Source organism: Equus quagga, chromosome 16 (genome assembly GCF_021613505.1).
Source record: "Equus quagga isolate Etosha38 chromosome 16, UCLA_HA_Equagga_1.0, whole genome shotgun sequence".
In the NCBI taxonomy this organism is placed as follows: domain Eukaryota; kingdom Metazoa; phylum Chordata; class Mammalia; order Perissodactyla; family Equidae; genus Equus; species Equus quagga.
Window position 1 is genome coordinate 9,144,888 of NC_060282.1, and position 67,903 is coordinate 9,212,790.

Here is a 67,903-nt window from a genome sequence, read left to right on the forward strand (position 1 = left end):
ACCAAGGCCCGCCACGTTTACCTCAGTTCAAAACATGTCTGGCTGGCCCCCCAGCTGCAGCCCCTTTTGACGAGGCTGAGACCTCTCTTGCAACTGCATTCAGCACTGCTTATCTTCTCCCTCTGCCCAGGCCTGCGTCCCTTGTGTATTTGGAATATTGAGGATGTGTATTATATATCTATAGCAATATCTATAAATAGATATCAATAAATAGATATGGATGTTTATAATATATACCCTCAATATGATTCCCCTTTAACAATTAATCATGTAAATCCATTCAAGGCAATTTGTATAGATCTAACTCATATACTCAATGACTCTCTACATATATATATATATACATTTACATATATATTTGATTTAAAAATCAAATATTGATAACGAGTTTTTAAAACCTATTATAAAACCTCACGTTATACGTATGCAGATGTGTGGAGGAGAGAGAGAGATTGAGAGAGAGAATGTGTTATCTCACAAATAGTGGGAGAAGGAATTAAAAAATGAAATTTTCCTTGTTATAATAATATTATGGTACTATCCCCATTTGGTTAAAATTATAAGGTTCTTCCCATATGTTTGCATAAAGAGAGGCCTGAAATATGGATAATAAAATTTTAATGAGGGTGAGCTTAGAGTGCTTGGATTTTATTTGATTTTTATTTTCTTCTTTATAATTTTCTGTATTGTTCAAATTTTTCACACTGAATGTGTATTACTTATATGATGGGGGGAAATGCAATAAGGCTCTATTTTTTGTAGAAAAATGGACTAACAATGCTTACAAAAGTAAATTTTTATCAGTTAACTCTTCCCTCCCTCTCATTCTGAGGTAGTCAGGGTTGACTGAAGTGGGAAATTAATGTAATTTCATATGTAACAATATGTGATATAATATGTAATATAATATCTAACAAGGGGAGATGCCACAGGCTGTGGGAAAGCGAAGCTGTTTAAGGAAAGGATTACAGAAGAACCCCAAATCTGGGAAGGGCCAGAGATGGGTGAGATAATACAAAGAACCAGCAGGGATGGTTTGGGACTCCTGCAGCTTTGTTTAGGATGTGGTGCTTTATTTCTAAGTCCTAGGTTCCGAGGAAACCTGTTAAAATAATAAAAATAAGACCAAACCATCTGTTTTGGTGGAAGTAGAATTGAGGGGCCATGAGGACACTCCACAATCCCGCCCAACCCCTATAGAAACTCCTAAAAGCCCTTTGCAAAACTCACAGGTTCCTAAGAAGCCTCATTTTCAGACGTCTTCTCCAGAAGACTGCCTTTTGACCATAGATCCCTTCTGTGCGCCACTGGGGTCCTGACTCATACAGGGCTCCGTTTCACTTAAAGGACTAGGATTTTGTCAGACAGCAAAGGAAACCACTGCCGCCAGATCCATAGGGGACTGTTGTGATGAACCCCAATCGAAGGCAGACTCTCCTCTAGTTTGAGTACTACAAGGACATAAGAATAGCCCACGATCCAATGAATTACCCTTCTGGCATTGCCATCTACAATCATCTATAGAATATATATAATGTGTATATATACATATCATATATAAGTATGTAATTATGTATGCATATGCATATGCACTGCCATATTAAATACTTGTTATGCATTATGAAGTCAAAATACACTATAGAAAATTTAAAGAAATTACACTTCTTGATCCACTTTAATTCACTAATTTTCTCAATGATCAATCACTGCATAGTGACCCCATTCTTCTTCGGGGGCAGAAAAGCTTATTTTCTTTCATTTATACTGCATTTAGAAATTAACATGAGCCCAACAAAAGGCTTACGCAGTCACTGTTCATTACTGCAGAATTTATCATAATTAACAACTGGAAGCCGTCCAAACAGGAAACAATAGGGGACTGAATCAAGAAATTCTGGCGCATCTCTTTGATAGTATCATATGCAGATGTAAAACTGATGCTGAGTTAGAGTTTACAGTGAAATCCCCTACACCTCACCTGAGCACGTGACAGTGTTATGTTAAAGTTAGCTTTTGTCTCCACCTGTTTCAGAAGTCTCACCAGTTATTCTCGGATGTCCTAAGAGAATGTCTCGTGTATGTTCACCAGCAAGCTCTGAAGTGGCATTCTCTTTCTGCTTGCTCTCCCCGTCCCTGACCGCTTGCTGATGTCCACTGCTTTCACAAGTCCTGCTTCCAGGTTTACCGTGCCCATTCACAAGTCTGGCCCAAGACAGCCATCTTTGATACTTCTGAAATGGCAGTCCTCCTGGATACCAGAGAGAAACAAGGATGGCGGAGTTGTAATGCACTGAGGCCTCATTGTATTTCTAAGAGAACTTGGGGAACCATACCTTTTATGAAGTTCTATCATAAGACTTCCTCTTCAAATTTAACCTGAAGGTCCTCAGCCTCAGACGTAAGTCAATGTGGCCGCCTCAATGACTTGACAATGTCCCTGCTCTCTGCACTCTCATTTTTCCCCCTCCCATCAATGAAGTCTCCCTTTTATCTGCAAACCATGAAAGAAAATATCTACCTGAGGACCTTCTCCTCCTTCCCTCGGTAGACATGCCTGACCTCACCGGCGGTCACCAAGCTAGGCCAAGTTCAAGTTCTTCCCTCCTCTCCAAAAACATGTAAAAATAGACCTGTGAATCACTCTAAGTGAAAACAGCAGGTGGAGATATTTTAGAGAATCTTGTGCAGGAAATTACTTGAACAGAGATACAGAATATGGGAGACTTGTTCCACTAATTTCTCCACTTTCCCATTTTCTCAATAATGAAATTTACTTCAGTCATGAGGGAAATAATAAAAATGTATGAAAGATAAAAGTCATTTAATGTTTGAATAATAAACATATGTGTATGCAGTAGGTGCCAGATACCTAAATGTTATTGCATCTAGTCTTTACAATAAACCTGCAAGATAACTGCTATTATTCCAATTTTATGGATGAGAAACAGAGGCTCAGTAGAATTCCCGAGGGTATATAGCAAGTGATACGGACATTTATTTTTTTCTCTGACTCCACTCCTTTTGACTGGGAACTTCATAATCTTTTGAGGAAAATTGTTCTTCCTTCCACACCAACTATGCGCTGCTAGTGCCATTGATAATCCTGCCCACCCGGCCACTGTTAATTGGTCAAAGGGTGAGCATGTGACCTGTGTTGAACCAATCAGATTTTTTTCCTGAGGTGTTTGAATTGTTACTATGGGAAGCAAGCTAGTCCCCTCTCCAGTGGCCAACTTGTGAACTGTGAGGTTCTGGAGCTGGGGAATCCATGGTCCTTGGCAGGATTAGATCTACAGGAGGATCACACGAAACCCAGACCCAGGGACAGAAGACAGCACACACACCCCTGATTTTCTCTGGGCCTCAATTCTCCAGTGAGATGCTCAGCAATCTCTCTCTTTGCCTTGGCTCAGTCAGGCTGGCTTTCTTATGTTTGTAACACTTGCAAATAAAAGGCCATATGCCGTATAACAGATAAGTGGAGAGCCAGCATCCAAACAAGATTCCAAACCCCCACCCCATTCTTTACACAGCCCTATAACATGGAAGTCCTGTGCCATCCGTGACATAGGTGAATACAGAACTCAGGGACAGAGTGACAGGGTCATTAGTTATAGGTCACAGATCCTCAGGTCAGTACCACTCCCTTTGACCTGAACTTTCAAGATGTGATTTGCACCACTCATGTTTCATAAACACTGACCTCAACTGGGCTCCCACTCTCAGGATTACATTAGTTCCCAAATTGAATTTCCTGTTCTTTATGTCCTCATGCCTTCTCTGGCTCAGAGAGACGAAGGGCTGTTCGTGATGGAACAGAGAGTACAGCAAGGCAGCCTCAGATGGGGAGAGGGTGACTGACCTGAGCCCTAAGACATGCTCTATCATTTCTCAAGCCCCGAGAAGCTTGCCTTGGGTCTGGCATAGATCCCTGCCAGGCTTGGAGCACTGGCCTTTAAGTACAAGCAGTGCCTGCCCTGACCCCGCCTCCACCTCTCACTCACCTCCACGCCTGTCCTCGTTTCTCGAGCCCTGCAGGTTTCAGATCAAGTGCCAGGAATTGGAAACCTTGCCCGAGCAGAAGCTGAGTGGCGCAGTGGAAGCATTACTTGGGCAAAGTGAGCAAATTGAGCAAACACAGGTTCAGTCTCTTCCAAGACCAGTTCCCTGACCTTGAATAAGTTACTAATCTGCTTTGGGTCTCTATTTTCTTCTCCAGGAAAGGGTGTAACTGGGCCGATAAGAAAATGTCAAGGGCTTTTCACTGGAAGAGTTCCCTCCCCTCTGCTCCTTTGTTTCTGCCTGGAGCATATCATGTTTTCAGCAAATATTTATTGAATGAGTGAGTGAATGTCTCCATTTGACACTGTCTTGCCTGACCGTTGAGAGTGTAGCTCTGACTATCCCACTGAACTCTCTGATCCTTTGGGTGATATTTATTGAGCACATACTATGTGCTAAGGCCTACGCCACGTACATTCTTTCTCTTCATCTCTGAATTTCTCATATCACCTTCTATAACAATAACTAACATGCTACAGGAGGAAACCAGGGTGCTCAGGAGGAAGAAATTGCCCTAACATAACACAAGAGAGCTCAGTAAAGTGAGAGGGGAATTTCCTCCCTGCTCCCCACCACCTACACCTGGCAAGATGTGGAAGCAGCACACCTGGACAGACAGCCAGGCTCTGTAAGTCGCATCCTGCCCTGAGCCTCTGCCCACTCATTCCGTGGAGTTGCTATGAGGACTAATGAGAAAATGCTTATGTGACACTGACACACAGTAAGTGCTCAGTTACTGCTCCATTACAATCATAGTCTCACTGTTGTTGCATCTTTAGAACTAAGAAAATCATGAAATCACGAAAACCGAGTAGCAACTTAATTTGGTAAAACAAAAAAAAAATCTATTTCTGACTTTCCTTTGGTTCATCCATCTTCCTTTTTCTCTGTTCAGGACTGGTTGTTACAGGCTAAGTGGAGATGTGTTTAGATGATGCTAAATTAGCTTTTTTAATATACAAAACAACCCAACTATTTGAGCTGGCGGTGTATATATGGAAAAGATGGCAGCTCCACTGAATACTTCTGTTATGAAAAGAGAGCAGGAAAAGAGAGTTATGTTTTTGCTGAGCCTGTTTTGAATTTGATGATCTGTCCTCATGCTCAATCCAGAAACTCAACTTCTTGCAGTAGTCAATCAGAAGAACTGCAGATAGATCTGTGAAGGCCTCCCAGGAACTGGAACTCTTAGTTAGGAGGGGCCACTCTAGGATCCATCTTGCTGTTGATTTCGAGTTTGTGTCTCTAAGAAATGACTCTCTGACCTATGGCAGAATCCTGTGAACTGAAAGTTCTTCTAACCACAGAACACGGGATGCAAAACTGAAAGGCAGGTGGCCCCTGTTTTATCTTGCCTTTTCCTGGAGAGGAGGTACATATGTGTAGATGTGGACACTCTCTTTGCTGGAGGGCTATTGCAAGCTATTGCAAGTATAGAATCATGGGATGCTATGCTGGTCACTCCAGATCTCTGACACTACATTCAGGTCCAAGTATTAGTTTGTCTGAGAACGCACACACAAGGGTTCATCCAGGGCAGGGTCACCAGAATGTTGACGGGGATCAAAAGGATATTGTAGGAGGGACATTGAAAATGGAACTAATTAACGCAAAGAAAATGAGTCTGGGAATGTGTTAACGTTTAAAGTATCTTAAAGACTGTTATGGGAAGAGCAATGTGTTTATTCTAGGTACAAACCAAGGTAGGTTTAGGGTAAATGCATAGAACAATGGGGGAGGACATTTGTTTCAGTCTAAAGAGGGTATTTTCTCTCTCACAGTTGTCCAGGGGTGGGTTGGGCCGCTTCAAGAAGTGAGTTCCACCAATGGAGGTGTTTAAATATAGTTACATGCATGTAGTAATAGAGTAGAGGGGATTCAGATGCTGCTTGGGAGTGGGATCCTAAAATTTCCTTTCCATTTCTTAGCTTCTGTGAATCTATAAAACCCACCAACCACCCCTCTTACTCCAACCTAGGGGTGAAGTTATCTCATTCAATATGCTAGAGAAGTATTTGTTACGCAAAGTTTAAGGTCATGGATATAGACAGATGCTGTGTTAACCAACAGATAAATGGCAGAATATAGATAATGGAGAGGATCGCTGAGGACTTCAGCATCCGGGAGAAATGGGATTATTAGCTCAGAATCCAGCTGTGGCTCATGGAAATCATAAGCTCTCCTTAGCATGTGCCCAATTCCAGAGACTTGTCCACCCGTGGCCTCCTCCACCTCTGGTTCCTGGGTCCATGCCCTCTCTGCTTTTGATCTGTAAAAATCTGCATACCAAGCTTGGTAAAGCCTTGCTTTCCCCAAAGAAATGCACTGTGACCAAGAGAGTTAGTGATCTTTACAAAAGATGGGAAGAAGGAGAAGGGAGTTAAGGGGACTTTCCTTTTCTCTAAAAGTCCTTCTCTGGCCACCTCTCCATGAGTCATTACTGCCCTATGCAGTTATCAGCTGCCTCCTTTCTCTTTCCTCCTTGATTTTCAAGACAGAAATTCACATTTTTCTCCTTCTGTCAGGCAAAATGCCTTTCCCTTCCTAGCTAACTTTGGCAGCAGCGGCTCCTTCCCAGGTTACTGATGGTGGGAGTCTGAGCTGGGCTCTGGACCTACCTTTATTCTATGTATCAAACACTTATAAAAGTATTCCTTCCAATAAAGACAATTTTCTACTTGTCGGAAAGTCACAAGAGTAAATAAGTTAGCCTCCCGCTGCATATTAGTGTGTGGGCAAGCGTCTGCGAATGTGTGGATGTTGGGAAGGTTTACGAAGATTCTTAATGAAGTGCGAAACTGTTTGCGAAAGATCAAGGAGGACATTATTAACTGAACCTGAACTGGCAGCTACTGAGATCTGAGGAGATTTATTTAGTAGGTAAGCAATAATCTCTTAATAAAATCATGAATGATGCGTGGGAGAGTGAGGTAGGTGGAGGATAAATGAAAGGAGGGTAAAATTAAAATGTCAAAGGTACCTCGAATGAAATGAAACAAGAGCAGAGGTGGGAGGACTTGGAGGAGTCCGAAGAAGTACAAACTTAGGATTTTTAAGGAGGAAACAAATCTGAAAATCCAGAGTGAATCAGCTGCATTGGCCACCCAAGCAGCGAATTTTGCTTCTTACTTTTGGAGAAAACTTAATAAAATGAAGAGTGCAGAGGAGAAACTAAGATGGTGGAGAGTTTGGAAACCTGATCCTGCGGGGGAGCTGAAAGCACTGAGGATGTTGGCCTTGGGAAAGCTTCAGAGACTGATGATCACTGAATCCGGGGCTGGGTAGGTTATCAGATGGAGGACAATGGAGAATTGTTGACCTTCCCAGAAGCAGAGACAGGAAAGAGAGGTCCCAAATTCAACACCTAGAGAGGTTGGGCAGATGATGAAAACAAGAGAGACGGAGCAGGTGAACAGGACAGGGCGTGCTGGGGACGGTGGCATTATGACTCACTTATGCCTCAAGTACAATCAGGAAACAGCTGCTCAGCTCCTGTCCGTTTTGCCATTTAGAAAACCAGCCCTCTGTTTACAGATCTGATTTTTCAGGAGAAGCCAGATAAGTAAACCTATTTCTGTTGTTAATAATTAATTTTCAACATTGAAACTCAAGGCAATAAAATAAAACATCACTAAGGGCCACATGCATCTACTGCATAATTTTGATGGAAACTGCAGGAGTGTAAGCAGTTGGATTTCTGCTCAACATAAAGGGCTGGTTTCTAATAGTTTGAGCTGCTTCAAATGGAAAGGATTTTACCTGGGATGGAGGTAGGTCAGTGAGCTTGCCTATCATTAGAGATGTTCAAGAAAAGGACACCAGATAAAGAAGGTTGAAGTGTTAGATGGAGGCTGCCAGAGAGATGACTTAGTATCAGACTCATTCTTTAAAATTAAAATGCGTCGACCTGTCCCCAGGGAGTCCGACTCAATAGGTACGTGGTGAGACCAGACATCAGTGTATCATAGAAGCACCCCAGATGATTTGGCCGGAAGACAAGTGCGGAACATGTTCTGTTTGACAACTGTCAAGGTTCAACCCCACTTGAGGTTTGCTAGATTTGGGGCAGAGATGAGACTCAAGAAACTGGACCCGGACAATTGAGAAAATTGGTCCGACACAGTCAGACCGGTTTCTGTGCCCCTCTAATAACATGCATCACACTACATTATTATTTCTTATTTGGGTGATTGTTTGTGACAGGTATTACGGGATTATTTCTTTAGCGTCTATCTCCTCTACTTGAATGTAAACTCTGTAAGAGCAGGAAACTTCTTGATCCTGTTCACTAATAGTCCCACTGTTACCCCAGCCTGGAGTCCCCTCTCCTTCCCCAGGTATCTTATGTCTTGCTCCTTCCTTTAATTCAGGTCTCTGCTTGAACATCCTCTCTTCAGAGATACCTTCTTTATCCACACGCTTAAAATGGTGGCCTCTATTGCTCTCTCTCCTTTTATCTGGTGTTAACTCTCCGAGGAGTATTTATCACCAACATTGGTTATATATTTATCTATTTGTTAGTTTGATGTCTATTTCTTCTTTAAAATGTAAGAAATTTGACTGTCTTCTTGTCTCTCCCCGAGCCTAGAACTCAGCATGGTACGTCTGAGACACTCAACAAATTCGCGTGGAATTAAAGAATATGCAAAGACACAGAGTCCTGAAAGGTTCCAGCAAGTCCACCGAATAGAGATGATCCCAGTAAGCCTGGGGTCCAGGAAGTGTGGCTGCGTGCAGAATAGGGCAAAAAGTGTGGAGAGAAAAGGTCAGAGAAGAATCCTGGGTCAGATTAGGATCTGACTTTTATGCCCACGTGAGGAGATGGGACATAATGCTGGAGGGGATAGGCAGCCAGGACACTTTGTCAGATGTGACTCCTTTGGAAAGACCCACCCAGAAACTGAAAAGAGGATTCTTAGCATATCTCTTTGGAGGGGTTATCATCCTGTGAGTTGGTGGAGAGACCTCTGAATGTTGGAAAACGGGGCTCTCATCCTCTCTTGAGGACGCTGCGTTTCTTCTTTGGTGTTTTTGGCACAAAACGCCCAATTTGCTGCCTTAGTCAGGACAGAAGTCAAATCTTTTCCAGAGGAACTTGGGAGCAGTTCCTAAGTTACACTCCACATGAAACTGGACCCAAAATGTACAAGTGGTGAGACTGGCTTGAGAGTCACTCAGGGTCCACAGTTATCCAGACAGATGGGCCAAATCCAGTCATATGACCTTGGGCAGGAGGAAAAATCAAGGCCCACAATGGCCTTCGTTAGCTCTGCCTGTTTTCAAATGGTGGGCGGACAGGACAGGGGAGGCTTCTGGGCAAATCTAGGGGCTGAGGGAGTGGGCAGCCCTTGGTCGGCTGTGTCAGTGCACGCCTGCCCCAATTCTCCCCCTGACACTCTTCCTTCTGAACACTCAGCCTCCTCTGCTCAGAGCCCTTGGGGAGCAGGACAGGTGGAGGCTGAGAGTCTAGTAACTAGGATTCCTAAGGCAAGCCCCTGATGCCTGGGGACCCTCCAGCCCCTATCATGAGTCTTCCTCCCTGAGCGCTGCCAGTCCCCACCACGCTCACAGGAGCTCTGCCCAGAGAGTAGTCTGCTTTGTCAGTGCCCTGATCTAGAGATCAGCTGACCTGCTTCTTGCCTCCAGACCCCTGTGCACCCACCTCCACCCAAAACCCTGTCCCAGCCAGAAAGAGGCCCTTGACCACACATGCCAGGGAAGCCCAGGGACTTCTGCATCCTGTTCCCTCCCCTGTGCCCATCCTGCTCTATCAAACCCCTTAGAAGGTGACACCAGCCTGGGCAGAGGGGATGGGGGCAGAGAGGTGGGGGTCAAGACAGATCAATACCAAAGGAATAGCAGGAACAAGGGTGGGGGCAATGACAGTAACATCGGTGATGGCGTCACGTCAGGTGTCTGTGCACACAGAGCCCTTTCCTCATTGCTCCTGGGAGGCAGGAAGGCCAGGTGTCAGTGTTAATGTTTTAAATAAACAGAGACTGGCTGAGACGGAAGCTGGGAGGGCTGAGTGACCTGCTGAAGGCCGCCCAGTCAGCTCCCGAGTCAGGATGAGATCCCCCTCTTCTCTCTCCCAGACCAGTGGGTTTTCCTGTCCACGATGCTGACTCCATAGGTTTCGGATCCTCTCTGATGGTCTGGAGAGCTCCTCTTTCTTCCTTTTATGTATTTAGAGTTGAAAACCTAACCCAGCCCTGCGACTTAGGTTCTGAGTGAGTCTTAGGTTGTTTAGCCTCAGTCTCTCCATCCGTAAAATGGAAACCAATAATAACTAGCTCATAGAGTTGTGCAAATAAAAAAATAGTCTATGTTAAAAAACTTTGTTACTAGAACATGTTAAATAAGTGAGTGAGTATTATTGGAGCAAGGATCCCCAAACCCCTCCTTTTGTCATTACCAGTTGCCATATGTCAGGCAGCCACACAGACTGCGGGGTGGGGAGAGGCATCTTGGCCATATTTTATTTTGCATCATAAAGAGAATTGAGTGTCAACCTGTATGACACAGCTTGGTTCTGAGCCAGTAGAATTTCCTTCTCATGAAGCAAGTCCTGAAGAGAAAGTGACCAGGCAAGACACAAAGAGACAGAGAACACTGACCGAGAAGGAAGAAACGCAGAGAGAACAGGACTCACCTGACATCACAGCCGGCCCCCAAGAAAAACCTTCTGATGATGGGATCACAGAATGTAGGAGCTTTAAGGGATCTCAGAGTAAGGGGTTCAAGGTTGAACACCCAGCCCTCCCTCCAAGCTGAGAATGGGTACATGCACCAGTGTCCCTGGTCCACTGTGGATGAGGTGTCAGTTTGTCAATGGCCAGGAGGTGCCCAGTCTTCCTCCTTATGCAGGATTCACTATTAAGAACTAGAGTGGATAATGCAGCCCCCAAGGCTTATAAGCAGGTCAGATGGGCCTCCTGCCCTCATCCCATCCAACAAACTGATCAGAGCTGGAACACAGACGTGAGGGAGGGTCCGGGCAGGGTGCTGGTGCTGCCAGGCTGTGCTGAGTCTGAGAACAAGTTGAGAGAGTGACACAGGGCATCTGCACCTGCTGAGCTTCTGTGCATGTGGTTCCAAGTCACTGTCACACCTACTGGTGCCACTCTAACCCATGGAGTCCAATGTTCCTCTCATCTAGTAACCAGATGTACTTGGTACTAGAAAAGAGACCAGCGCAGAAGCATCTGTGTAGGACTTCCCTGAGAGGGTCGAAGCACTGGCAGGAATTCCATCCTTTTTGTTCCCAATCAGGACTAAGAAGTGAGAAGAAGGAATCTCAATTAATTCCTTTCTCAGGAATCACTTCGTTCTATGATTTCCATCCCCAAAATGGGGATAAGAATTGTGCCTAAGAGTTAGCCTTGTTGTGAGGTGTGAATGAGTTAAAATGTATAAAGCACACAGTAAGAACTTAAAGAGCCTGAACTGTTATTATCGCTACTGTAAACATGGCTTATTTCATGATCTCGCATTGACTGATCATAGTGGCTGCCTAGAGAAAGTTTTCGAAGCCCCTCTGGGCTCAGCAGGACACAGTGCCTGGGTCCATTCATGACGCGCCATGGGCAGGGGTGGAGGAGGGGATGGCACCTGTGCCTGGTTCTTGCCGCTTCTCCAGAGCCCCATTTTCTCTTACAGATGAAAGAACTGAAGTTGGAGGTACGTAGTGTTTTCCTAAAGTCAAGTACAAAATGACAGACATGGAAATAAAACTCACTCCTCCCTTCCAGTCCAGCTTTCCAAGTTTGCTTTTGCTCCTCCATGCTCCTCAGCCGACACTGGCAATTGGTGGAAAATGAGAAGAGGAAAAATGAGTCCAGTGGATTCTGGAGTTTCATCCAAGAAGAGGAGGAATTGCTCTGTTCAAATGCAGGCTCCTTCTGGTAGTCAATTTTAACAGACCCTTCCAGAACCACAAGAGATTGTAGCTCCACCTTGGAGGATACCCTGGGAATTATTCATGACTTCTTATCTCATGCACTTCCTGAGAAATTGCTTATTTGCTCTGTGATTTGAGAACATTTTATCTTGCTGCAGGGGTTCTTGTTTATCTCAGAAGCACTGAGCAGCTCCGATGAGCCAGAAATGAACAAGCCAATTCTACCGTGTTCATTGAGCACCTACTGGTGCTGGAAAGGGTGCCAGACTTTCAAAACTCTCATCCCATTTAAACCTCGTAAAACACCCTGGAGTGGCTATTGCTCTCCCTTTTAAAGAAATGAAAGCTTGGAGAAGTTACAAAACTTGCCCAAGGTCTGATGGCTATAAATGGCAGCGTCAGGAAACAAATCCATACCCATCCAGCTCCAAAGACTGAACTAGTCCATTTCTATTGCAAGAAAGTCAACTTCTTTTTGAGAAAAGAATAAGGTACAGGTGGTGGAGGGATGAGTCATTGAGAGTGTACAGCGAGCCAGGCTCCAGTAGACATTTGCATACACTGTCTCCTCAGTGTTCAGAACGGTCCTCCTCCTGCCAGGCTTCTTGAGCCCCACGTTAAAGATGAAGTGACAGAGTCTAAAAGAGGTCCAGTGTCTCGCATGAGGTTGTACCAGCTGAAAGTGATGGAGTCAGGGCTTCAAGCTAGGACTCCTGGCTCCAAACAACCACGTTCTTTTCACTGCATGACACCGCACAGCAGATATTTCAAGCATGCAATTTTTCTGTAGGAAAACATGTCATTTGGGGCTCAGTTAGTCCTTACATGCCTCCTTTGAAGGAGTAGATATTTGCTGTTTCGCCTGCCAGAAATTTTTTTTTTTTAATCTGGTAAGAGTGTTCTGATTTCCCTTTAGGATAGCGTGGGGTACTTCTCTGCTCTTGAGTTCAGTCTCAGTGGGACCATCAATCAAGTTTTCCCACCGTCCCCTGCCCAAGGTGTGGACATGTGACCCAGTCCTGCAACTTGTCTCTCTCTGCTTAGAGTTTGAAATTTAAATGGAGAGGCTAAAGGATGAGAAACAGCTGGAGCCGAGGCTTCCTAATTGGAGAGTGCGCAGAGACTATCCCCATGGGACCACATCTTGCAACGCATGCCATTGTCCCAACACAACACTCCCTTTCGCTCTCCAAAGTGTCCTGGTCGAGATGATAAATTATCCAGTCACCTAACTACCATCTCAATTCCTGTAGCCTGGATGCCTTTGCGTGTCTGGATCTTCAACATCCTCTTCTGTTATGTAAGCTGCCTCATACCTCTCCAATAACTTATTTTTTGTGTAAGTGAATCAAGTCTGTGTCTTGTTTGCAATAATAACAACAATTTGGATTGTGACCCTTGAAATTATTCACCAATATGACTTTGTTCAGAAGAGGTCCTTAATAATTAGGTGGCTGGCGTTTTTGACTGATGATATTCAGCCTCCTTTCCCAACAATACCCAGGTTTGCTCAAAGGGCTTGTAGACAAATGTCCACAGTAGTATGAACAGAAGTTATTCTCAAAATTGTGACTTCCCCTCACAGGAGTTGACCCAGCTCTTGCCATTGCTCAGTGCAAAAGCAACAACCAACCCCAAGGCTTCTTATGGTACCATTCCTTCAAAGGATCTGCCAGCCTTAGCTGGAGGCGGACTGATTAAAAAGAATTTCATTCATTTCGGTAAGGCAGAAGTTTGTCCCCCTGGAATTGATGCCTATTCTAGATTTGACTTTGCTTCCCCCATCCCTGATGCTTACCCAGCCTATGGACTTGCCGAATGCTTTATCCTTTGCTCTGGGATATCTCACCAAGGAGCACTTACTACAGTAATGAAGTAGGACAATGGAGAGATGCCTGTGGGATTCACTGCTTTATACTGAACCTAACTGCCCCAAAGCAAGCAAATGACTTATAAATGGTTGAGGAGGCCTACTGATGGCTCAGCCTTGGAGTCCGCATGGAGACAACATCTTGTAAGGATGGGCGCTGTCTTGCACATGAGGTATATGCTCTGAACTGACAACCAGTGCCTGGTGCTCCTTCTCTCATTGCCAGAATAGAGGATGGTAAGAACCAAGGAACCAAAGTGGAAATGATGCAGTTCTGAATTTCCTAAGGACCTGCTTACAAAGTTTTGGTTTCCCACCACTGCAATTATGGCCTTTGTTGTTTTAGATCTGTTTAGTCAGGATCCCCATAGAAAGTGCACACATACACTAGGATAATTCAAGTAGAGTTTATTTATAAGAGGAGCGTTAAAAAGTTGTAGGCAAAATGCAGTAGAACCACGAAGGATGGTGAAGAAACCCAAGGCCAGCAGCACTAGGGTTTCCATCACCTCTATGCCCAAGAGAAAGAGGGAATGGAAGGGTTTAGGAAACCAGGAGAGTGATGCCTGTGGAATCAGCTGTTTTGAGAGGAGCCTAGACCTTCTGTTGAGAGACACAGTTAGCCAGAGGTCATCTCATAGGGATGAAACCAGAGCCGTAAACACCCTGGCTGCACTCATCCCCTCCCTCACCTCCCATGGGACTCTTTGGGCAACCTCAGCCTGAAGCCGAAGGACCTTAGATCCTTTGATATGCAACCCACTGGAGCAGAGATCAGAGTGGAGCACAGTAGCATGTATCTAGAGAGACAAATAGGAGACATTCAGCCCAGTACCCAAAGAAAGAGGGAGGAAACTCTTATAATTAACCACTAGCTACAAATCAGTATTTATAAAAAGTCAATTGTATTTCTATAAACCAGCAATGAGCAATCAAAAATTAAATTTACACATATATGCATATATAATAACTAAGAACCCTCCAATACACAGAAATAAATTTAATTAAAAATAGACAAGACCTCTACACCCAAACTATAAAACGTTATTGAGATGAACTAAAGAAGTCCCAAATAAATGAAGGGACACATCATGCTCATGGTTTGAAAGAATTAATATTGTTAAGCCAATATTGCCCTATCCATAACTGATCTATAGATTTGAATGCCGTTCTAATCAGAATTCCAAATTTCTTCATGGAAATTGCAAGCTGATTCTCCACTTTATGTGGAAATGCAAAGAGCCAAAAAATGGCCAAGGCAGTCTTAAAGAAGAAGAATAAAGTTGGAGGATTTACTCTACCTGATATAAATGCTTCTTATAAAGCCTCATTAATTAAGACAGTGAGGCATTGGTTCAAGGGCCGACAAATATATCAATGAGCCAGAATAGAGTCCCAAAATAGACCCAGTCAAATAAGGACACTTCATTTATGACACAGGTGACACTGCAGAGGAGTGAGTAATGGACAATCTTTTCAATAAATAGTGCTGTGTCAACTGAAATTCATATGGAAAAAATAAATTGTGACCCCTATCTTGTCTCCTACATAAAAGTCATTTCCATGAGGTTTTTAGATCTAAACGTAAGAGCTTAGGAAAAGAAAGCTTCCAATTAACTTAAAATGGATCATGGACCTAAATGTAAAGTGTAAAATTATAAAACTTCTAGAAAAAGTATGGAGAAAATCTGCATGACCTTGGGTTTGGTAATGAGTTTTTATATACAGCACCAAATTTGTAGTGTAATATTGAAAAGGTAACTTTATTAGGAAAGAAAAATTGATAAATTGGATTTTATTAAAATTACAAACTTTTGCTCTGTAAAAAACAAGAGAATAAAAAGAGAAGCCATATTCTGGGAGAAAATATTGAAAATCACTTCCCTTAAAGAACTTCAATGCAGACTATGCGAAGAAGTCTTAAAACTCAACAAGGAAACAAAGGACCCAGTTTAAACATGGGCAAAAGATGTGAAGAGATATCTCACTAAAGAAGGTATAAAGATGGAAAATAATCATAGGAAAAGATGCTCAACATCATTTGTCATCATGGAAATGCAAATTAAAACAACAATGAGATACCACTACACGTCCATTAGCATGGCTAAAAATAAGAAAGAAAAACGAATAGCAATGAAGACAAGTTCTGATGAGGATGGGGAGCAAGAAGAACTCTCACTCATCGCTGGTGGAAATACAAAACGATACAAATACTTTAGGAGACAATTTGGTAGTTTCTTATACAACTAAATATACTCTTACCATGAAATCCAGCAATTGTGCCCCTGCGTAAACTTAGGCCCACACAAAAGCCTGTACATAAATATTTACACTAGTTTTATTTGTAATCAACAAAAATTGGAAGCAACCAACAAGTCCTTTAATAGGGGAATGAGTAAACAAGCTGTGGTACATTCACAACATTGAAAGTTATTCAGTGATCAGAAGGAATGAATTATCACTCCATGCAACTACATGGATGAAACTTAAGCGCATATTGATAAGTGAAAGAAGCCAGTCTGAGAAATGTTTCCATTTATATAACATTTTGAAAGGCAAAACCATAAAGATTGACAACATATCAGTGGTTATCAGAGGTTTAGGGGTGCACAGGAGGTCTTTCAGGGCTATGAAACTATTTCGTCTGGTTACGGAGCAGTGGATACATGACACTGTTTGTCAAAATACATAGAAATTTATAGCACAAAGATCAAATCTTAATGTATGAAAATTTTTTAAAAGTATGAGGGTGGCTGATCTTAAGATGGAATGTAGACTGGCCAAAGAACCGAACTCTATAATTAATGTGTGACATAACCTCTCTGAAGAGGTGGGGGAAGAGAGGTGCTGACCTATGAAACTTTAGAAAGGAATAGAAACCGTTAGATTTCTTCCAAAGGACCTGTACATAAGCACTCTACTCTAGTTGATAGAGTTGTTTCTCACGGGAGCATGGGCCTAACAATTCTGAAACCCACTGTGAAGGTGTGCTGGGATTAAAGAAATAAGTAAATGGATGATAGATGGTGGAAATCAGGTTTTTCACTTTCAAAGTGGGAGGTTACAGGTAGCAGGAAGACTAGAATGAACTATGTGGTATTGGACTAGGGTCTGAGACATCAGGAAGAATTCATGCTTAGCTAATATAGATACTGATGGATGGACATAGACATAATTACAGATATGTGTGTAGACACATCTACTAGGTTTTAGTACACATGTAATATATATCCTAGCTCTGCCCTCTGACAAAGTCTGGAAGCAATGATGCCCCAATAGCAATAAATACACCTAGAATCCAGACTTTGGTCTCTCATACCATTCTCCAAAAAAAAGGAATCAGGGCTCCTTGGAGAAATGGCTGATTCTAGGGCTGGAATGGAATATACAAAATGAGCTTGAAGCATCTTATAGTGACAGAAAGTAAGGAAGTGCTAAAAAAAAAAAAAAAAAAAGAATGAGCTATGTCAAAGGGATGCAGGAGCCAATGGGAAGAACCATTGACCGAAGCTGGAATAAAACAAATAAATAACACAAAGTATAAATTAAATACCCACGAATCCATATCAATGTAAATACGTGACTGAATAAGTCAATATTTGGGAGAGAAGAGATAAATCTCTCATATGGAAGAATTCCAGATAGTTTATGTAGCTACTCTGGCCTCAAGGAGGTGGAGCACAATCGCCCATACCTTAAATCTGGGCTGCACTTAGTGACTGGTTTTCAAAGAGCACAGTATGAAAAAGGGAAAGAAGTAACTCTACAGAGGAGACACGTGGCAATATCACTTGAGCCAGGTGATCAAAGTTAACATCATTACTGATGTCATGTTGATAGCATGTATCCTCGATATTAGGTTTTGAGAATGACATTTCACTGTGTAATTTTTCCCCCAAAATCCCAGAACTCTAGCCTAAGCAGAAGAAAAATATGAGATAAATCCAAATTGAGGGACATTCTACAGAACATGTGACAAATACTCTTCAAAATTGTCAAGGTCGTCAAAAACCAGGGAAGTCAGAGAGACCGTGACAGCTCAGAGGAGACTAAGGGGACATGACAACTATATATAAAACGGTATCCTGGATGGGATCCTGGAGCAGAAAACAGACATTGGGGAAACCTAATGAAATTCAAAAAATGTCTGGACTTTAGTTAAGAATAACACATCAATATGAGTTCGCAAGTTGCGGCAAATGTATCATTTTAAAGTAAGATCTTAACAATAGGGGAAGCAGGGTGGAAGGTATACAGAAATTCTCTGCAGTATCTTTGCAACTATTCTGTAAATCTAAAACTATTCTAAAATAAAAATCTATTCTAATCTAAAAAATAAAGCTTCTAGAAGATAAAGTAAAATATATATGACTTTGGGGGAAGCAAAACTTTCTGAAACAAAATGCAAAAATCCCTACACATGAAGGAAAAGAATTGATAAGAATTAGACTACATTAAGATGAGGACCTTCTATTCATCAAAAGACACCATCAAATGAGGAAAAAAGGAAGCCACAGGGTGAGGAAAAGATGTTTTCAGTGTATATAATTCACAAAGACCTTGTATTGTGAATAACATGTATACACACATAGGCGCACACACGTATACATATTTCCATAAATCAATAAAAGTAAGACAACACGACTGAAAAAATAAAGAAAACAAGAACACTTAGCATGCGTGGTAAATGATCATGAAAATGTGCTCAGTATCATTAGTCATCAGGGAAATGCAAATTAAGCCCACTGAGATACCACTACATTTGACTGGAGTGGCTGACATTAGAAAGTGAAAATACCAAAGGTGGATAGCATTGGAGCTCAATACTCTGCTCGTGGGTGGGTACTACAACCAGTTTTGGAAAATCATTAGGGAGTATCTCCTAAAGCTGTCCATCACATACCCTGTGGCTTAGCAATTCTGCTCCTGAGTCCATATGCAGCAGGTACACATGCATATATGCACCAAAAGACACATACAAAGTGTTCATACTGGCAGGTCCTGGACTAGAGGGAGCTAAATGAGTTGACTAGGGTATACATTTAAGGAGGCTCCCATTCTCAGGGTCATACACTGCCCACTCTGCACTTTGCATGACCCTGAGAATGAGTGCTTCCTTAAACTTTGTGCCCTGGGTGCCTCACCTGACTTATGCTAGTCCTGCCCTTGCAGAGCAGCATGTTTCATAACAACTGGGAAGCAGCTGCTGTTAGGGTCCCTTGAGATCACAGGGATCCTGCTGTCCTACTGGAGAAGCCCCTGCCAATGGTTCATACCTGCTTCTTCTCAGAGCACTGCCCTGGGCAATTGGGCCTCTCCAGAACATGCCTAAGAGTTAATGCCCTACCCATGCCCTCGGGTGAGGAGCCAGGACTGAGCACTGCAGAATGTAAAAGCCTAAAGCCCTGGCCTCATGACAGGACAGATTCGGTGGTACAGCTTATGCTATGGAGCTCCGTACAGGACCAGGCCGGTGTAGGCTTTTCCTGAACCTGCATCCTTGCTTAGCTTCTCTCTCTGACCCAGAGCTTTCCCCATCTGCTTCCCTCCCCTCCTTATCGGTTTCTCCTAAGAGCACCCCCTTAAGGAATCACTTATACAAGAATTCCTGTGTCTGGTTCTGCTTCTAGGAAGTCTGACAGATGACAAGCCTCAAACTGGAACCAGTTGATGTGATGGTTAATTTTATGTGTCAACTCTCCTAGACTAGGAGATGCCCAGAGAGCTGGCAAAACATTATTTCTGGGTGTGTCTGTGAGGATGTCTGTGTAAGAGATTAACATTTGAACTGGTAAGCTGAGTAATGATTGTCCTCATTAGCGTTGGGGGCATCATCCAGTAGGTTGAAGGCTTGAATAGAACAAAAGGATGTCAGCACTCCTGGTTCTCAGGCCTTCAGACTTGCACTGAGGCTTCCATCATGAGTCCACTGCACCAATTCTCATGCTTTTGGACTCAGATGGAGACTTAGCCATTGGCTTGCCTGATTCTCAGGCTTTCAGACTTGGACTGAATTACACCACTGGCCTTCCTGGGTCTCCAGCTTGCAGATGCAGAACTTGGGACTTCTCAGCCTCCATAATCAGATGAACCAATTCGTATAACAAATCTTTTTATCTATCTATCGATCTATCAATCAAGGAATCATTTATCTATCTATATGCTATTGGTTCTGTTTTTCTGGAGAACCCTGACTAATACACTCTCCAAATGTCCCCTATAGAAAAATCGATCAATAAATCATGATATGTCCACACAATGGGAGCAAAACATCCCTAGAAATGAGTGAACCATTGCTACGTGCGACCACATCGATGAAGCTCACCATCATATAATTTGGGGAAGAAACTAGGCACATTAGATAGATACCATATGACTACTTTTATGCAACAATTTTTAAGCATAAGCCAGCATAACTAATCAATAGCATTAAAAGTGAGGATTGTGGGGCCAGCCAGGTGGCCCAGCAGTTAAGTTCGCACGTTCCGCTTTGGAGGCCTGGGGTTCACTGGTTCGGATCCTGGGTGCAGACATGGCACTACTTGGCAAACCATGCTGTGGTAGGCATCCCACATATAAAGTAGAGGAAGATGGGCAGGAAGTTAGCGCGGGGCCAGTCTTCCCCAGCAAAAAGAGGAGGATTGGCAGCAGATGTTAGCTGAGGGCTAATCTTCCTCAAATAAATAAATAAGTGAAAATAAATAAATAAATAAAAGTGAGGATTGTGCTTAACTCTGAACAGGAGTGAGGACACAGTCTAACAGGAATTTATGGGGTTTCGGGGATGTCCTGTTTCTTGATTTGGGTAGGGCTAGATGGGCGTGCATGGAATTTAGGTAACATTCCAGTCCTAGCTCAATGGAGAAGAAAAAGTTTTGTAAAGGTTTTATAAGACAGACCAGGGGTCCTAGCGTCACCCATAATGATTGCTTCCCCTCTTCCCATGGCAGCCTGCCTACATGGAGCAGTATCAGAGTCCTTAATGCCAACTTGTCAGAGGCCTTATCATTGATATTCCAAAGTTTACAGCTCAGTTGGTGAGTTCAGCTTTCCAAGTGACCTAAATACAATTCCAAATTAAATAAATTCTATACACCAGGGGAATTCATTCTGGAAATAACATCAGTACTGCCAAGAAAATAGTGGGACCACCAAAAGAACAAATTAAAAACATTTTGATCCATAAGGAAAAAAAATATCTGATCACCCAAAGCTATAAAATTTCATTTTACTTTGAAGGGAAAATGTCAGGTACCTGCTGGACAATGAGAGCGGGAGAAAGCTTGACATTTTTCTGTACTTTCGAATTGCTGCAATTCCATTTGAATGCTGTAATTAATATTAGTCTCCCTGCCACCTTGACTTGAATAATCACCCTCGGCTGAAAGAGCACAGCCTTTAGAATCAGGCGGAACTGAATTCAGTCCTGGTTTCCCCATCTTCCAGCTGTGTGGCAATGGACATCTGCCTGAACAATGGACGTGATTACAGCTCTCTAACTGCACAGCTGGGAGGGCAAGTGAGTTACTTTTTAGTTCACAGGCCTCTGGAGCAATGGGAGTTGTGTCTGAGTTGCTTCACTTGAGGAATCAGGTCTGAGAAGCCTGACCTGCATCTGGGCCTCATGGATGATGGAGGAGCCTCAGCCTGATGCCATGACTCGATGATGCCAGGCTAAGGATCTTGAGAGAGTCTGAGGGTATTTTGCACACATGAGACACTTGAATATTTGTAGCCAAGGGGCGAACTGTAGTAAATGATCAGCAGGGAGGTCTATCAACATTCTCCCATCCTTATCCTCCTTCAAGAAGGAGAGTTAGTGTCCCTTCCCCTTGAATCTGAACCAGGCTTGTGATTCATTTTGACCAACAGAATGCGGTGGAAGTGACAGTATGTGACTTTTGGCATTTGGCTTTGAGGCACCTTGTAGCTTCTTTTTCTACTCTTTGGAGCCATGTTGGACATCCCTGATGAGCTGATGAGCTCCAGGGAGCCACACGATGCACAGAAAGCAGCAGGAGGTCCAAGCTGAGTCTGGCCAACCCATAAATTATGGGACACAATAAATTATTATTTTAAGTCACTAAGTTTTGGGGTCATTGGTTACATAGGCTCGGGTAACTGAAACACCTTGTAACTAAGGAGAGTGGGTCTCCAGGATGGGTAACCCCAGTGTAGACACACAGAGTGTGGAGGGGATTAGCACATCTAGAGAAAATACAAGTGCTGTGGCTACTGCCTTCTGCCTCTTGGCTGTCCTGGACGTACCTGTATCCTTCTTTCCATGTGTTCTCGAAATAGTCCCTTCTTAAAAAAGAGAACTATCCTACATACAAATGGAAATATACCCACTTCCTCCCCAAAGACAGACAACCCCAAAATACCTGCAGTTACCACATCCAGTTCCAAATCTACATTTTCTGATCGAACGCCTCCTCTTGCTATTCAGCTGTATTTTTCTTAGTCTGTGGGATTAGTATAATCTTAACTATTCTTGTCACATCCGGTATACAATATGGAGGGGAAACAGGATAAGAAGAAGGTCAGGGTTGATTCTACTTTGGCAAAGAGGAAGAGGGGGAGGCCTATCCTGCTGGGCAGTGTAGTGAGAATCCATTGTTTCGGCAGTTTAAGGAATTTCCTGACCAGCCAACCTGGCCTGTCCAGTTGTCCAGTTCTGCTCTTCGAAAGGCGTCCTTTTGTCCCCTGCTCTCCATGACCACATCTGAGTCAGGCACTGTGGAGAATTCTCCTCCAGGCCTGCAATTGCTTGGCAGTCCACTTCCTGTTGCCCCAGAGGCCTGGGGAGTTGTGCAACCACAGGCTGCATTTGCCAGGACTGAACTTCCTCCTGCATACAATTCCCCTAAAGTCCCGTCATCTGTTGGTTGGTTCAATTTCTGGAAACATCACTGGCTGGTAATTAAAGACAAGAGCTTTTTCAGTCAGAGTCCTCAACTGTGGAGACACCCTTGACATTTTTGTTACTTATTAATGGGTCTCTAGGCTCTGCACGTCCCTCCAATGCTCAGTTATATGGCTTCCCCTTGGGTGGCCCGTGTGAGTGGACCAGAAGAGGTGACCAGTCTTCTGCCCCCAGGCTGTAAAGGGGGATGCACAGAGAGGCAGTTCTGATGGAGTACAAGGGTCAAAGTTCCCCAGTTTTTCCACTCCTTCTTTCCCTGATCTTCTTTCCACTTGTATTCCCCAGCTGCACTGGCCCTGTTGGGTGAGGAACTAGGCTTATGCAAATTCAAGAGCCTCCTAAATCTAATGCTCAGAGACCTTGGACAGCTGCCCGGAGGCAGAAGATGCTTCCAAACAGAGAACTACCTTCCCTGTTTTTCAAAGGTTGGTTTCAATGGACGGTCATCCCTTGACTGCAAAGCAACAGTGACGATTGGGAGAGGAAGGAAACGTTTCCCAGCATCCTGACATTTTCTACTAAGTCCTCAAAAAGCCGCTCTCATAAGGTTCGGGGTCTGAGGTTTACGAAGCACCTTTAACAATTTAACTAACTGCTCTGTTACTGCCGCATCAGAGAGGCTGCCAGCCTCGCAGGTGCAACGGAGGACTCCTCACACCGTCCAGCCCACTGGACCCAGCTAAACCTGTATTACAGGGTCTGCAGCCTCTAAGCACTGATTCCACAGTTAAACAGAACTCGCTCGAAAGAACTCAACTAAAAGTAAATTAAGTTAGGAAAGAAGGGAGGGAGGGAAGAAGGAAGGGAGGGAGGAAGGGAGGGAGGGAGGGAGGAAGGAAAGGAGGGAGGGAGGAGGGAGGGAGGAAGGAAGGAGGGAGATATAGGATTAAAACAGAAGAAAATTCAGGATAGAAACCTGCTCTAGGCACAGCTGGATCCAGGGGCTCAGGCGATGTCACCAGTCTCTGTGTTTCTAATAACATTTGCCTATTTCCTGCATGTTAGCTTCATTCTCAATTGGGCTCTCTGCAATGGCAGTCAAAAAGATGCCTTCTGCACATCCCACACCTCTATTTTTATAATCCAGGATCACAGAAAAATTGAAGACCCGTTATTGCCCAGCATCTATATATCACTTTGCTCAGAAACGCTCTGATTGGCTCTGCTTAGGTCCCTCACTCGTTCAAGGGACATGGTGTGGCCCAACACCCCAATCTTGTTCTCTCCCCTCTGCCTACAGAAGGCAGGAGCTGGGGACTGATAGGTTAACTGGGCAGGGAGAATCAATTTTCCTGGGGAAATAGGGGTCTAGATGGAAAAAATAAACAAACACAATCACTGGTGCTTAATCTTTCTACTAAAGTGAACCAAGTGTGTTTACATTTTTAACTTGAGTTTGTCCTGAGGATTCTCCAGCTGGAAAATGAAAAGAGACTACCAGTGATGACTTCCAACCTCTTGCATGGCCAGGATGTCCAGCCATTTCTGGGAGTTTAATGAGGGGCAGAATTCCCTGGATGCTCACGGTCTGGGCCTCTCAGTTGCTTCTCCTGCTGTGGTTGCAGCTTCCTGATGCCCAGGTGCCCATGGCTGAAACCCACCAATGGCCGGTGGAGGAAGCTATCCCCTCTTTAGCTGGCAGCTTGAACACCACCAGGGCTCTCAACAAAGCCATTGAATGCTCTCTGCTCGAGTACAGGAATCCCCCCACCCCACTGATGTGTCCCCCAAACCCTAAAGCACAGCTGCTTCGTGCTTCCAGTGTCTCAGAGTCTCGGGGCAATCTCTCCTCTCCCTAAATTTGTGCCAGGAGACACAAGGCTGGGCTGGGGGGTCTACCAACAGTCTCAGTGATGGACCCCAACTGAACTCCAGTCATTGCTCTTCATGCACGTGGGATCTGTGTCCTAGAGCCAAAGGTATGTGTTTATAGTTCCTCTCCTTTTAGGACAAGAGTTTGCTCAGTGACTCTGCAGACCCACAGGTAGATAGACCCCATGAGGACCCTTTACTGGCCCCACCTTCTCACCCTCTGATCTAAGTTGATTATGAGATGAATGAATTCTCTCCAGACTTTAGATCCAGAGGAAACTATTGCTTGTGGTTGTTTTCAATTTCAGGGAATTACTTCGTGGAGACTCTGGCCTCCCTTTCTGGAGCCTAGAATATGTTCCAAAGGTAACAGTGATGTCAATTCTCTGTAAACAGCCACGAGGAAGTCAGCAGTCACCAGCCCTGCCCTGCCCTGCCCTGCCTCAGATGAGCTTCCAAATTCAAAGTCGTGAATAGGAATTGCTTCTTTCTTATAAATATTTTTTTCTTGGTTTTATTTATGCTTAGTGCTGGAAACATACAAAATACACATTTGTCAAGAAGAAATTTAGATCACCCCAAGTCTTACGGTTAACCACTGTTATCACGTCAGTGAGTTTCTGACTTAAAGTGATTTGAAGAATAAATAAGCAAATTTCTGGGCAGGAAGTCGAGAGGAAATGTGAGCCCGAGCGTGGGGTGATAAGTTTCTGCTCATTTCATCATGATTTTCTGCCTCCATTTCAATGTCCGCTTTGCCCTCAGGGCGGTGTCCCTTTGCCCTTAAACCCATGCGCTTTCTTGCTCATCTGCAGTGGCAGAGAGGGAAGCAACCCACCTCTGCTCATGGCTTGACAGTCTTCTGCAGTGTGGATGGGTTAATTCTGTTCTGGTGAGAAGAAAGAGGAGGTAAACAGATGCAACTCAGCACCCCACGCTCACTCTGCTGGAGTTTTCTGAGTTTTGAAGGACAACGTAGGAGAAGGCGGCATATTCTGGGGAGTTATTAACTATTAGATGCGGTTATCTAGACGTGTCTTGCATTAGCACTGTCACGTGGCAGGATTCACCAAGGACGTGCTTCTTATCCTCACCCCTGTACTCAATGGTTTTCTTCATTAAAGGTAAGTACTTGCCAGGTTACGTATAAGGTATAGTTCATGTCAAGGAAGAAGAACAGGGTAAAGAAAATCCCAACGTGAGAGATGACGGGAAAAGGGTGAGATCTTAGCCACAGAGGCTGAGCCAATTTATATACGACGAGCAGGAGAATAAAGAGAAGAGGAAGGGAAGGGGAGAGTTAGATGGCCTGGAAGCTTAATGAAGGTGTTGGGAGCAGTGGCATGGGAGAGACTCTGGAGCAGGTGCAGAACCTGAGTGAACAGGGGTTCAAGGAAGATTTGGGAAAGGCAGATGTGAATTGCAAATTGGGTTCCTGTCAAAGTTCCCCGAAAGACACAAAAAGCTTTGAAATTGCTTTTGGAAAATGTCATTTCATGGCCGAGGCAGGCTTCTTTCACTGCGACTTTATGCAGGAGCTGGACCAACTGTGACACAGATTGTACGTGGGTTACAGCCTAATTGATACATTCTCTCTCTTTTCCACTAGAATGTGAGATCCTGGAAAGTAAAATGTAACTTTGTGTAATTAATAACATTTAGCACATGTCTGTCATAATACAGGCACTCAGCTAGTCTTTGCTGAGTTGGAGAGGAGAGGAAGGGACGGGATGGTGACAGATTTATTAAGTACACAATATTCCAAATATTTTATGCACGAAGTTGAGGAAAGTACAGAGAGGTCAAGAGCCTTGCCCAAGGTTACAAGGTATGAGCAAGGCAGCCAGGGTTCAAATCCACGTCTGTGTAACTGAGCATCACGCTCTTTACGTTAATCCACAGGGACCGAGGAAAATGGGGTCGTGAGCTAGAAGGAGGGGAGAGGCAGTGCCGATCAATAACTGTCTTTCCTGTTATGTATCAATTCCCCACTGTATCCCCAGAGCCTGCTAGAGTGAACAGCCCAAAATGGGTGCTGTGCACATCTTTTCCACGAATCTACTAATGAGCAAATGACTGAGATAAAGACATCCAGAGGCCAAAGAGAGACACAGAAAATGGGAAAGGAGAGAAAAGGTGGAGTCAGAGGAAGAAGGGTATGACAGTGAGAGAACTGGGAAAGAGAAGGAGTACACAGAGCAAGTAAGGACGCAGAGAGAGTCAGAAAAGAGAAATGCACAGAGAGAGAGGGGACAGGGACAAAAGGGATGGAACACTTAGGAATATTGTGGGAAAGCAGAGAGATCCAGGGCAGAGAGCTTGAGACCCAGGGCAGGAGAGGGAGGCTGAGGCAGAGCCTGAGCCCCCAGGGGAAACAAGTGGTGGCGGCGTGGGAGTCTCCTCCCTAGCTGGGGCACCAGCCCCAGACCCCACTGTGACAGGCGTGAGGGGCAAGGTGCGCATGTCTCAGAATCCACATGTCTGTCCTAAAGAATTGGTGTGAGAAGATGCTGGGGAAACACATTCACAATAAGGGAGAAAAAAATCACCAGTGCAGCTGTAATGATTTTCCAGCTCTTTCTTCAGAAACAGTCAACGCAGAGACATCTGTCTGTCCCCTATTACCTCCTGTGTTCTCTCCATCTCCCTCTGTCCTCACATGGCTGGACATTCCAATCCGCCTTTCCAGGGTCCCACCTTCCACCGGCCCCCATCCTGCGCCATGCTGTCTCCAGCTGCATAAAATGGTCCCATTTGCTTTCAAAAGAGCAGTGTGTTTGATGAGTGCAAACGGGTGGCCACATCTTCAGCTGGAAGGTGATAGCCGTGAATGATGGAGGATGAAGGACGGGCCTGTGGCACGTGGGCAGGAAGGCAGCCTCTGAAAAGTAAGGGCAAAGCTTCCCCAAAGTCTGAGCTCCTGCAGAGTGGACGGTGAGGTTGGTGATGCCAGTGCTGGGCCATCGCTACACGAGACAGAGAGCCATCCATTGTCCCCAAGTCCAACTGAAGAGACGTCCTTGTACTGGCAGCAGGCGCTGGGTGGCATTGCAGGCGGAGGAGACCATTAATGGCAAGCCCACCCCAGCCACTCAGAGATGCCTGGGGAGGGCCCTTACATAGAACCACCCAAGGGGCTCACCAGGCCCAGGCTGTGCCAGCAAACCATCCCACCATCCCGCCACCAGTTCTTGCAATGCACACTGTGATTTATGAGCCGCTTCTTCTAGTAACTCATTCATTTATTCATTCATTCATTCACCAGGTCAACGGCAAAGGCCTTTATCCTGCGGGAGCAGAAGCTGGATGAGAAGACAAACAAATAGGTAATTGTGATTACATTGCTTTATTTTGTGTTGTATTGTGTTGTGTCATGTCATGTCATGTTGTATTGTACAGTATTGTATGGTATTCTATTCTTTATTCATCAAACACTGAAGTGTCAGGTGTTCCTCTAAGCATCGGGGATGCAGCAGTGAACAAAACACAGTCCTCAGTCTCATGGATCTATCATTCCAGTGGGGAAAACAAACATAAAAATATTATATTGGATGTGCCTTGCATATACTAAGTCATTTAATTGCCTGAAAACCCCTGTGAAGTGGGTTACAAGTGCCTCCATTTTATAGACAAGAAAACTGAGGCACAGAGAGACTAAGGAACTCGCTGAAGTCACGCAGCAAGTGGGTGGCAGGGCCTAGACTTCGACTCAGGGCTTCTTCCTCCAGCATCCACTCTCCTAAATGGCCCCCTGAGAGAGGAGCGTGGGAGGGTCCTCAGAGATGCCAGAATTTCATCGGAGGTTTAAAACATGCAGAGTAGTACTTCAAGGAGAGTGGGGCAAGCTCTTTCCTAGAACCCTTCCAAGACGCATGTACAGAGTAAAGTCAGCTTTGCTTTCCCTCAGCACAGAGGAGCAGTCCACCAGCATCCAGCCCCTGCCCAGCGCTCCAGCCTCTCTCCTCACACACACAAGCAGCTCCGGGTGGAAGATGCTTCCCCCCCAAACCAGCTATTCTCCCTTCCCTGCCCTTTCTCACACTGTTCCCTCTGCTCAGACCCTTGTTCTGCCTTCACCAGGCTAACGCCCTCTCAATGTTCCCAATTCAGATAGAGGGCACCTCCTCCAGGAGGCCTCCCCTGACCACACCATCTTCCCCTCCAGGCGTGATCACTGCTTCCTTCCTGAGAAGGCCCGGGTGCTGGCATGCTGAAGAAGTGAATGGCATCAGTGCAGGATGAGGAAGAGTGTGCAGGCAAAGGGCACAGTGTGGGCAGAAGCACAGAGGAGAGAACTGTAGGCGAGGTCAGGCGCTGAGAGTAATTGCCCCTGGATGAGGCAGGGTAAGGGGTGCAGGGTACGCAAGGGGGATGGCAGGAGGGAGCCAGAGACAGAGATGGTGGCTGGACCACAAGGACCCAAGAAGTGCCTTTGCCGAGGGCATTTCCAGACTCCACACAGAGAGGGAAAGGAAAGACTGTGTGCTTTGCAGGAGAGGGAGGACTGAGTGCGTGTGGGCAGGGCTGACGGGCCTGGTGATGGGTCCTTGGAACATGGAGGGGACAGAGGACGGGGCATTCGTCTCAAAGAGGCCTTTCACTTGGGCTGTGTGGTTCCCTGGCACAAAGGGTGGAGATGAGCGAAGCTGAGTTTAAACGCCTCGTGGAGAGGAGTTCTCCAAGATGCCAGCTTAGGAGAGGCTGCCTTGGGGTGCAGAGAGCTCCCGCCTTGGAGGCCCGCAGCCTGGGGCTAAGGCCCTTTTGTTGGAGAGCATGGGGCTGCTGGCTGTTAACTGGACTCGGTTACGTTTCTCTCCAGCCTCTTCTCAGGAGCCACAGGGCACGGGCCACTCTGGTCCTGCAGAGCATGTGTTCCGTTCTGTGAAACGCTGACCACAGCCTGATTAGTTAGACTCTGCTGTTTTCCTCCTTTTGTGTAAGGGGAATGGAAGCTCAGAAAGACCCAGATGCTTGTCCAGCGAATGGGAGGATGGGAATTCACACAGGGGTCTGCCTGCCTCTAATCATAGCCGTATGTGTCCCCTTTAGGATTTCCCATTCCAAGTCTGCAAGGTGAGGACATTCTACCTGAAAATCTGGAAAGAGGCAGAGCAGAGAGAGGAAAGAGCCAGGACGGAGATGGAAAACCAACATGCTGCTTCCTAGCTGTGTGACTTCAGAGAAGGCACTTCACTTCTCTGATCCTTAGCCACCGCAGGGAAAACATGGAGACATAAACACTACCCACCTCTAAGGATTTTCCTGAAATTAAGTGCGCTTGCTCGTAAATCCCGTAGAGCAGTGCCTGACTCACGGGCGCCGCTCAGAAAGTGTTACTACCGAGCCCGCTGTGCCTGCTGCCATTGCCCCTGCTGTTCTTCTTAGTACTTCGATTACTGCTGCTGCTACTGTTACTCCTACTGCTGCTGCCACTACTGTTGCTGCTGGTGTTGCTATTGCTACTACTGTTGTTTACTGCTACTGTTGCTACTGTTCTTGCTGCTGCTGCTGCTACTACTGGTAAGTTCCACCCGATGTGGTGTCCCCAGGAGCTAAAAGACAAGCATGATGTCGGGGAGCAGGTGGTCTTCTGCAGAGCTGACAGCATGCAGTTTGGAGTCAGGCCCGAGTTCAGACATCAACTCAACCCTTACTCGCCACGCAGCAAGGTCTGAACTTCGCTTGCTCCTCTGTTAAAGTGGGAATAATTGGCACAATGCCTCCCTCACTGACTTCTTCTAAGACTCAAACAAGATAATTTATGTAGAAGTTTTAGCCCCTGCTCCTGTTGCAATGGGAAGGTACTGGGATGATGTATTTACTGGGGAGATGCAGAAGATGATGAGGGAGATGGCGAGCATAGATGCTGCTCAGGGCATGCCTGTCGAATGAATTAAAAATGGCCCCTACACATGAGACCCTCCCTCCATCCAGAGACACGGACGTGGAAGTCAGTCGCCCAGTATCTTAGGATCCAGGCTGTGAGCAAGGTTGGGACAAGATGCTGTGTGAGCCAAAGGACGGAGCACCCAGATCTGCTTGGAGAGGCCCCGTCCCAGCTGTGCCCTCCTTCCTCGGGGGTTCTGACATGCTTCTCGTTGCCAGGGCATCCTTGCTGCTCTCCTGAAGACCCACCAGGAAGCAGGGTTCTCCTGCCAAAGAGCCACCCCCTCTGCCTGCCTTGCTGACAGCCGGCCTTCACCCAGGCAGACGATGAATGGCAGGTGCATATCTGTTAAATGGCCTAGTGTTTGAAAATGAAGGAAAATGTGCCACTTCAGGCTCTTGTCACTCAGGAAGCTTCTGGATTACCTGGATCCCAGCGTAGCCACCCTTTCCCTGCAGTCAGTCTGCCCACACTGTGAGGGTGTCACAGGGGAAACACAGTCAGGAGGCCAAGGCTGGTTCTCCTGGTTCCTCAGGTCTCTGCTGGATGTCGCCTCCTGAGACGTTCCTTCCCAGATCTTCTCCATGTGGATGTGGACAGCCCCTGGTGCTCTCTCACACCATAACGTGGGCTTCCTTCCTAACATTGCTCTTCCATTTGCAATGCCATGGTTATTTGTGCTTGCTCGTTTGTCATCTCTTTGTGTGTTAGACTCTAAGTTCCGTAAGAGCAAGAACTAGGTTCTTGTCTATCACTATGCACCGCCCCGGTGCCCTCCAGTGCAGTTGGCACAAAGTAGGTGTTTAATAAACATTGACTAATGAATGAATGAACTCACATCTGGCTTTTGGAAAAGAAGAGAAAAAAAAGAAACAAAGCACAAGCCTAATATACTCCCCCAGGGGACCACAGCATCTGAGCATCCACGAAGCTTTAGCAACTCTGTTCCTAACTGCTCATGCATTTTCTGCAGCCCCAGCTGCCAAATCGGAACAAATGGCTACAGACCTCCTCTTGAACAAAGCTGAAGACAAACACTCCGGGCATCAGCTGCCGGGCTGGCCTATGTATGAAGGGTTTGTTGGAAAGAGAGCTGTCCAGGGTACTCTGGGACCTGAATTCCGGTCCTGGGACCTGAGTTCCGGTCCTGTCTGGTTCACAGCATTGAAAGTGAGCTGAGCAAAGCATGTACCTCTTGGGGTCTTAGTCTCTGCTGGTCAACCAGAGGAGCCTGGACTGTATAGTACTTAGTATCAGAGCTTTTGAGCTCCATTTCATTTCCTTCTGTTTCCATTTCTGCTCACTGGTTCAAAGCATCAGGCTGAAATCTCTCGGTTGTTGGAAGGCAGTACAGCTGCCCAGGGAGACGGTGAACTAAGCAGTCAGATAAACTGGAGTCACACCGAAGCTGGGCAAGGCTCTTAAACACCCGTATCCTCAGTTTCATCATCTGCAAAATGGGGTCATGACACCACAGCATCTGCCCAGAGCACATATGCAACGAGTCTCCGTCACGATTAGTATTGTACTGGTGAGAAGATTCGGGACTTTTTGGCCTTGGTATAACATATAGAGTTTAGATTAACCAAAAATCAGTGGAGGGGCTGCCCCCGTGGCCTAGTGGTTAAGTTCACATGCTCTGCTTTGGCAGCCCAGGGTTTCACTGGTTCGCATCCTGGGCAAAGACACAGCACCGCACATCAGGCCACACTGAGGCGGCGTCCAGCATAGCAGAGCCAGTAGGACCTACAACTAAAAAATACAACTATGTACTTGGGGCAATCTTAAAAAAAAAATATGGTCCCCTTAAAAAAAAAAAAGAATCAGTGGATAATTATTCATTCAGTTCACAGCTAACTGATATTTATTGATTAACAAATATGTGTGTTGGGACATTCCTACATTTGTGTTACATAATCCTCAAATATCTCTATTTGAGAGATCAGATACTGAGACCCAAATCGTTTACTTGTCTTGCCTAAGGTCGTACAACCAGTAAGAATGATAATAGTTACCATGTTTTGATGGCTTTCTGTATGTTTTTTGTGCTAAATTCTTTACATATATTTATCATATATTTACATATATTTTATCACTTCATCCCTACAGCAATCTGCAGTGACACACATTTTAGCTCCATTTTACAGACAATAAAACTGAGGCTGAGAGGGTTTCAGGAAATTGCCGGGTTAACACAGCTAATAGGTGGCCAAACTAACATTGGAATCCTGTTCTACTTGATTCCAAAATATCCCCAAGCTAGGACTAAAATTTCCTACTTCTGGTTCCAAATTACCATCTCGCCTGTGTTGGGTTGGGGCAGTTCCCTCCTCGGAGCCTCAGAAAGGATGCACACCACTGGACGGTTGACAGAGTCAAAGAGGGGATTACAGTAGAAAGTATGTTATAGCCTGTGAAGTGATGTGCTCACGGACGGCGTCATCAATGTCAGTGTTAAAGCCTTAACCATGGGGAGCAGGATACAAATGCCATGGCCTTTCATGGGACAGGGTAGCAGTGAAGATGGCAGTTGTCAAGAGAGGTTTCATGGGACCGGTGGTAGTTAAGTGAGGACCTGAAGGACGGCTAGTGTTGCAGACACCACGTCAGGGCAACCCCAAAGCCACCTCCAACTCCTTTGCCCTCTGCCTTCCTTTCCAAAGTCTCTTGTAAATAGCAGTGGCTATGTGGCCAGTCTGCCCACTGGAACGTAAGAAGTCCCTTGGTGGAACTGTTTAAAACAGACTCACCGCGTGCCCTTCAGCCCTTCATTCACTCCTTCACTTTACACCAAACAGGGAGATAATAGGAGCTGGTTCCTTAATGGCTGCCAACACAACAGAGTTTCATGTGAGACGAATAAATCCTTAGGTGGTTAAACTCCTGTTAATTGAGTTGGCTTTTATTTACCACTGAAAACTTTCCTGACTAACACAGGTGAGAATCAAATAGGTGGTGGTGCCAATAATGGTGGAGGGGTGTGAGGGAGGACAGGAGAGAGAGGAGCTCAAGAAACCGTCTCATATTGAGCCAAGATACGTACGTGTGTGGGCACAGGAAGAGGGGAGGCTGCTTACCCAGAATGGGGGTCCATGCTCTGCATTCCAGTCCATCAGGGCCTGCAGCTCATGCTTAGCAGGGGATTTCAAAGAGTGTGGCTGTCCCAGAGTGGGCATTCATTTACTCATTCAGAAAGCAGGTCTTAAGCATGACCCTCTTCCAAACACATTGCTGAGTGCTTCCCGTGCATGGCCTCATTGGATCCTTCCAGTACTGCTGAAGAGGTGAGTGCTGAGCTGCCCTGCTCCCATTTTACAGATGAGAAAACTGAGGCACAGACAGGTAAACACCACGTGAAAGTGGCTGACTTGAGACTCAAGCTCAGGCCTCACTAACTGCTGGGTCTGTGTTTCAATTCCTGTGCTTTGCTACAAACCAAATCTGCCCCTCTCTGAAATCAGATTGGACCCATAGACCCACAGATCGTCCAGCCTCTTCTTTCTGGTCCCACATGCCTACCTCAATCTACCTGGGATCAAAATGTAGTTGTTCATATTGTAGATTTCTCCACGGGGCTGTGAGCACCTTCTCAGCCAGGGACCAGACTTTACTCAGCTTCAGACCCCAGGGCCTAATATGTTGTCTGAATAAATTTAGGTTGAAAAACAACGAGTTAACTAATTAAATACAGAGGTTAGATTTGGCACAACCAACCAGAAAGGGCTGTTCTAAATAGGACAGGGATTGATAAAACCCAAGCTCTAGTCACAGGAAGCAAAAAGGGGGTGATGTGAACCCTCTAAATGATTAGCAGCCCTTTTGCACTTTTCGTTACACAAATCTTGATATTAGTAAACTCTTCATGCATGTCACACCTTCATCTTCTGCCTCGAATCCATCCTAAGATTTCTAGATATGGAGAAATCCAGAAGCATTTCTTTTGATGGCTCACGAGTGTTCTGTCAAGTTGGCAGCACGTCCTCCCTTTTGCGAGAGGTGTGCTGGGGAAAAGAAATAGTAATCACATTCTAGGCCAGATGAAGACTGTCCATCTTGTTAATAGCCGAGATAAATTGTGTACACCCTCGATGCTGGATTGATAACAATTCGTCACATTTTGTTACCAAAGTCTTAAAAAGCTGATATGAGTCCTGGGGAACTGTTTTGCACAAGATTTGTCACCTTGATCTGAACGGGACACGAATTACTAAATGTAAAAGGCCGTTTTGCCGTGGTTCATAGCTCTTTCGAGCTAACAGACGTTGTAAAAGGATACAATCTTTTCTCTATTTCTAAAAACTGAAGTCAAGAGGTCTGCTCCTTAGTTTCTTATCAAGCTGAAGAGGGATCACAGAGAACGCCTGCGAGCCAGCCACAAGGAATGGGTTCGGCTTTTCTACTTTCTGACAACGTTCATGCAGGAAAAGAGGCTGTAATCTGTGTGCTCTGTTTCCCGGAAAACGACGGCTCCAAAATATAATCATCCTCACCTTAGGATGCTACAACCGGGTTTGTTTCCTTCCTGCAACACGTACAAACAATTACATTTAGAATATTTTCAGTCCCTCCCCATCCATAAAGACATCTCACGCGTAATTGCAGCATACGCAGTTTACTTTCTATTTATCTAGGCATTTCCAATTGAGTTTATGCAAATGTGAAAGCATTCCTTGCGATATCTTAGGATGAAAAATGTAGAACCATGAATGATGACGCTGAGAAGCTGTTAAATAATTAGTAAGAAAACCAGAACTAAAGCCTTGTTTCCAGCGTGCGTATTCTCTGCAGTGAGCAGAATGCATAAGCATCTCGCTGAGACTCTGAGCGGGATCTCTCCTGGAGAGTTTCCAGTGATAAAGGCATTTACTTGTAACTAGATATTTATGACACAGTGTATTTAGCAGTCGCTAAGGGCCCAGGTTGTGTGTGTGACAAATTCACCTTGGAATTCTGGCTCTGTGGCTCACTAATGGCGTGGCTTTGGGCACTTAACTATTCCAAGCTTCTTGCGTGTTTGTGTTTCATTTGGAAAATGGATGTAAAATAGAATTTGCCCCATAGGGCTAAGTATTGAATGAGATCATTAATCTCATTTAATACGTTAAAGTACCTGGTATTGTCCATGAAACACAAAAATATAGTCGCCAAGTTAACATTGTTACTAACACAAGATGCAAATTATTTTACATCATATGTTGTTGCATTGGTAAATGCTACCAAAAAATCTCTAAATGATGTCAAAATTTCACTCACGATCTTGTCACTGTAGCTCAGTTTTATGTGTTTTCTCAACCACAGATTCTCCCACTGTGAGTTTTAGGGATCCAATCTACAAGGGTGTGGACAGCGGAATGGACCCTTAAAATCTCATGGTTTTCCAGTTCATATTTTTCAATCCCTATTCTCTTAGCTTTTGTGACCTAACTCTCTTGGCTGGATTTGCACCTCTGGGAGTTTTTTCTCCTCCATCTCTCTGCACTCTTGTTTCTCTGTTCATCCATTAAAGGTTGGTGGTTCATAGGATCCTTTTCTTGGCCCTCTTCTTATCTATATTCTCTCTCTAGATGACGGGACTGCTTTTATGACTTTAATTACCACTGGTATGCTAATTAATGCCAAGTCTGAATCTCCTGCCTGAGCTTGGTGCTTAACTTCAGTCCCTGTAAGTCCACCTCTCTGCTGGGCTTCTCAGACTAAATCTTCCACTGGCACCTCACACTCCATGTGCCCCCAAGTGACTCTTCATTCCTCATCTTCCATTACCTCTCCATTGCGGTAGAAGGTGGTAGAAGCCACATGAGGCTGGTACCCAGGTCAGGAATCTTGGAGTCATCTCCATCCACTCCTCTCCTTCACCTGTCATAGTCAATCAGTCAGAAAGTCCCATAATCTTGCCCCCTAAATATTTCTTTGATTTATCCAACCTCGTAACATCTGCTACAAGTACCCCATGTTAGTATATTTGCTTCCTAGCCTGTCTTCCCGCCATCCTTCTTACACTTTCACCTGGCCTCCCATCCAATCCACTTTCCACTCTGAAACCGGAGTGATCTTTCTAAAATGCAGGACTGATCATATCTCTGCCTCTGCTGTAGACCTCATAATCTCTTCTCACCTCCCACAGCAGCACTTCCCTTATCGAGGAATGCTGAAAACCTGGAGTATCGATGCTCAGGGCAAAACACACTCGGCGGTCAAATACCTCTGAGGAATGTTGCAAGCTCTGTTCCTCCTCCCCAGCTGTTGGCTAATCTCACATAGCTTGAGCCTATTTAATTTTTTTTCATTCTAATTTTTCCAAAACTTCTTTGATCCTGGTCTTCAGAAACAGTATTTCAGGAATAAAGCACGAGATTTCTAGCAGGAGTTAGATGTCCTTCTGGGACTATGCCTATCCTCTGTCTCTGCAGCCTCACATTTTATCAATCCGTGCTTCACACTTTAGGCTCCAAGACAAGGATCTCTAGGAATGGTGAGTCTATCCTCTCTTTCTCCACTGGCCTTCTCTTTGACCCCTGCCACCAGCATGCTGAGAGCAGGGCTCCTCCTCCAGAGGCGACACAGATCAGAGATTAGTGGCCAGGCCCTTGAGCCAGACACATGAGGCCAAATCTGGATTGTCGAGCTTGGACAATTTATTCTCTCTAGGCCATGGTTTCCTTGGTTGAAAAGCAGGGATGGTAGTAGAAAATCGGCCCTCCCAAGGTTCTTATGAGGGTTAAATGAGTTCTTAAATGTAAAATACTTGGACATAATGACTTCTATAAAAGCTCAGCTAATGTTATCAATCAGTAGAGAGGGGACTGTCATGAAAGATGCAGGGAATGTGCATTTAAAATCAACAAAGCTTGCCTGGAAGTGCTCCTTCCTGGCTTTCACTCCCCTCCTCCTCGCTGACTTGCTCCCTGGGCACCCAGCCCCTGAAGCTGTGATGGACTCTGGGAAGGTGCAGCCTTCACGGCACACTCAAGTCCACCTCCGCAGGTGTCCATACTTCTCCCTCGCCCAGGCCTTGGGAGCCCCTGTGCAAAGCCTGGTCCCCTTCCCCGAGCCACCTCTCCTTCTCAGTACCCAGTTCCTCCTTAGACAGCCCATGAAGGCTCAGCGCATCTAGTTCACTGCTCTGGGGACACGGCCGGGAGCTGATGTTTGTCAGATCAATAGGAGCTGATACTTCCCCAGCATCATTGGCCATCCCAAGGAGAGACTTGGAGCCAGCGGGGGGTGAATAGCTCCACCATAATCACCACCTGTCCCCCTCATTGATACGGTCAATTGACATTTTCTCAATCCACTGTCACACTCGATGCAAACCCAGCTTTAAGATAAGTCCTCTAGGGGCTGACCCAGTGGCATAGCGGTTAAGTTCACAGGCTCCACTTTGGCGGGCCAGGGTTCTCCGGTTTGGATCCCAGGCGCAGACCTATGCATTGCTCATCAAGCCGTGCTGAGACGGCATCCCACATATAAAGTAGAGAAAGATGGGCATGGATATCAGCTCAGGGCTAATCGTCCTCAAAAAAAGAAAATTTCCTCAGCCACCATCTTCCAGAATGTTGCCTTTGCACCAATGTTTTAAAAATGCAGAATATATTAATAATTTCCAGATTTCTTTTTAAATACAAGAGTGTAGCATGGAATAAAATGGAATGGAATGGAATAGAATAGAAAAGAAAATGAGCTCAATTTTATACATCTCTTTATGTATTTGTGTATGTCTGTGTGCGTATTGGAGCCTGTTGTCAAATGTATTTTTTACTATAGAGACCATGGGGCAGGGCAGTTTAAAAAGCACCACCTTAAGCTCTTCTTATACAAAAAATGTTGGAGCCCAACTGTCTGGAATTATCCAGAACTCTCTCTTTTCTCTTTCTAAGATATGAAGCCATAAGATAAGTAAAATAAAATAAAATATAAAATGAAAGGACTCCCTGACATGTGTCCTCATAAAAGCACTTCAGTAGCATCCTCCTTAGGAACATAGAAGCTACCGCGTGTTCACAGCCACTCCCGGGGGTTGGTGGGATCTGTCCTCAGAGGACAGAGCCATGCGCATTGTGGAGATGACTCAGTTACACAAGGATGGAGTGCCTGCCTTTCGAGGGATTTTTAGTAACAGAGGATGACGTGGGAAGGACCTCCTGGTGGACTCTTGGAGAATCAGGAAGTTCACTTCCCATGGGTGACACATTTACACATTGGGTGCTTGGAAAATATTTGGTGAATGAATTTACTTTTCCTCTGTTCTAATACACTCCACAGCTCCACACAGGCACACAAACCCCCCCACATGCAATTTTATCCTTGCTCCCTCAGCATTTTATTTTTCTTCTGGGTCAATGGTTTTCAAAGCACTTGCAGTAGCAGAACCCTTTGTTTCAAAGGAAATCTTTAACAATACCCCAACATGTAAAACAGATAAAAACAATAAATGGATTCCGAAGGCATTTCAATCTCCATTGTTTAAGGGGGAAAAACAACCATAATCTATTTTTTTGAAGAACCCCCACAACCTATCTTCAGAGCCTGGTTTGAAAAATGAGTACTTGAGAAACTATGGTGAGATAGATAATGTCCATCCCTGAGCGGTTCTGGAGCCTGAGTGGGGTGATGTATGAGCAACATGTTCGCTGGAAGCTGCACGGCCTTGTCCAATTGTCGTTAGTCGCACTTCTGCTTCTCTGGTTGAACAACCTCGGGCAAACCATCCAGCTTTTGGGGGCCTCTATTTCCCATCTATGAATCACCGGGATCCAACTGGAGGATCCTCAACTTCCTTTGGGACCCATACGTCTGTAGAACGGATACGGGCGCTATTCTTAACACCAGCGTGAGGAAGCTTGTGGTCAAGCCATGGTTCATGGTGGCGTTTTTAATCACCACTGCAGGTCTTTCCTTGTTGTTTGATTTTATGGTCCACTCAAAGAGCCTCTGCGTATCTCTTAGGCAACATTCACAGTATTTAGCTATACAACCAGGAAACTCATTTTTACATGTATCATTAAGTTCTTATAATAGTAATAATAATAACCATAGCAATTTTTTTAATACTTGACAATCTACAATTGCTTATATCCATTATTTCCTTTGATTCTCACAATAATCCTTTGTCTCCATTTAAAAAACAGAACGCAGATGCAGAGAGAGCAGCTGACTTGCTGTAGTCTTCCAGCGAGAGCAAGTTGGAGCTGAGGTGGAATGGCCGGGGGAGCCACAGTTTGGAAAGCCTTGGTACCAGGTCGAGGAGTCTCCATTTTATTGGGTGCACAGCCCACATGCATGAAAGAGGTGAGTTACCTGATCAAGGTGGAGAGACATAGGCCAGGTGAGAGGCTCCCGCATGACCCCGGGGAGATCCGATGACGGCTGCCCTGAGGTGGTGGCAGCAGGCGAGACAGAAGCGGGCAGGTATGAGAGGGCCTTTCACTCTTATCTTTCAGGGGATCCTGAAGCCTGCAACCGAAACCTCTTTCTTTAGTTTATCTCATGAAGAAATGCAGAGTAGCTCCAAACTAAAAATCTATCTCCCTCCATGGGTGAAGTTGCAGAGGGCAGAAAGAAGCCCCTTCTCACCTCTTCTTTCTCCACAGAACCTTTCTCTTTGGGCTCCCTTTCCAGTCTTCTAAAGGTTCTCATGAGTATTAAATACACCATTCCCCACCTCAACCTGGAAACTGGAATCCAGGAGTCAAGACAAGGTTTAGGTCCGTTTTGTGAAGCTGCCAAATCTGATGGGCTAAATTTCCATTCTATTTATGTTATATATTTCAAAGGTTCATATTCATTGAACTGTGAAAACTGAACTGCTCCCAAGTCATTTGAAAGGACAAAACCTGCATTGTAGGCAACAGACTTTGGCCGAAGCCTGAAAAACAGCTAAGGAGTAAAATGATCTTGAATGTCTTAGGGTCCTACAGCAATGAAACAGCAGGTGGAAGCAGCATCTGGCCAGGCGGTGATAGAGCTGACAGCATGAGAGACAGGTATGGGGGTGCCCAGGAACATGCGTGATGCTGGTGTGTTGGCTTCATGCAACTTTTGCCTCAGAAAGAGAGGCAGGACATTCACCGTGATTTGCACTTCTCTGGTGCTGTTGTAATAGGGACAAATGTCAGCAGTCCCTCCATTGGATACCTTCAATGTGTGGTGGCACAGGCAGAGGAGTGGGAAACCTTTATAGTGGAAAAAAGGGAAAGCTCCAGTGTGCCCCCAGTGGAGGCTGTTGGCTTGGGGAAGCTGGAGGTGGTCTAACTAGAAATGGGGTGTCTTATACTATTGATTAGAGGTGCATATTTATTTGGCTTTCTCTGGCTGGTCCTAAGCTGAACTTGGGGACAAAAATTAGGGAAGCTGTCAGTCATCAATCAACTCCTGGCCATTTGGGGCCAATTATGATAGGGGTTATTGTATAGCTTCCTGGATTGTTACTAGAGATGGTGGTTTGACTTCCTACAAGTCTAGTTTATGGCAGACTGACTCCTTGGGCTGGTTATGGTAGATAATGGATGAGTTTCCAGGGCTAGTTGCTGCAAATTTTGGATCAAAGTTCTGTTTTTATGTGTGATCTCGCTGTTGTTTGTTTGTATATTTAGTTTCTCAGCCAGGTGCCAAGGATGCACACCCCACGAAGAACTTAAGAGTCCGTTTGGAGACACCAGTGTGTACAAGGGTCTCACAATATCTGGGAAATAGAGGGACATGCAAGATCAAGCAAAGGACAAAGGAGCAATGCCACTGTCCCTAGTAACTTTAAGAAGGTTCCACAGATGAGATGTTTAACCTCAAGCTTAAAGGAAAGAAAGGACTTTGTCCATTGTCATGTGAAGGAGGATATGCCATGCAGAGGGATGGCTATCCCAGGATAGGTGCAAGGGAGTCTGGCGTGTTTTTTGAAAACAAACAGTTCAATAAGGTTCCGGTTTGTGTGCAGAGGAGGTAGGAAGGGAAGCAATTAAGAAAAGGACCCTCCAAGCTCAGCTGAAGAGCTCAGATTTTGCCCTGTGCTTGTGGGGTCTTGTCAGGACAGTGGTGAGGGGTCTAGAGGGAGAGGATGCACAGGAGAGCCACTGAAGGTGACCTGTGCTAAAGGACATGATGATGGTGATGGGTGCAGAGAGAGAAGGGACATGAGGGAATTAGGAAATCGCCCAGGATTCAGGCTTCAGTGCTGAGAACATGGTGCAGCTGACTATGTTGTCCCCTTACCAGACTCTGACTTCTCTGAGGCAAGGGTCTGCATCTTTCACCAGTATAGAGTCTGACGCATGGTGGGCACTCAATAAGTACCAGCTGAAATAGTTGGCAGCATTTTCCCAAACACATATTTGCATAACTTCTTTCAAGTATTTAATTTATTGCAGCAATAACATGGTGGGCACTCAATAAGTACCAGCTGAAATAGTTGGCAGCATTTTCCCAAACACATATTTGCATAACTTCTTTCAAGTATTTAATTTATTGCAGCAATAATCCCAAGTGACAATGTCATGCCATTCTCAACCAACATGTAAAACACGATTAAAAGAAAAGGTTTGATGCACGGAGGAGAAAATGAAGTGCTGGGACACAGAGAATTGGAGGTGCCCCACCAAGAATCAGCAGGTGGAGATATCCTGTGGTCTGTTGAGTCTACGGATCTGAAGCTAGAAATTCAGACTGGAAAGTTGTCATAAAATGAGGCAGCTGGGTGGGCCTTACGGGCCTTCACAGCCTGTGTTCTGAGGCTGGTAGGAGGATAGGGAGAGGAGCCGGGCAGGCTGGGAGTCCAGGGCAAGGGCCTGTTCAGGAGGCCAGGTGAGAAAGCCAGAAGACTTGCAGGATGGAGATCAGAGCTGGGGATCAGGGCTGGAATAGGTGGACACTGTCTCCGGGGCAGAAGTCAAGGTGGACCAGGTGAGTAGGACTAAGCCAGGTAGGAATGGATGGATGTCACCAGAGTGGCCCCCGAGGGTTGAGAGAGATGCTGATGGAGTGAGAAGGGGCACGTGCATGGAGGCCCAGCTCAGCTTCCCTCTCTGTGCCCTGTTGCCTTGGCCAGTGCTAAGTTCTAAGGCATTCCAGACCTCCAGCCAATCTCCTGCATTTTAAGGCGCTCTGCAGGGCTTTGGAAATTTTGGAGCAGGAGGGTTATGTAGTGGCAAGGCTGCTTGGTCATTCCTGTTGTGGAAAGTGCTCTTATCCCTCTCTCTGCATCCTTAAGTCCAGAGAATTGGGCAGAGGGCAAGGTTGGCCTGAGCGACTGAAGCAGAGGTCTTAGGTGGGAGACATGTCTGAGCAGCTCTGAAGTTGGGAGGGCCCTTTAAGGACTTCAAAAATTTAGGCAAAAGGGCAGGGATTTTGTTGGTCCACCTCAATTAGCGATTGGATGTACTTGCCCCCACGGCAAAGAGAAATCCCCCCCATAGTCACCCAGCTGTGTACTCAGCCAACAACCCTCCCGGATCTGAGCGCTGAGCTACAGCATCCAGGGCAGGTGTCCTGCTGTGGAGAGCTCTACCCAACGGGAGAAATGATAATTAGCCAGATTCTTCAGACTTCAGAAACGAGCAGTAAAACAAGGCATGTGTCAATCAGCTATAGCAGGAAGATGCACAACACATTTGACGGGAAGCAGGAACCAAGAATCAGAATGTGAGGTGTGTGTGTGCTGCCTAAAGGATGCCCGAGAAGACTGGCAATGTTTGCTTGGAGAAGCCTGAGGAGGGACGTGAGGCTCTTCAAGGCCTAGCATGTGGAAGAGACTCCAACCAGTTCCGTGGGGTCTTGAGGCTTGCACGTGGGTGAAGAGCTTTCTGACAGTCAGGGCTACTGATACACGTAAGCACTTGTGGGAGGTGGGGGCACTGCTGGTCCGCAGTCATCCTCTTCCCCAGGGCAGCATGCAGCTGCCCTGATGCAGGCTGCATCTGAGGAAGGGTAACCCCTCGTTGGGCCAGTTCAAGGACAGCGAGCATGATTACGCCTAAGGCATAATTGAGTGGTTCTCAAACCTGGCTCCCTGTTCTAAGCTCTGGGGAGCTTTAAGAAAAAAGGATTCCTAGCCCCAGGCAAGACAAATCAGAAGCTCAGGATAGGGATGGGTCATTTGTGTCTCTTAAGATCTCCCCAGATAAATTGGATACAAAATTGAAAACCCACAGGGTTAAGACGTGTCTTCCCCACAGCGGCATCATTGATGTGAGAGGAAATAAGATGGGTCGTCCTAAGGGGAAACGAGGAAGCTTTCTGTCGCATGATAAGATCAATTGGAAATAATTAATCCCAAGGGAGCTAGCCACAGTAAAATACAGCAACCAATTGGTCGCTCCAAGCAGGATCCGGGGCACTAATTTTGACCGTGTTGGATCAGGGGTCTCAAGCTTTGTTTTGGCAATGAGACTCAGTGCCCTATTTTAGTAAAATATGTCACACAGCTAAATGGAAATAGAGTTTCTTTCAACTTTCTCATGGAGCAAGACTGTTCTCACAGCCAGCCCTTCAGCTCTCCAAGGTTCTAATATATTGTTTTGGTAACAAAAGTGATTCTTACATATGAAAGAAAACATAAAGCTATAGACAAGCATAAATATGGAAAAATATAAAACATAGTATAAAGGGAAAACATAAAACTTTGCTCTGATTCCATCATGCAAAGCTACCCATTTTTACAGGTTTATCATAGTATACACAGACAACAAGCACACTAATGGTGTGTGTGTGTGTGTGTATATGCAGACACATAAACACACGTCTATCTATCTATCTAAACCTCTGTCTCTTCATCTGTACATTAGACCCTGTACTAAGCACTGTGGATGAACTACTTTTTTGAAACCTCAAAACAATTTGATGAGATTTTGTCTCCTAGGATGACAATAACAGTACTTACCCATGGGGTTGTTGTGTGCTAATGTTGCTTGATACACAGAAAATGCTGAGAACAGTGTCTGACCTACACTAAAGCCTCAATAAATGTTACAAAGAGAAAGGAAGGAAAAATGAAAGAGAGAGAGGGAGGGAAGGAGGAGGGGGCGTCAGGAAATTTGTTCATCTTAGAAAGAGACAGGATGAAGATGGGAAGGTAGAGCAGAATTCCCTAACCATCACTAGTGACGTTGGGCTGGATCATTCTTTGTTGGGGGCGGGGCTGTTCCGTGCATCGTGGGGTGCTCAGCAGCACCCCGGCCTCTGCCCAATCAAGGCCGGCAGCACCCGCCCCCGCCAAGGCATGAAATTAAAAATGTCTCTAGACATTGAAAAAGATCCCCGAGGGGGCAAAAGCACCCCCAGTGAGAACCGCTGACCTAGATCCATCATTTTCTAATTCCTGTTCTTTCAGCGAAAATATGTGTTTTAAACAAATGCACATGTCAAAAAGCACAAATGGGATCCGAATATATATGCAATTTTGTATTCCGCCTTTTCACTTAACATCACACTGTGATCATTTTCCCACATCATTAAACATTCATTATAAATGTCATTTTTAGTGGCAGTGTTTTATTCCGTTTTTTGAACATACTATCATTATTTTAATGACACGTTATTGTGAAATAGGTTGTTTCCACATTTTGCTTTTATCAAAAAAATCATACCCCGAACACACACACACGCGTGAGTACGTATACACACTCACATGCACATTCAAGTGAAAACATTTATTCTTGTCCACATTTCCACTTCTTTTCCTTGAGTAAATTCCTAGGAGCAGAATGACTGTAAGAAAGTTGTCAAGATCCTGAGGAGTCCTGATAAATATTGCCAAATTGCTTTCCAAAACAGGGGTCCGAATTCACACACCTCCACACTCAGGTCAGCATCCACACTGGGCACGGGCAGCTGCGTGGTTTTGATTTGTACTAACTAAAAGGGCTCTTTTGCTCAAAACTTGATAAAAGTAAAAAAATTAAGAGCTAAAAATAAAACAGGGCCCATGCTAGGTAGCAAGCCAGCTCAGGGTCACCCAGCAGCATGACTGTGTGATTCCCATCCACTAAGGGAGTGATGGCCCCAAGTCTGGGGAAACAGAGTTACTTCCTTTTGTAATATCCTAGAAACCCCACAGTAGGCAGAAAAGCTGCTGCTTCACTTCTCCAATTTGGTGGAAAACATTTAGAACAGAAAGAGAGCCGTGATTTGCTATGGGTAGCTGTGCGACCCTGCGACAACTATTGACATTTCTGGGCCCAGGTGTCCTATTTGCACCTGGGTGTAGATCCCAGCATCTCTGTCGACTCATCCAGCCCAGATGCTCTAGGCCTCTCTGACTCCAAGCCCTCAGTTTTCCTTCATATTCTCGTGCAGATCCCATGGGCTTCTTTGACAGTGTAATCAAAGGCAGAGTAATTGAGTTAACAAAGAAGACTGGCTAATGGAAATGGGCTTTTAGAACAAACCAACAGAGCTGCACATACGCCCTTTGGATTGCCATTTGATAAGCGTTAGGTGTTCAATCGTGTCCTCCTAAAATTCACATGCTCCAGTCCTAACCCCCAGGACCTCAGAACGTGACTGTGTTTGCAGTCAGGGTCTTTAACGAGGTCGTTAAGTAAAAATGAGGTCATATGGATGGGCCCTGATCCAATCTGGCTAGTGTCTTGTAAGAAGAGATCAGGACACAGGTACACAGAGAGAAGACCTTGTGAAGACACAGGGAGAAGGTGTCCATCTACAAGCCAGGAAGAGAGGCCCCAGAAGAAACCAACCCTGCTGACACCTTGATCTCAGACTTCAGCTTCCAGAACCGTGAGAAAATAAATCTCGGTTGTTTAACTCACCCACTCTGTGGTACTTTGTTATGGCGGCCCCAGGAAACTAATATAATAAGTATTGCAATTTCACAGACATTCATTGAACACTGTCTTGGTTTGAACCTCTATTTTAGGTGCCGTGGAGGATAAACAAAACACTCTCCCCATCCTTCAAGAGCTTAGAGCAAAAGAAAATCGTTTTTAGCATATACAATTATGTAAAATGTTAGGCATAAAGTTAAAAACAATAAGTCTATTGTGAACAATGACCAAGGACTCCAGTGCAAGGATGCAAGAGAAGCAGCCAGCATTCCATAGCACTCGGTGTGGGCTGGGCACTGTTATAAGTGCTTAACACGGAGGTAACTCGTTTAACTCTCAGAACATCCTTCTAAAATTGGTGTTATCATTAAACAACTTGCCCCAGATCCCAGAGCTAGGAAGTAGAAGAGTTGAGAGATGAGGCCCACCAGCTGGCCCCAGAGACTGTGGGCATAAAGGCTCTGCCACGCGGCTGCCCCTTAGCCGGAGGGTCCGGAAGAGCTTCAAGGACAGACCTCCCAGAGGGATGGGCTTGTGAGTTACGCTCGAGAATCTGAATATAACCAAGAGGCAATAGGAGGCTGATGAATATTTTTGAGCAGAGGAACCACATTATCAAAACTGAGCCAGAAGAAGATGTTCTGGTAGCACCAAGTAGGAGAGAGGAGAAACTAGAAGCAAGGGGAACAAAGACTGATGGTTAACAATCAGTGAGGCTTGCAGTAGCATTTCCATGGTGGGACAGTGGTCATCAGATCAATCACCAGTCTTTACAGAACTTGACACTGTGTTCTAACCCTCACACTAACCCAGAAAGGGAACCACCCTCACTCCAAGATCACAGATAAAGAAACCAAAGCAGAGGGGAGTTTAATGCATTGCCCAAGAGTTCACAGCCTGGTAGAGACAAAACTGGGATCTAAACCTCCATCGTTCTGAATCCAAAGTCCTTACTCTTTGTATCATTCCCATGCGCAAGGGGCCGTCCGGCTCCTGCTCACTGAGGTGGGGCTGGAATAGCGGCCGCAGCCATCAGTGATGGATCATGCCTCAGACAGGCAGGACAGGCCCTGGGTGAGAGAGGGTTCCCGGTTTCCCCTTTTCTTCTACAACACAGGCAGGGTTAACTAGCACGACGCCATCATATACTGCTGCTCTTTGCTCAGGCACAATTTGAATATCACTCTTGAATCAAATAAAGTCCCCTAGGGACAGTTGCTGGGGCTACAGACTTTCTGCCCACTAGGAGGGGTGGAGAGTTGCCCCTAAGAGAGGCCGATGACCCCACAGTCTTGGACTGTGCAGTCTATTTTTGGGCTCAGAGCCCCTGACGCTTCTTCCAGAATCACAGAGGGAAGCTGGTATCTTTGGATAGGGAAGTGATGTAGATGGAGCTCTGGGCTAGATTCTGGCTCTTACACACACACACACACACACACACACATATGTACACACACACTCACACACACAGGCAAAGAGGAACACGCATTGAACAATGTCTTACCATTGACTGATAAGATAAATTGGAGGCCTGAAATTTATATATTTTTTCAGAATATAATTTTTTATTGAGTGCTTACTAGGTCATTTATCATTGAGGTCATTTGCAATAATAGATTCTGGGTGAATAAACATTAAAGAGGCTTATATAATTGTGTAACTTGATCTTATCCCAGGAGCGACACACCAACACCTTTGCCATAGTCTGTCAGTTAGGAGTGACTCACGAGCCTGCCCACACACAAGGGGAGGGGGTTAGACAACAACATGACCCCGGGGAGATGGGGTCAGGGGGTCACCTTAAAGTCTGCCCAACACGAGGCAAAAGGAATAAGTTTATTAGTCAGGGTCCTCCAGAGAAACAGGACCAATAGGATGAGGAAGGAGAGAGAAAGAAAGATTTACTGTAAGGAACTGGATCTTGTGGTTATGGGGGATAAGGTGTCCCAGGATTTGCACTTGGCGAGGTGGAGACCGCAAAAGCCCATGGTGTAAGCTGTTGTCTGAGTCAAAAGGCCTGAGACCCAGGAGAGCCCCTGGTATAAATTCCAGTCTAAAAGCCAGCAGCCTTGCACTCAGGAAGAGCCAATGTTTCAGTTCAAGTCCAAAGGCAGGAAAAGACCCATGTCCCAGCTTGATACCATCAGTCATGAGGAGTTCCCTCTTAACCTGGGAGGGTCAATCCTTTTCTTCTCTTCAGGCCTTCAGCTGATTGGATGAGGCCCACCCACATTGGGGAGGGCCGTCAGTCTTGCTGGTTTACCAATTCAAATGTTAATCTCATTCAGAAACACCTTTGCAGACACACCCAGAATAATGTTTGACCAAATGGCTGGGTAGCTTGTGGCCCAGTTGAGTTGACACATAAAATTAACCATCAGAGTAACACCTTCCAAATTCTGGATTGGCCTGTGAAAAAGTGAGGGATGATCCTGGACAAGGGTGAGGCAGTCTAGACTCCCAGCGTATACAAGTTAAGACGGTCCTCACTCTCAGGGTTGTCTGAGCACAGGGGTGGCGCCTGAGGGTGAGGGCCTCCTTAAATTTACAGCCCAGACCCTTCACTCATCCCAGCCCAAGCTGGGCCCTGGGGGGAAGCAGTGGAAGGATCTGCAGCTGGGCATCTGTGGGTCCCTCAGTGTGGTGGGGGACAGGGGTGCATGGGACGCTCAGGATAGGAGGGGAAGCAAAGACCGGACTTTGATGGCCATGGTCCCCAGACAGGAGTGCTGGGAGCACACCTCTCAGGGTCCCACAGATGGGAAGGGGAAACCAAATATCCAGAGGGCAAACACAAGCAACTCCCTACCTGTCTCACCTACCCTTTCAAGAGAGCTACCTCAGAGCATCAAAGTCAAAACTGGGCGGTATTAAAAGTCATCAGAGAAAAAGACAGGTTACCTAGAAAGGAATGGCAATTAGACTTGCAGCAGACTTCTCATCCCAACAAAAGATGCCGAGAAAGTGGAAGTGTCATCTTGAAGGTACTGAAGAAAATTACTGACAATCTAATAAAAATAAGAAGAAATAATAGCTATCGACCTTTGAGCCCTTAGTATGGCAACCTGGAGGTCTATGCTCAGCAGAACCATCACTTACTGAGAATGAAATAAAGACTTCAAGACATCCGAGAATTGGAAAAAGAATGTGCCAGAGGGCGGATAGGGATGGAGAGACACAGGGGAGCAGAGCAATTGGTAAAACACGCTGCTCAATAGATTTAACAATTAATTATAAGAAATGAATAGTAATTAATGTGTTGTATTTTTAAGAGGGTAGAATTGAAAATGATAACAAGGAAGATATAGAATATGCAATAAGTAAACTGTCTGAGATAATTTGTGCCTCATCAAGATGACTGAGTAAAAAGTAAATTTAGAACTTGTTAGAAAAATGATCAGTTGAGTGAGAACATTGGAAATAAAGATTAACCCCAGAAAGAATAGAAATATTTATCATCACACAGTAACATATTGTGCACCTACTCCATAGGAAGCCCTCTTCCAGGCACTAATGATGCAGAGAAGACTGAGACAGAAAAGTATCTTTCCAAGTGGATTTATTAATTTAAATTGAGATGTGGAACTGGCCCCGTGGCCAAGTGATTAAGATCTCTCGCTCTACTTTGGCAGCCCGGGGTTTCACTCATTCCGATTCTGGGCACGGACATGGCACTGCTCATCAAGCCACGCTGAGGCAGTGTCCCACATAGCAGAACCAGAAGGACCTACACCTAGAATATATAACTATGTACTGGGGGGCTTTGGGGAAAAGAAGGAAAACAAAGATTGGCAACAAATGTTAGCTCAGGGCCAATCTTAAAAAATTAAAAATAAATAAATAAATTGAGATGTGTTCTTACAGCAACCTCGGTTATTTGTGGCAATGCTGAGGCTCGCTTCAGGTTTTCTTTCTAGAAATAGACGTTGCATATAAACCGTAACTAGGGTGTTGCTGGTCATGGAGAAAGAAAGCCTTCTTCATGTGAATCCTGATGCCATTGTCCTCAGCTATTATCATAACTGACCCAGCACGCCCGTCTTCTTCCAGGAGCCTTAATAGGAAGGGTCACCAAGGGCTGAGCTTTCACATACAGACACAACCGAATGCTGGGAGGTAAGAGGTGGGCAGGGCCAGGCAGGTGTGGGGTAGGGGCCCTGGGGAAATCCAAGCACAGAGTGGGCTCGGGGAAGCAGATGTGGATTCAAGCTCCATCCTCTCGTCTGTCTGTGCTGAGCAATCTCGAACCAGTCAGTTACCTTATCTGAGCCTCAGCTGCCTCATCTGTAAAAATCACCAGTTCACAAGGTTGCCATGAAAATCACTACATAATAGATGTCATCACCCCTTCGTGAGGGCTCTCCGCGGATCAGTAACACGCGTCCAAATACTGAATCAGAGGCTTTTCAAATATGTTTCTTCTTTCTCTAAACGTGGTTCAGGCTCTTGGAAGGCATGTACTGGGTCTCATTTATCTTCATATTCCCTAGTATTGCACTAGGAACACGGTCATTTCTTAACAAATATTCCTTAATTGAAGTAAGTGAAATGAAGTTGGATTGAATTGACAATCTGAACACACTGCAATTAGAACATAATAGAAGATAGCATCTCATTAAGGGCTTGTTTTCTTGGCTTTTAGAGAAATGCCATAGAAATTCAGAGACGGGGGAGATGAAAGTAGACGGGATAAGCATTTACGGGGACCTGCATTTAATGCACACCTGTTTTGTGCCCAATACCATGCCAGCCATTCTCCCAAACACGATCTCATTAACTCCTAACGGCCCACGGAGAAAAAGTATTACAAATGAGAATGAGGGATTCAGAAAAGCAAAGGACCTACCCAAGGTGACCAGGGGGAAGCGTAGGGGCAGGTAAGAAGCTGGCTCCCCCTGTTCCTATAGCCTCCCCCCACCCCCCATCTATCTTTCTCATTCAGCCCCAGGCTGGGGGCGGGACACCTCTGCCTGCTTCCATTTGATTTCTCTTTTGTTTCCTCTGCCATGTTGGCTGAGCTACACTCACCAGGCCCATCTTCAATTACAGCCTGCAAGCCTGTGCTTTGAAAAAGGTAATTTATTTTCCCAGTCAGACCAAATAGAAAATACAATTGTGTGTTTAAATACTAATTAACCTTTCACAGCTGCATGATTCTCCCTCTCTCTCTATTAAAGAAACAACATTCAACATGTAGGACAGTCCTCGCCATGGTTTCTTTCCTTGACTCCACCACTTGGAGGTCTACAGCACACGGCTGTGTGGACCTCTGCACTTGAACTAAACTCCTTTACACAGAGATGACGGCGGATGTGGTCACTAACGTGCTCTTCTCTCTGCTTCGAGAATTCTAAGCTCCCTTTGCCATAATATTTGTATGGTCCATTCCAAGGATGGCTCTATTAAGGTTCCCATAGATATCATTCCCAGTAACCATATTATTCCCCCTCTCTGAAATTTCTAGTAGTTAAGAGATTAACTTCAGACAATCTGCCCATTTAAATGAACTTCATGCATTCACACAAGCCAGTTTAAAGATTGTTCCACTAATAGCTGCATATCGACATTATAATTTTCTCATACTGCCTCCTATCACCCATTTATCTGCTCTTCCTTATTCAGCCTTCCTGTTTTCATTGCTATCGCCTCCACTTGGGGCTCTATTCTACATCTGGATCCTTGCATTTGACCGCTTGACTTTGGAATAGTAATGATACCTTGAACCTAAAATCTTTTTAGAATACGGCCATCTGCATCTCTCCCCAGTCTGAATGTCCTACTCAGAAAGCCCTCCTTGATCCTTATTACTGTTCTTTGGTAGACGCTAATGATATGTTTAAGTTGGGACACATTAAATTTACAATGCTTGAGGAGATATTCAGGTGAAGATACAATTGGATGTGTTGGTTCAGAGCTCCAGAAGGAAAATGAAGAAGACGAGAAGATAATGGTGTCATGGAAGGGAGAGAAAAGTCAGGGATTTCTAAAAGCAAATAATGGTAAATGGAATCATGCAACAGAGAAGTCCGATAAAGTGATTAAGGGATGTGTTTATTAGATTTTGCAACAAGGAGGTCAATGTTTTGCTTGTTATATGGGGTGGAGGGCAAAGACACCAAATTGCAATGATTTCAAGAGAGAGTGAGAGGTGAGAGTGTTGAGATAGAAAGTGTAGATCTTTATTTCAAATGGCCCAGCACAGGGCCTGGCACACAGCAGGCTCTCCGTAGGGAAGTGGTGAGTAAATGGAAATGGAGGAATGAGGCAGAGTGGAGGGCAGGAACTTCCGTGTTTTACCTTGAGAAAATGTCCTGAGGATTTTGCTGTCAAGAGGAGTCGAGTCCACAGTCTAGCTGGAAATATGAGTAAGTCTACAGGTAACATACAGGTACTATAGAACTTTCAAAAGGTGTACAGTTAAACATTAAATTGTGTGTGATGTATTGAGGCACAAGAAAAAGGGGCCATCGTGGGCTTCCTTGACAAGCAGAGGGGTGAAGACTTGACGTTGTTAGCAAAATCCGAGGTCTAATCTTCAGGTACAAATCCGCCTTGACTAGTGTATGGAGAGGTGATCCGTTTCTTGTCACTAATTTACATTTAACATATCCCCCAGAGACTGATATCCATTCACTAATTCACTCACTCAACAGATATTGATTGAGCTCCTACAACGTATAAATCAGAATGTCCACTGAGCAGGTGACAGCGGCCAGGTTCTACAAGGAAGACCAGAACATGTGCATCTTGGGCAGAACACCTGCTCCCTAGAAACAAAACTACACCAAGACCCATATTACTAGTCCTAACGTTGCCATCAATGTGGATTTGGACTGGGGGGAGTTGGGTAATACTAATGACTCTAGACTTGGGGCAATGGTAGACCAATGGCTCCATTCTTACCATAGAAATTGACTTTCTAGGTTGACCAGATTTACACATGGGCAGCTTCGGGTCCCCATCTCCGTTGGATATGACTAGAGAAACCAGGTCAATCTTTTAGGAATTTCTTCAGAGCCAAGATCTGGTGCTGGTGAGGTGTGAGAGCCGGGGTTGCTGCTGCTTCCCCAATGTCTGGCACACAGCAGGCGTGAAGTAAATTTTTGTTAATGCATGAGTGTGTGAACAGATGAATGGCTTTCATGGAAGATGATACAGGGATGAAGCAGATGTTCACTTTTGCTAATCTTGCTGGTTCCAGTGGCTTTTCTCTTGCTTTTTTTGCCTTTCACTAGGCCTAGACTGAAATGGTCCTTTCTCAAGTCTTGCCCTCTGTCCTTTCTCCCGGCCTCTCAAGGAAAAGATGTGTCCATGTAAGTGTGTGTGTGCATGTGTGTGTGCATATATGTGTAGTGAGAGCTGAAAAGCAAGAGTTATAACCTCAAGTGTCAACCAAGAAATATCTCTCAAAACCTCTGTGCCCTCACATAAAACATTTAAAATTAAAAAACAAAAATAACTAGACTAACAACCAGCATGGGGGACACACTGTTTATCCCCATTTTACAGACGAGGAAAGTGAATTCCAAGGAGAGTCGCTGACTTACTTGAGTTCCATGACCACGGAGTGGCAGGACCAGGGTTCGAACTCTCATCAAAGTGGCTCGATGCGTAGTAAATGTCCAATGCATCTAACACTTGGTTTTCCTTTCAATTAAAGAAGAGATTCATCTTAAAGTTTCCCTCTGATCCCAATATTCCCTGATCTGATGAGTCTTGTTTCTTTCCCCTCCGTGCCTGGCATTGGGTCTTGCCAGGCAGTTGCATTTATTCAGGTGATTTAGACAAGGTCCGGTAGGTGGGGCTAGAGAGCAGACACCCCCTGGCCCCAGGTGGCCCTGAGGGAAGCCAGTACCTATTGACCATCCTCATCTGAATCCTGTGAGTTGACTTCCTCCTTTAGAATGCAAATTACTGCCGTGGGCTGGGCTTGGAGTGGAGGGAGATGAATTGCTGTGAAATAACTCAGCCAGTCCTGGAAGATTAAGGCTGGACTGTGGCTTGCTGCTTCAACTAATCTCTAGGGATGTTCTTCTGGGAGAAGGGAAATCAGTAAAAGAAAAAAGAACAAAAATACTTCCACAGAGTCACAGACGATCAACATAATCTCACTCGAACGCTTAGTCTAGGGTTTGAGTCCCAGTTTTCTCTTTGTTTTTTTGTGAATCAGGATCCAAATAAGGTTACGATAAATCAGATCGGTTGATGTTTAATAACTTTCCCATTTTTCTTATTTCTTTTAATATACTTTATTTTTTTAAAACAGTTTTAGATTTACAGAAAAATTGACAAGATAGCAGAGAGTGCTCCCATATATTCCACATCCAGTTTCCCCTCTTACTAACATTTTACCTTACTGTGACACTTAGGTTACAATCAATGAACTGATATTGATACCTCATTGTCCACTAAAGTCCATGGTTCAATTAGGTTTTCTTAGTTTCTGCCCAATGTTCTTTTTCTCGTCCAGGATCCCATCCAGGATATCATATTATAATTAGTTGTCTTGCCTCCTAAAGCTCCTCTAGGCTGCTTCTCAGACTTTCCTTGTTTTTGATGACGTTGACAGTTTTGAGGATGTTTTGTAGGATCCACCTCTGGAATGTATCTGATGTTTTTCTCGTGATTAGACCAGGGTTGTGGGTTTTGAGGAGGAAGAGATGAAGAACCATTGTCATCCTCTATCAAGGGTGTAGACAATCAACATGATTTATGACTGTGGGTGTTTCCCCTTGACCACCTGGCTGAGGTCATGCTCCTCAGGTTTCTCCACCATAAAGTTGTGCTTTTTCCCCCTTTCTATTCTGCACTCTCTGGGGGGCAGTCACTATGTGCAGCTGACACCTGAGGCGGGGTGAGTTACGTGTTCCCTCTTTGATGGTGGTATATCTATGTAAATCATTTGAAAAGTGCCCACCACTTATTAATTTATTCAATTATTTATTTATATGGACGTATGCTCTGAATATTTATTTTATCATTTGGGTTTTAATCCAATACCACTTAATTTTGTTGCTCAAATTCTTCCAGCTTTGTTATTGGGAGCTCTTTCAGTGGGTGCCTCTGCTCCTGTGACGGTCCCCATCAGTGGGAGTTGTTACTTTGTTTGGTTTTGACCATCCTGGTTCCCTCTTTCCATCCTTCCTCCTTTTCCTCACTCTCTCCCTTCCCCTCTCCTTCCCTCCCTCCTTTCCTTCCCTCCTTCCTTCCCTCTTTTCTTCTTTCTTTCCTTCCTTGTTTTCAACACAACTTTGTTAACTTAGGTTAAGATGCCTGAGATGCATAAGCAAGGCCCTGCCTTCAGTGGTCCCAGATGAGGAGAGAGACAACAGATGCACAAATTCAATACAAGGTCGTAAATTACATAGACAGGAAAACAGGAGCCCCATGAAGGAACACCTACATGGCAGGCAGCGCTATGCAGCTAGATAGGCCCTGGTCAAAGAAGGAGTCTGGGTAAGCTGAGTTTAAGGCAGTGGGCCAGACGGTAAGCAGTGACAGAGTTCCAGGCAGAAACAGATGTCTGTGCAAAGAAGCCAAGGTGACAGCCATCCTGGTGCTTTGGAGACACGGTAAGTAGCAGCTAGTAGCTGGAAAATAAACTACCAAGAAGGATAGTGTATTAGTCAGAGTTCTGCAGAGAAACAGAACCAATAGGATGGGTATGTCCGTGTGTGTATATGATATACATTGGTAAGTCCAAAACCTTCAGGGTACGCTGGCAGCCTGGAGACCCAGGGAAGAGTTGCTGTTGCAGTTTGAGTCTAAAGGCAGCCTGCCAGCAGGATTCCTCCTTCCTTGGGGAAGGTCTATGTTTTTCTATTAAGACCTTCAACTGATTGGACAAGGCCCACCTACATTATGGAGGGTCAACTGCTTTACTCAAAGTCTATTGATTTAAATATTAATCTCATCTGAAAACAACCTTCATGGAAACATCTAGAATAAAGTTTGACCAAATATCTTGGTCCCATGGCATAACTAAGCTGACACATAAAATTAACCATCACAGATAGGAAGAGGGGAGGTAGGCTAGCAGAAGCGGGATTAGAGGCCCTGGGTCAGTGTTACCTCAATGGGCACGGAAGTCCTCCTGGGCAGAAGTCGGGAGGCAACTGGTCTGCGGTATTCTGGACTCTGGAAGCAGTATTGACGGCGGGCCAGCCGGAGCTCTATGGGGCCGAGCATGGGAGCAGGAACGGGGCTCCGATTCACAGTCGCTCTGTGACCTTGACAAGAGGTCGTCTCACCTCTCTGGGCCAGTATTTACAAATCGTGAAGGCAAACAGGTTGGAGCGGGTAAAATCTTGGTGGGGGAGAGACCTAACTTTATTTTCAACAACAGACTAAATGCCGTGCACTATGGTAGCAAATTGATACTCATTCATTCATTAAAAGCATCAGTGGTGGGCCAGGCACTGAGAAACGTGATTGGTATTCGGTAACTCATTCGACAGATTATTTATCGAGCACCTTCCACGTGCGGATCTCTACTAATTTGTGGACCCCTCACAAAGGGAGGTGGCATTATACCCATTGCACGGATGAAGAAACTGAGGCTCGGAGACCTTAAGCAACTTCCTCAAGGCCCACCTGCTAAGTGGAGGGCTCAGACCTGAGCCCGGACCAGCCTTGTTTCAGGGCTCATTCCCCCATAACTCAGGATCACTCCCCCACCTTCTTTAACCCTGATCTCTTTCTCGCATGGGCTAGGGTATCTGACAGAAGCCCTCAGCACAGGAGCCAGATCCTGGGGAAGCTCTTGCTAGGGCCTGGTGCTGTCACTTCTGGTGATAAATTTCTCTATGATCTCTGGCTCCAGCTCCTGATCGAGTTATCAGGGACCATTCATTTTACATCCTTTCCCAACCTGCCTGCTGACTGATGTCTTGGGCTGATCACGCAGAAATCAGTTGTGCCAGGATGGACCTTGGCCTGCCAAACCTCTGCTCACGGGCCGCAGACAGGAGCCCGGCCTCTCCAGGGAGCGCTGCCTCAGCAAAGCCATCCGTGGGCACAAAGCAATTGCTCTGGACATAGGGGATGCAGGATGTGGTGAACGAGGAGGGCCGCAAGCTTTGGGAAAAGCGCACTAAGCCTGATGTTATGGCTAAGGGCAGCACAGGGCAGAGGGGAGAACACTGCAACCAGAATCCAAAGGAACAGGGGTGGATCCAGAGAGTTATTGAGCAAGGACTGTATGCCCAGCAGCGTGCCAGATAGAGAGGGAGGTTGGAAGCGGGCCCCGCCCTCAAGGAGCCCGCTGCGTCCTGCAGGGCCTGCAGAGTTAGATGCAGTGGCAAATAACAGCCACCCACGAAATGGAACAGGCTTTCAGAGAACAGTGCAATTGTGCAGGGCGCTCCCCGGCACTCTGCTCTGAATCTCCTTCCCGTGCAAGCCAGAACGGAGTTCCCATCCTCACTGTGGGCAGTAGGTAATGACTATGACAAAAAAACACCCACTACGCTAATAAAATGTAATGCTCAAATCAGGCAATAAAATTGCCAATTCATACGCAGTTTTATATCTCCCTGTATAATAAAAGGGATCACATTCCCCTAAAAAGAATTTCTGAGGTCCGTGTGCAAAGTCCTTCCCTAGCTAGTCCCTTGATTTCACAGGGGCCCATCCAGGGGAGGGCAGAGAGGGAGGAATCTTGGTCTGAGTTTCTGCTTCTTTGTGGCACGATGCAGCTTAATGGTTTAGGTCTGAGGTGACGTTACCCCGTCTCGTCCCGTGTCTCATCTGGGGAAGTGTGCAGGAGCAGTTGGATTTATTCCTTCTCCCTCTCCTTGTCCTCTACCTACTACAGGTTCCGTGTCTCAGTTCTCCTCTCAGTGCATAAGGGCTGCCATATGAGTGCCCTAGGTGTGTGTGTGCAAACAGATTGGACGGTGTCTTTGTTCCTCCTCAAAAACTGTGCTTAGGTCTTTGGTGATGTCTACGGACAGGCTGCCCCGTTGTCCTTTCTCCCCCGCAAAATACTGAGAGCCCAGACCCCACGAGGCCCTCACTCTGGACCTCCAGCTACAGAAAAGAGAATGTAAGACGTCGGGATTAAAGTGGGAACGTGGTCAAGGCACGGGATTTCCAGGGCAATGTCATTTTCTGATGTTTTCATGCAAGAAAACTAGTAAAATGTGTACCTGTATTAGCAAACAGAGAATACAGTTATTAATAAACATGCAGGCAATTCACATAGACATTTAAAACAATCTTCAAACAACCCCAAAGTTATGTTAAAAGAGTAAAAGTTAAGGGGAGAGTGGGAAGAATGTTTTCTGAGATTTGTTTTTGAAAATGAATCCTGGGTAAATGTGAAATAGAGAAAGTAAACGGTTACAGGTACTTATTTTTATTTTTCTATTTTTTGAGGAAGATTAGCCCTGAGCTAACTGCTACCAATCCTCCTCTTTTTTCTGAGGAAGACTGGCCCTGAGCTAACATCCATGCCCACCTTCCTCTACTTTATATGTGGGACGCCTGCCACCGCATGGCTTGAGAAGCGGTGCTATGTCCACACCCAGGATCTGAACTGGTGAACCCTGGGGCTGCCGAAACGGTGTGCTCGAACTTAGCTGCTATGCCCCTGGGCTGGCCCCATCAGGTACTTATTTTTGCCCGGAGTAGGAGGTTCAGTGGATACTGTGGAGAAGTGTTCCCATCTTCTTGTTGGATGAGCAGGAGTTTCAGGTGGGCAAGAAGGTAGTGGAGAAAATTCTGAGAAGGATTTCCCCTAAATTCAACTTTCGGCATGCTGAGAATCAGGAGTGGTTTTGACATCAGGAGGGTACCTGATCTGGACACACAGGTATTCTTCGTGAGTGGCGAAGTTCCCTTTTGTGAAGGCATTGCCTTTGTCGCTTGAGTACCTGTGATCATTGGAGTTCCAGCTCTGCCAAGGAACTGTGATGCGACTTTGAAGAAGTCACTTTCGCTGGCTGGCCCTAAGTGTCCTTGACCATCAAATGAAGCCATGAAGCCCCTGGTCTCTGGTGTGCCTTCCAGCCTGGTGCAAATCCAACATGTCTCCTGAGCGTAACCTTGAATCTTAAACAAAGTGCAGGACCTGCCACAGCAGAGGGAAGCAGAGTCCTGAGAACGCCCACAGAAAAATGGCTGTTTAATTTCAGAAAGTGACAAAGTATAGCATGAGGGACTTAGGTTAGCTACAAAGAGCAACTCAGTGGCAGCTTAGGCCCTAAAACATCTTTCAAAGTAGGCGACACTACTTGTGAATTTTGTCTTTGCTGTGAAACTGAAGTAGTCATGTATCCCAGAGCAAGCTCTCTAGAAAAATATTCAATAATCATACAGAAACCTTTTTATTGTTGTTGTTGACAGGAAATCATAAAATATGGAATGAACACCAGTGTTAGCTGGTAAAAAGCTACAATCGGGAAGGCAAGGAAGACAACCTCACCTGATGACTTTGGGCGAACTTCTGAACCTTGTTGACCATTGACTCCTCTGTGTCAAAGGGAAGAGCTGGATTCAGAGATCTCTACAGCTCCTTCCTTCACTATCCAGCTATAAATGCCCCTTTGAAATTACTTTGGAGGAAGGAGAATTCATTTCATGTCATGCTTTCATGGCTTTATGCATTCATTCCACTGTCCTTTCCTTTAACAAATATTTATGCATGTGCCACATCCTGTGTAAACCATGAAAGATAAATAAATGTGTAAGACAAAGCTGCTGTGCTCAAGATTATCCAGAGTGGAGGAATTGTTTTTTGATTCTAGATATTTCTCTTTCTAAATCACTCTTCTTAATATACAGGTGCAGCTTCAGAACATTGTGATAATTCCAAAGTTTTGCTTACTTTTAGTGTTTTGTGCTGAAAAGAAAAACAAATAATAAAATCTTATAGACAGAAGGGTTTTTTTTAACAATATCCATTCCTTTCTAATATCCATATGATGTTTGAAGCACCTCGCCAATAGCATCTCCCTTGGCAGAGACCTCACCTTTGCAGGTATACCCCCTAAAATGGAGACCACACTGCCTGGTGTGGTCCATTTTCTCACTAGGCAGTTCTGACGATCACAGAGCTGTAATTTTACCCACTGAAGTCTTTCTTCACTTTCCATTTACCCAACAATTCCTGCTCAGCTTCATCAGGGCCACACAGAACAGGCTTAATCAGCAACCCACATATATGTGGTAGTTGTTTGGAAATTCTCACTTTTGACCCTGGGAAAGTGACTTTGCCTCTTTGGCCTCACAGTTTTCTCATCTATAAGTTAGAGATAATATGGTCTTCTCTTCTTCATAAGATAACTAGGAGGATCAAATGATATTTGCTTTGCAAAGGTGCAATGTCAATTTCTATTAGGTGATATACATATAACAAGTAATATTAATAATAATAAGTCTACTAGCATTAGTAGGGATAATACTCATAAATTGCTGGTAATATTAATAGCAGCACACCATGTACACTCCAGAAAATTTAAATAGTATAATTGTTAAAAGAATCATGTGCACCATGACCAAGTGGAATTTATTCCTAGAATGCAAGGATGGTTCAACATAAGAAAATGAATCAATGTAATACATTGTACTAACAGAACAACGGGGAAAAACCCATGTGAACACCACCATGCAAAAAGAAAAAAGCACTTGATAAAATTCAACACCCCTTCCTGAAAAAAGACACTCACCAGGAATAGAAGGAAGCCACCTCAACATAATAACTGGCATCTATGAAAAGCCCACTGCTAACATCATACTCAATGATGAAAGATTACAAGCTTTTTCTCTAAGACCAGGAACAAGATAAGGATGCTTTTGCCACTTCTATTCAATGTAGTACTGGAAGTCCTAGCCAGAGAAATTGGACATGAAAAAGAAATAGAAAGCATCCAATTTGGAAAAGGAAAAGTGAAGTGATCCCTGTTCATAGATAACATGACCTTATATGTAAAAAACCCAAAATATTCCATAAAAGAACATTTTAAACTAATAAATAAATTCATCAAAGTTGTAGGATACAAAATCATTGCACAAAAATCAGTTGCATTTCTTTCTTTTTTCTTTTATGAGGGAGATTACCTCTGAGCTAACTACTGCCAGTCCTCTTCTTTTTGCTGAGGAAGCCTGGCCCTGAGCTAACATCCATGCCCATCTTCCTCTACTTTATATGTGGGATGCCTACCCACAGCATGGCATGCCAAGTGGTGCCATGTCCACACCTGGTATCCGAACCAGCGAACTCCGGGCTGCTGAGAAGTGCAGCGTGAGCACTTAACCACTCCGCCACCAGGCTGGCCCAAGTTGCATTTCTATATACTAACAATTAACAATCCAAAAGGAAAATTAAGAAAGCAATGCCATTAACAATAGCATCATAAAGAACAAAATACTTAGTAACAAAATTTCACCAGGGAGGTAAAAGACTTATACACTGAAAACGATAAAGTACTGCTGAAAGAAACCTAAGAAGACACAAATAAGTGGAAAGACATCTAGTGTTCGTAGACGGAAAGATTAATATTGTTAAGATGTCAATACTACTCAAAGCGATCTATAGTTTCAACGCAATCCCTATCAAAATCCCAATGGCAGTTTTGCAGAAATAGAAAAATCCACCCTAAAATTCATATGGAAACTTAAGGCACCCTGAATACCAACAAATCTTGGGGGAAAAAAAAATGGAGTTGAAGGTCACACACTTCCTGATTTCAAAACTTACTACAAAACTACAGTAATCAAAAGAGTGTTGTACTGGCATAAAGATAGCATATATGCCAATGGAATAGAATAGAGCTGAGAAATAAGCCCTCACATATATGGCTAGACAATCTTTGACAATGGTCTCTAGACCATTCGATGACAAAAGGAATCATCTTCAACAAATGATATTGGGAAAACCAGATATCCACACGCGAAAGAATGAAATTGGACCCTTGCCTACACTATAAACACAAATTAACTCAAAATGGATTGAAGACTTAAACACAAGACCTACAACTATAAAACTTCTAGAAAAACTGCTAGAAAAACTCCTAAAACTATAAAACTCCCAGGGAAAAACTTCATGACATTGGATTTAGCAAGGATTTCTCTTATATAACACTAAAGGCACAAGCAGCAAAAGTGAAAATAAACAAATTGGACTACATCACAGTTAAAAACTTCTGTGCATCAAAGGACACAATCAAGAGTGAAAAAGTAACCCATGTAATGGGGGGAAATATTCACAAATCATGTATCTTGTAAAGGATTAATATCTAGAATACACAAAGAATACCTACAACTTAGCAACCAAAAAACCCCAAAAACTCAATTGAAAAATGGGGAAAGGACTTGAATAGGCATTTCTCCAAAGAAGATACACCAATGGTGGACAAGCAAATGAAAAGATGCTCAATATCACTAATCGTTAGGGAAGTGCAAATCAAAACCACTGTTTTAGTCAGCTCAGGCTTCCACAACAAAATACCATAGATTGGATGGCTTAAACCACAAAAACTTATTTTCTCACAGTTCTGGAGGCCCGAAGTCCAAGATCAAGGTACCAGCAGGGTTAATTTCTAGTGAGAGCTCTCTTGCTGGCTTATAGACAGCTGCCTTCTTACTCTGTTCTCACATGGCAGAGAGAGAGAAGTAGAGAGGTAGACTGAGGGAGAGGGAAAGGGTACATGCTCTCCTGTCTCTTCTTCCAGGGACACTAACCCCATCATAAGTTTCCTCCCCCACCCCGACCTCATCTAAGCCTGTATCCCAAAGCCTTGTCTCCAAATATCATCACACGGGAAGTTAAGGCTCCAACATGAGTTTGTTGAAAGGGAGACACAATTCAGACCATAGTAACCACAATGAGATATCACTTCACAGCCATTAGGATGGCTACTATCAAAAAAACAGAAAATAATAAGTGTTGACAAGGATGCGAAGTTGAAACGCTCATGCACCGTTGGTGGGAATGCAAAGTGGTGCAGTCACTATGGAGAACTATAGTGGTTCCTCAAAAAATTATAGTATGGTGGTTCCTCAAAAAATTAAAAAAGAGAACTACCATATAGTCCAGCATTTCCCCTTCTGGGGATATATCCAAAGAATTGAATCAGTGAATTGAACTGATATTTGTACACTCATGCTCATAGCAGCCTTATTCACAACAGCCAAGAGGTGGAAGCAACCCAAGTATTCAAAAACGGATCAAAGGAAAAACAAAATGTGGTATACACATATAATGGAATATTATTCAGCCTTGAAAAGGTAGGAAATTCTGACACATGCTACAACATGGATGAACCTTGAGGACACCATGGTAAGTGAAATAAGGCAGACACAAAAAGACAAATTCTGTATGATTCCACTTATAGAAGGTACCCAGAGTAGTCAAATACATAGTAATAGAAAGGAGAATGCTGGTTGCCAGGGGCTGGGAGGAGGGGAAAAAGAGGAGTTGTTAATGAGGACAGAGTTTCAGTTTTACAAGATGAAAAGATTTATCATGATTGCTTGCACAGCAACGTGAATATATTTAACACTGCTAAACTGTGCACTTGGAATTGGTTAAGATGGTAAATTTTATGTTATGTGTCTTTTACCACAATTAAAAATTAAAGTTAAAAATAGTTAAATAGTATCACTAGTAAATAAAGCAGTGCAGCTTGGCCTCACAGTTCCCAAGCCCACTTTGGAGGCCCCGGCTCACACCGTGTTGCCAGGAAGGCAGTAGCTCAGTGGTTGAGGGTGTGAACTCTGGGCTCAGACTGCCTGCGTTTAAACCTTGGTTCTGTCACTCACTGGTTGCATACACAGGTTCAGTTCTATAAGTGGAAATGACGGTGTACCTGCCACATAACATAGATGTGAGGCTGAACTGAGTTCATACCCACGCAAAGGGCTTCAGCCGATGCCTGGCACAGCATAAGCACTAACGAAGAGGTCGCCACTCTTATTTTTCTTCTATTCCAATGGCGGCTGCCCTGTAATGAACAGCAACTTGACACCAGGAGCTGTGCTCAGCCCTTTCATTTCTAGCATCAAATAGAAGCCGGGCAAGAATTCTGTAAAAGAGTTGTGACCCGGATGAGGTATTGTAGGATCAGTTCATTCAATGAACATTTGTGAGACTCCTATCTGGGACCAGGCAGTGTGCTGGGTGCTGGGGGACAGAGATAAATGCATGTTGACCCAGGGAGCTTCGTTGGCATGTCACCTGGGCAGTTGGCGCCTAGCACTTAGAAGTGTCCCATGCTTCATTCAATGCTCTGCTGAAGCCGTCCTAGAATACTTAATATCATTTGAGCAAGGGGCCCTGCATTTTCATTTTATTCCATCCTCAGGAATTGTGTAGCTGATCCTGCCTAGACCAGCCCCGGCAGGGAGAAGGGGCCATGCATTTGAGGAGATAGGAGCAGATGCCATAAGCCAATGGGAGGTGCAGAGAGGAAGCAGAGGGCACTGGCTCACATAGGAGCAGGGGAGGGGCACAGGGAATGAGGTGGCAGAGCCAGAAAGCGAGCTTAGATCCTCCGATGTCTTTGCCACTATGCCATCGCCTCTCACACTACTCTGAGTGGGCGGCCCTGGCCCTGGCCCTGGTCAATACGCCTTTGCACCAACCCTGACTCCAACCCCATTCCTCTCAAGCCCATGCCCTCCTGGCACTTCCGAGCTCATTGTGCGATCTGGTACCTGAAGAGGCACCAGCGTTTCTCAACATGGCCCTGGTGTAGATACTCCAGCTGGTCCGTGGCCTGCCCTCTGTCATGCTTGGCACACGTTCGGCCAACAGTGCAGCTTTCCCTCTGGAAGGGATCCAAGATTCATCAAGAATGAACAGAAAATGGGTAGAGCTTTTAGCTCTTCTGGTGGGGATTGTCACAAGAAGGAATGGGTTGCGGGGAGAAGGCGTTCGATGGGCCAGAACAGTCATGCATTGAATTTAAAGATCATGGGAGCTTAGGTGGAGCAAGACTCAGAGGCCCCTCCACGGCTCTGAAATGCTGGAATGCCGTCCACCCACCAGCCCGGCAAACCTTTGCTCATCCTTCAGATAAGAGCTCAGCTTTGCTGCCTTCTTGGTGGGGATGGAACTTGCCTGCAAAACGTAAGGGAGAAATGTGTCTATTTTTCCTGAGAGGGCAGGGGGAGGGGGTGATGAGAAAGGGAGTATGAAGTCTGCACCAATGAGATGATGGAAGACCCTTGAAAGATGCTCCTCCTTTCCTGGTCAACAAAGAAGCACGTAGAAGAAAGTCTGCATGTTGGAGTTGGAACAGGGAACACCTTAGCCTGTGACCACATGGACCTTGGGTCATTTGAGGAAATTTTATCAAGAGGTAAGGAGGCCACCTCAGTGTTACACACACATATGTGTGTGTATGTGTGTGTTTACATATATATATACATACATATATAATGTAATGAATATATCTACACATGACATTATAAACACCCATCCCTTTTTCCTCCTCTTCTCCCACCCGCTATGCTGGAATCTCTGTTCACACTGGTAGTCTTACTCCGGGCTTTAGTTTGCTAACTGGCAACTGGACTGAGATGCAACTGGAAAGATCAACAGAGGCTAAAATGATGGTTATAAGCTGCACTGAGTTTGAGGTTTTGGGGAGAGAGGTGTTGGGCAAGGAAGACTTTTAGGAAGTTCTCTGGGATGTTACACAGTGTAATTTTCCATTTACCAGCCCTTCGTTGGGAATGTATGACTCTTCAAGACATCAGCAGTCAGATTGGTAATTTGAGGAATTTGTCACTCTGTTGAGGCCAAGTTCTAGGTTAAATGGGATGGGGGAGAATGAGTGTGGCATATACTCACAGCTGTTCCCTACATCATCCCCATTTTCTTTCATTTGTTGACCGCTTCAAGGTGTAGCGAGGAACATGGCCTCCTCGCTATCAACACCATATTTCCCCACCTCCATTGCAGCCAGAAAAGGCTGCAATGTATGTGTGTGATTAATTTCTGGCCAACAGGATGCAAGCAGAGGTGTTGTGTGCACTCTTGAGATTGTGCCCCTAAAAGGAAGGGTGCATCTCCACACTTCTCTTGCCCCCTCCAGGTCCAAGTGCAATGACTGTCCTAGGCAGAGATGGACCCCAGCTCTTGAGGACAGTAGACTGCCCAAGAACCTTATTTCTGCTCTGTTATATAAGAGAGAAATAAACTTCTATAAGTTTACAATAAGGAAAGTGACAAGAGAAAAGCAATTGCCGGGGCAGCTGCCCTCTCTGAAACGTGTCTGCCCCCTCTCTGAAAAGTATCCTGATATATTTAGAAATGTGTGTGTATGTGTGTGTGTGTTGTATACTCCTGTTTGTTTTACAGAATTGCTGTAAGGATAAAATCCAGTGAAAGAATGTACGATAAAAATGTTCTGAAACAGGAAGGGCTTCATGAATATGCATTATTTGGATAGTGTCAAAACCAGACTCTTTATCTTTCCCCTACAAAACCAGCTTCTGCCAGCATACTCTCATCTTCATAAATGGTCCCTCCATTCTTCTATGGCCTTAGGCCTAAAACCTTGCATCTTCTCTTCTACTCGCACCCGGAGTGCACCCCATTCTTCCAGCCTTACCTTCACAACATATCCAGAATCACCACGTCCACGGCGGCGCCCGGGCCCTAACTCCGCCTTCCGTTGTTGGGTGGTTGCAGTGGCCTGCTGATGGTGTCACCTCTCCTCCTCTAAAGTCTGTTCTGCAAGCAGCAGCCAGAGGGGTCCTTCCAAAGCCAGACTCAGATGGTACGAGTCCTGACCTCCGAACACTGATGCTTCCCATTTCGCTCAGGGGAAGGAGCCAGATTTCTTCCCGGGCCCGACACCTGCCTCCAGACCTGGGTCTCAGCTACCCCTCTGACCTCCTCTCCCGCCAGCCTCTGCATGGGGCCCTCTCCCACCAGCCCCACAGGCCTCCTGGGTGCCTTGGACACACCAAACAATTCCTGCTTCAGGGTCTGCATTTTCTCTCTCCTCCACCTCCAATGCACTCCCTAGATATCCACGTGGGTCCCTATCTGTTCTCCTTCAGTGTCTGTGCAAATGTCCCTTTTCCTAAGGTGTCCCTTGAGCAAAATGTTTAAAACATCAACCTTTCACTCAGGCACTCCCCATCCCTCTTCTGTCTGCATGTGTGTATGCAGATGTGCCCAGTTTCCCTCTACATAACATTTTTATCATTATGACACTCTATATCTATCCACTTATGTATTGTCTGTTCCCCTACCTTTGGATATAAGCCTCCTGAGGACAGGGTTTGTCCATTTCATTCACAGCCTTCTCTAAGAAGCCTAGAAAAGTACCTAACACATAGTAGGTCCTCTACTGATACTAAATGAATCAGTTAGTGATTACGTTAAATTAATGAATGAGCGTGCTGGCAGAAGAATGGTGTCTGTGAGACGAAAGGAGGGTGAGAATGGAGGAAGGAAGCCAGCCGGGTGAGGTGGGCCAGGTTACAGGGGTGACAGAGGACAGGAAAATGAAACCATAGCCTGCATGGTGTCTCCAAGTCAGCTACTGGGCCTTGATGAATAGGAAAAGCAGGAGAGGAGCGAGAGGTGAGCATGTGGTCCAGCCTGGGTGACTGTGAGCAGGACAGTCATTGTGAACCTCCCAGAGGCGGGGGTGCAGGGACCAGAGCCAGCTGGGGGAGGGATGATGGGGAGGGATGAAGGGGAGGGATAATGGGG

At 45.1% G+C, this 67,903-nt stretch overlaps 2 long non-coding RNA genes across 2 annotated transcripts in view; one reads left to right on the forward strand and one right to left on the reverse strand.

Annotated features, from left to right (window-relative positions):
• LOC124228257 (uncharacterized) overlaps window positions 1-4,132 on the reverse strand; it is a 9,792-nt gene extending 5,660 nt beyond the window's left edge. Inside the window, exons 1-2 of the long non-coding RNA XR_006885673.1 lie at window positions 4,005-4,132; window positions 2,042-2,248 (exon numbers count right to left, since the gene is read on the reverse strand). This is a non-coding gene — a long non-coding RNA (uncharacterized LOC124228257). The remainder of the gene's footprint in view (window positions 1-2,041; window positions 2,249-4,004) is intronic.
• A 21,185-nt stretch (window positions 4,133-25,317) lies between these two features.
• On the forward strand, window positions 25,318-59,906 carry LOC124228274 (uncharacterized). Its single transcript, XR_006885679.1, has 5 exons — window positions 25,318-25,694; window positions 27,836-27,896; window positions 29,620-31,627; window positions 39,586-39,745; window positions 59,575-59,906. It is a non-coding gene; the product is annotated as an uncharacterized LOC124228274 (long non-coding RNA).
• Window positions 59,907-67,903: the final 7,997 nt, after the last annotated feature.